General features: G+C 32.8%; 2 protein-coding genes and 1 long non-coding RNA gene across 3 annotated transcripts; all 3 read left to right on the top strand.

The window, feature by feature from the left end:
- The first annotated feature begins 27,931 nt into the window (after positions 1-27,931).
- On the top strand, positions 27,932-28,738 carry LOC105250606 (histone-lysine N-methyltransferase SETMAR-like). Its single transcript, XM_011256792.2, has one exon. The coding sequence runs from the start codon at positions 27,932-27,934 to the stop codon at positions 28,736-28,738; it is 807 nt and encodes a 268-aa protein (XP_011255094.2).
- An 11,977-nt stretch (positions 28,739-40,715) lies between these two features.
- Positions 40,716-41,678, top strand: LOC112638475. Its single transcript, XR_003123016.1, has 3 exons — positions 40,716-40,779; positions 40,845-41,084; positions 41,506-41,678. It is a non-coding gene; the product is annotated as an uncharacterized LOC112638475 (long non-coding RNA).
- Positions 41,679-47,003: 5,325 nt separating this feature from the next.
- Positions 47,004-49,411, top strand: LOC112638474. The gene is made up of 6 exons (XM_025410303.1): positions 47,004-47,084; positions 47,173-47,349; positions 47,696-47,940; positions 48,074-48,331; positions 48,821-49,012; positions 49,383-49,411. The coding sequence occupies exons 3-6, from the start codon at positions 47,721-47,723 to the stop codon at positions 49,409-49,411; spliced, it is 699 nt and encodes a 232-aa protein (XP_025266088.1). The 5' UTR covers positions 47,004-47,084; positions 47,173-47,349; positions 47,696-47,720.
- Positions 49,412-72,089: the final 22,678 nt, after the last annotated feature.

Below are 72,089 nucleotides of genomic sequence, written 5' to 3'. Positions count from 1 at the left end.
TATTCAAATGTATGTGACAAATAGTGAAAAAATAACTGCCAAGATTAAAACATGCATCATCCCTAGACAAAGATTAAACTGAATGCGCTAAAATCGAGCGCCGATGTACGGTTGCCCTTGATGCAATCACGTTAGATTTTTCAAATGTACGTGATAAAACGTGAAATTATCAAGGTCAAATTGCACACGGTACTACGGAGAATTTTTTGTAAGATGAAATCGTTCTAGAATGTTCGATGATAAAACAATGCATGAGACGATATATAAATCATAATAGAGAGGTGCACCCCACCAGTAGCTAAAGTGCATCAGGACAGTCATTAGAAACGCTAAATTTTGCAAGTGTTACAATATGGAGGAGCAAATTTTGCGAGAGCAATCCGCTTTGCTTGATTCGTTGGAAAATTACATTGTGTGGGAGCAACGATGCGACGAGTACATCGAGTAGCTGGAAGAGCAAAGTCGAATCAAACGACCGGGATTATCAATCGGATATCGACAATCACTGATTGCTCAGATCGCGCGCCTCGAAGGGTTGAAAAATTCGGTACGCGAACGTTTCGTACACGCGGGTGCCGGATGTAGTGCGCGTTAAAATGGACTTGTGTGGCGTGAAATTGATACGGCGTTCGAGAGTCGCGTATCGACTGGTGCGGTGATAAACTATAATCACATCGAACCGCGCCAATTTCTCGATGACGCCAAAGACATTGTGTTGGAACACATGCAGGACACTTTAAAAAAACACAACAGTGTAAAAGTGAACACTATATTCAACGTTGAATTTGTGGCCGGAGATAAACACGCGAATAAAAGTGTGAATACGAGAAACTATGAACTCTTTCGCACGTCCAATTTACGCGAGTGGTACGAACAGCGTGTTATCGAGTCCACCCTAGCGTCTCTGAAAGAGTTTCAGGAACGCGATAGCGGGTGGGCATTGTCGCGAATACTGAACTTGACCGTAAATATAAACAAGTATAATCCTTTGCGCGCGGGATGTCACATTAAATTGCCGCGGGAGATTATGATGAAGAGAGCGGTGATTAACGTGCAATCAAAGGACAATGCGTGTTTCGCGTGGGCAGTGGTCGCCGCTCTGTATCCCACCAAAAGTCACGCGGAACGGAAATCATCGTATCCGCATTACGCGACAGTGTTGAATCTCCGGGACATTGAGTTTCCAGTGACTGTGAATCAAATAAAACATTTTGAACTGCTTAATAACATTTCAATCAATGTGTACGGAATCGAAGACAAAAACATTGTCCCGATACGTCTTTCGCAGCAGAAGCGGGACAAATATGTGAATCTGCTGTACAATGAAGACGACAACAGTGTGGGACATTTCGCTTGGATCAAAAATTTATTCAGGTTCGTGAGCTCGCAATTGAGCAAACACAATGATATATCTGTGATCGGTAAGTTTATTTTATATTATTTGAATAATTATATCAAATAATTCATATAAAAAATCTTATGATAAAAAAAATTTTTTATTTCTTTTAAAGATGCCTTCATTATTTTGGTTCGGACGACAAGTTGCAGTCGCATACGGTCGACGGAAAGCTAAACGACTGCGCTGTCCAGTTACCGAGCGACAAGGACAAGTGGCTCGAGTTCAGCAACCCTAATCGGAAAGAGCGGCTTCCATTTGTGGTCTACGCCGACTTGGAATGCGTCCTGGCCAAGACGGAAGAAAAGAAATTATATCAACATCATCAAGTATTTAGTTTAGCTTATTATGTACATTGCTCGTTCGACGACTCATTATCGGCGTATCATTCGCGTCGTAGCGCCGACTGTTTAGCATGGTTCGTCGCAGACCTTAAAAATTTGGCGTTACGTGTAAAAAATATTTAAAAAAAAAATGTCCCCATGGTAAATTTAACGTCCGAAGAGTGGGAGAAATTCCATAGCGCCACTCGTTGTCATATATGCGAAAAGCTGTTTGCGCAAGACGATACACGCGTTCGCGATCATTGTCATCTGACCGGGCGGTACAGAGGTCCCGCGCATTCAAATTGAAATCTAAATTATAAAGATTCTTTTTGTATTCCGATAGTTTTTCACAATTTATCCGGTGACGATTCTCATTTTATTATCGAGGAAATAGCCACAGCATTCGAAGGGATAATCGAGTTATTACCGATAACCAAGGAAAAATATATTTCGATTACCAAAAGTGTTGATTTTAAAAAAGAATCAAAAAATCAAATAAAATTACGTTTCATCGATTCATTCAAATTTCTCGCATCGAGTCTCGATAAATTGGCATCATTTTTGAACAAAGATAAACTCAAAATTTTTAAATCGGAATTTCAAAATTTATCTGCCGAAAATTTCAATTTGTTAACGCGAAAAGGTGTATTTCCGTACGAATACATCAATTCCGTTGACAGGTTGCAAGATACGTGTTTACCACGAATCGTCTTACAGTTCCTTGACCGGTGAAACTGTATCCGAGAGCGATTACGCGCACGCCGAGAATGTCTGGACGCGATTCTCCATTCGGACGCTAGGCGAATATAGCGACTTGTACTTCAAAATTGATGTCTTGTTATTAGCCGACATTTTCAAAAACTTTCGAGATAAATGTATCGAAAGTTACGGACTCGACCCCGCGTATTACTATACTCTCCCCGGATACACGTGGGACGCCATGTTGAAGCATACAAAGATCACGTTCGAGTTGCTTACAGACATCGACATGGTTATGTTTATCGAACGTGCTATACGCGGTGGTCTGAGTCAATGTTCGGGTAGATATGCTCGCGCTAATAACAAATACATGGAGTCGTACGATCCATCGAAACCATCATCGTACTTGATGTACTTTGATGTAAATAATTTGTATGGATGAGCAATGTGTCAACCGCTGCCCTATGCTGATTTTCGATGGGTCGACGACGTGTCCAATTTTGACGTATCATCCATCGCGCTAGATTCGCCTACGGACTATATCCTCGAAATGGACCTCGAGTACCCGCAACATCTTCACGATACGCACACTGACCTACCGTTTTGCCCGACACGCGACAAACCACCTGGCAAGCGGGAATTCAAGCTGCTTGCAACGTTATACGATAAGAAGCGTTACGTGATACACTACCGCAACCTGCAGCAGTGTACGCGTCACCGTCTTCGTGTAACAAAAATACATCGAATTTTACAGTTTTCTCAATCTCCCTGGCTTCAAATTACATAGAATTAAATACACATTTCAGAACATTGGCTAAAAATGATTTCGAAAAAAATTTATATAAATTAATGAACAACGCGGTGTTTAGTAAAACGATGGAAAATGTGCGCAGAACATGTTTGTACGAATTTCATCACGAGTATATGGCGCCAATGTATCACGACAAATGCCGGGTAATGTACACCGATACGGACAGTCTCATATATCACATCGAGTGCGCGGATGTGTATGAGAATATAAAGTGTGATATCGCTAGATTCGACACGAGCGATTATGCGATGGATAATGCGTACGGTATACCGCTTCTTAGTAAAAAGGTACCGGGTCTAATGAAGGATGAAAACAACGGTGCCATAATGACTGAATTCGTCGGACTCAGAGCAAAGATGTACGCGTTACGAGTGAATGGGAAAAAGGATACGAAAAAAGTTAAAGGCGTCAAGAGCAACGTTGTCGCGAGAACGATAACGTTCGACGATTACACGCGGTGCTTGAACGAAGAGATTGAAATGACACGTCAGCAGTCGTGTATACGATCTAAACTGCATCAAGTATACACGATCCGCGAGACGAAAATTGCTCTGAGTCCGTACGACGACAAGCGGTATATCGTACCCGATACCACCGATACGCTACCGTGGGGACATTATCGGATATCGTTGTAAATAAATGTGTTCAGGATACGCCCTGAATTTAGAGGTAAAATATCACCTCCCGTCTTACTGGCGCCATCCGTGAGCGCTAAATCGAGCTCGCAAATATCTAATTCCGTACGGTTTTTTCGAAATCAGCTAGGATCCACATGATCGCGTAAGAATACATGGACCTGGCCAATTAAAAACTCGAAGTATCACGCGATTTGACGTGACAAACCGTGATTGAAATCGGATCATCCGATGCGCAATCGACTCCTTATTATCGGGAGAGAGGCTTTCTCCCGCGGAGTCACTGCTGAGTCATTGCGGAATAATTGCGAAGTTATAGCTGAGTCATTGTCGAGTCCTTATCAGAGTCATTACGGAAGATAGAGAATCTTCCTCATAGAGAATCTTTGAAAGTGCAAGTAATCGAGAGCGAATCGGAAGTGAAAAGTTCAAGAATTTTCTAAGTATATCGAAAGTGAGACGTTAAAATCGCGAGTGCAAATACTGACTAGTCATCGTTGCTAAAGTAAAATTTATTATTCGAAAAATTTACGTTCGAAATCGTATAATAAGTTTCAAAATCCGTTAATCTGAGCTCGTAATCGGCATGGGTCAAATCTATAGCGGGGAAATAGCTTACAGCGAGAACGCTGCTTCTGCCAGTTAACGTAAGTGTCAGTGACATGTCGAATGAATACTGAGTTGTGACGATGAATTGTCAGGCTTTAAATTGATCGTTTGAAGAAATTTTAAACACAACTGTCCACAGATACTCTGATTATAACTTTGATAAGATGTATAATTGTATTCAATTTTCACTGGTCCGAAATATCGCACAAGTTCCTTGGGTGGTCGAAGATTTCCAAAACTGTCGAAATATATGACACGATCACCCCTCTTTGCGTATGCTATCCAACCGGGATCATCAACGTCATCCAAATTGATGATATCTGCTCTCGTTTCGTCGGACACCGCTTATCGGTAAATTATCGCGCATGAAAACACCTCTAAAGAAAGGTATGCGCATACGTTTCGCAAATTGTTCCAATTGCACGTTAGTTGTTGCACCCGTAGGCATTTTTAATATTCTTTCGACGTTTTTTTTTTCTCTTAGACTTTGTTGAGAATCCCTGTCCACGCTTGTACGGAGCGAGATAAAGTCCGCGACCTTCCATAGCGCGATTGTGACGCTGCATCTCTTCCAGCCGACCTTGCGTCGCCATCGTTTACCGCCTTTGCGATTCTTGCTGCACCACCGGCCAAAGAACCGACAACTCCCAACAACGGTAAAAGTGGTAAAATACCACCGCGTTTCGCTACTGGAAGTATTCGTTTTTTCCTCCTCTTTATCGTCGATGGCCTTTCATCCCCATGCCAAGTTTTGTCTTTGCCTTTATTGCCACCCAAACAGTCGTAGCGGCTGCTCTTTCACCGAGAGAGTCGAATCCCTCGCGGTAATGCGTTCTCGCGCTCTTGCAGCTAGTATGCGATCCGCGATATGACGTTGGTCGAGGTCATTGCTTCGCGCGTAAGCAATGTCGTGTTCGCGACACGCTGCGTCCAATGGATTGATACCTCGATCGCCTCTAGCCAATCGTTTCTCTAATCGAGTTCCCGGCCCGCAAAACTGATAACTGGGAATATGTAATTCGATGGGAAGCGCGTTTATCGCACGATTTAAGAGGCCGCTGCCTCTTACGATTCTCGCTGACATACGTCGCAATCTTTTATCAGCGGTGGTAGACCGTCGATGTGTGTTCGTTGCCATGGCTGGTTGTAATGTCGCATGCACGAACGATATTGTCGATCCTCCGGATCAGCCTTTATATATTCTGGAAGCTTGTCCCACAATCGTTCCACGTAATCACCGAAATTTTGCAGTAAAAGAATCTTTGATATACTGCAATTGTTCGGCGGTAAGCCGGAGAATGTCTCTCTTATCCGACAGAAGGAGAAACATTTTTGATACTGAGCGGCTTCGAGTCGAGACACTTCTATAAATAGGTCTCCCCCTCGTGATCATTCGCAAAATTGATTCGAAAGAGAAAACATGCGGTTCGTGCGACAAGCGCGGGTAATTAAAGTATCAGATTTCGACGATAGACTAATATCGGAGAAAAAAGTACGCAAGCATGGAAACATGCTGCCGACTACTGTACACGGTATCGTTTGCGGTCCTTCAAACTGTGGTAAGACAAACGTGTTGATTAGTTTGATAGAAAATCCGCACGGTATACGTTTCAAGAACGTGTATGTATACTCGAAATCGCTTCAACCTGAAATACAAATACTTGGAAAATTTACTGATACCTATAGATGAAATTTGTTATTTTACATTCTCTAATAACAGCGGCGTCACTCCACCGGGCAAGGCGCTTCCGAATTCCATCTTTATCTTTGATGACGTGGCGTGCGACAAGCAAGATACGATAAGAGAGTACTTTGCAATGGGTCGACACTCGAGCGTTGACTGTTTCTATCTTTGTCAGACGTACGCCAAGATACCTAAGCATCTTATACGCGACAACGCGAAGCTGCTGATCCTGTTTAAACAAAACGGCACAAACTTGAAACACGTGTACAACGATCACGTGAATACCGATATGTCTTACGACGATTTTCGTGCATTGTGTCAGAAATGTTGGCAAATATGGCTTCGTAGTCATTGATAAAGATAGTACGTTGATCAATGGACGATATAGAAGAGGATTTAATGATTTCGCGATACCGTAAAGCGACCAGTCGTCATCAACACATCGATCGAGCATCATGAACGGCGATCGTGAAAAGATTGCGACAGAGATTGCAAAAACGAGCGAATCGATTCGCAAAAAATATCGCACTTTGGAAACTGGTAAAATGGAGAAAGATATCATATTGGAAAGGCAATTTAAGCCGATTACCGAGCCTTTAAAACAGCTTGTCGAAAATACTGTGGAATCTGATGTGCCGAAAATCGAACCGTTGAGTTTGACGTTTGGAGAGAAGCACGAGGAAAGAATAAAAGAGTCAAAGCAAAGAATAAAGTGAGCACGGATAAATATGCCGATAAACGATTCACCGATATATTCGACACCGAATCGATCAAAGCGAAAGAAGCAATTTTCTAATATGGCTACTGTTTCTACTCCGATAATAGTACAATCGCGTCAAACAATACCATACACGTCCGTCGAAGAAATTTACGAGACCATGTCCGATTCATTTGTAACATCGGTCCCGAATTAGAAACGTCCGAAGGTCAGAAAAAGTTCCGAGAGCATTTTGGTCCACTGGCGCAAAAATATATAGGAGATAATGAGTGTTGATAAAAATAAGAGTATGGATTACGCCTACGGTGTTAGATTTACCAACGAAGGAATGATGCTCGGTGATAAATAATTCGATGTGGACAAGGAAGATAATATAATTATCGATGGAATAAAATATAAGGGAACCGAAGGTACCTACGATTTGATTTTTAAAAAATTTCCCAATCATAAAAAATATACTCGAGACGATTTGTATAAATATCAAAGTATTAAATATAACAAATGCGCATAAGCACGACAACAAAGTTAATAATCCTATTAAAACTAATAAAGGGTACAAGTATATAATTGCGCCATTATTCCCCGATAGAAAGATGGGAAGAGGTATAGACGCGCCGCGCACCATGACGCTAAGTGACAACATGATCGATTACGTGCATTGGAACGATCCCAACGAATTGGTGGATCGTTTGCGATTGCTGGACGCCTCGCGTCGAGCCGGCAACAATGCTCATGACAATGAAATATTGTCAATTATCGAAGAACTTCGCGAGGCTGACGTTGTTATGAATTAAATGCGTCGGCGATACGTGTCATTCGATCAATGTTCTCGGTACCGAAATGTCGATTAATAAATTTGGATTATCGCTGAGAACGTCGAACAATTTGTACTATGAATGGAATGGATTATTGAGAAATTACGTTCGCGATAACGCTCTCTGCCAGACTACCGGCTTTGACGCAAGGTCGCGCAAGATTCAACGTGTAGCGCAACCGGAAGCTGATACCGACGCCGTCAACAAACGATACATGGACAAACTTTTGAGAGATCGACAGGGAGAAATTGAGCAAAAAATTATCGCGCTCGAAACAAACGTGCAGGCGCTGCGATTAATGATGGATGAGATAAAGAATGTGCTGAGATATGCAACATCTGACTCGGCACAGTAAGCGAGATATACGGATATACTAATACCGCATATTAATTATGCCTCGACCAAACGTGCGAGAGAACAAAAACACCTCCGAAAAGCGACAGCTAGTCGAGGAATTACATGCTCCGGCGAGAAGAAATTTTCCACGAAGACGCATCATTGTACGCGGATACGACGATCTGTGGCAGGCGGACGTGGTGGACATGCTCCATATTCTCGACTCAACAAGGGTCATAAATACATACTCACGGTTATCGATGTGTTCAGCAAGTATGCGTGGGCTGTACCGCTCAAGAGTAAGAGCGAGAACGAAATGTCCGAAACGATCGCAAAGATTATTAGAGACAATAAAAGGTGTCCGAAAAATTTTCAAACCGACAGAGGAAAAGAATTTTACAACTCGATTGTGCAGAAACTCATGAAGAAACATAACATTAATCATTACTCGACATATTCCGTTATGAAAGCCTCGGTTGTGAAACGATTCAATCGTACTTTAAAAAACAATATGTGGAAAATGTTTACGTTGAATGGAAATTACAAATGGATCGATGAGCTATCTCGACTCGTTGCAGAGTACAATACGTGAAAACATCGCACCATCGGTATGAGACCTGTCGGCGTCACTCCGACGATCGCCGAAAAACTTTTAAATACGATGTACAGCAATGTAAAAATTGCGGCTCCGGCAAAATTTAAAGTAGGCGATTCGGTACGCGTGAGCATATACAAGACCATCTTTGAAAAAGGTTTCACACCAAATTGGACGACCGAAGTTTTTAAGATTATCGAGGTGCAGAAAACTAATCCCGCGATATTCATACTCAAAGATTCGTGGGGAAATTCCGTCGCTGGAAGATTCTGCGAGTTACAACGCGTCGCCAATCCCGACGTATATCTCGTAGAAAAAATTTTGCGGGAAAAGGATGATGACATATGCGTGAAATGGTTGGGAAATGGATAAATCATACAACTCTTGAGTACATAAAAATAATGTATTGTAAACATTTATTGAAACATAAAATATGCGTATAAAATATATAAAATTTAATATTAAAATATTAAAATAATGTTTGATTTAAAATATATAAAATTTTAAATCAAACATTATTTTATATATAAAATATATAAAATTTAATATTAAAATATTAAAATATTAATATAAAAATATATAATATAAAATGTATAAAATATATAATGTATAAAATATATAATATAAAATATATAAATATATAAAATTTAATATTAAAATATTAAAATATAAATATAAAAATATATAATATAAAATGTATAAAATATATATAAAAATATGTACATGGTTATGTACAAAATATACAATAAACAAAATATACATTTTGTTCGGGATCGCAACTTTGAGAGTTGAGAGAGACAGCGCTCTATCGGGCTGTCTGTGAGAGCGAACGAGACCGCACTATTCACGGCTGCACGCACGAGATTGAGAGAGACAGCGCTCTATCGGGCTGTCTATGCAAGCGAGCGAGACCGCACTTTCCACGGCTGCACGCGCGAGATAGAAAGAGACAGCGCTCTATCGGGCTGTCTGTAAGAGTGAGCGAGACCGCACTTTCCACGGTTCGACGCGAAACTGAGAGAGACAGCGCTCTATCGGGCTATCTGTGAGAGCGAGCGAGACGGCGTTATTGCGGCCGTCCGCGAAATTGAGCGAGACCACACTATTCACGGTTCGCGTGAGAGCGAACGAGACGGTGTATTGCGGCCGTCCGCGAAATTGAACGAGATCGCACTATTCACGGTTCGCGTGAGAGCGAGCGAGACCGCACTATTCACGGTTCGCGTGAGAGCGAGCGAGACGGCATTATGTCACGAACACACGAATGAGCGGAGGCTCAATGAGAAAGAGGCTCCACTTCTCACTCAGAGTGGAGGCGCTCCGATGAATCCCGGCACTCGCGCTCAGAATGTTCACGTGTGATACGGAATCGATTCGTTCAACTGAGTTCGAAGTGATTATTCGCGATATTTTATACAATGACTAGTCAGTATTTGCACTCGCAATTTTAACGTCTCACTTTCGATATACTTAGAAAATTCTTGAACTTTTCACTTCCGATTCGCTCTCGATTACTTGCACTTTCAAAGATTCTCTATGAGGAAGATTCTCTATCTTCCATAATGACTCTGATAAGAACTCGACAATGACTCAACTATAACTTCGCAATTATTCCGCAATGACTCAGCAGTGACTCCGCGGGAGAAAGCCTCTCTTCCGATAATAAGGAGTCGATTGCGCATCGGATGATCCGATTTCAATCACGGTTTGTCACGTCAAATCGCGTGAAGCTTCGAGTTTTTAATTGGCCAGGACCATGTATTCTTACGCGATCACGTGGATCCTGGCTGATTTCGAAAAAACCGTATGGAATTAGATATTTGCGAGTTCGATTTAGCACTCACGGATGGCGCCAGTAAGACGGGAGGTGATATTTTATTTCTAAATTCAGGGCGTATCCTGAACACATATATTTACAACGATATCCGATAATGTCCTTACGGTAGCGTTTCGGTGGTATCGGGTACGATATACCGCTTGTCGTCGTACGGACTCAGAGCAATTTTCGTCTCGCGGATCGTGTATACTTGATGCAGTTTAGATCGTATACACGACTGCTGACGCGTCATTTCAATCTCTTTGTTCAAGCACCGCGTGTAATCGTCGAACGTTATCGTTCTGGCGACAACGTTGCTCTTGACGCCTTTAACTTTTTTCGTATCCTTTTTCCCATTCACTCGTAACGCGTGCATCTTTGCTCTGAGTCCGACGAATTCAGTCATTATGGCATCGTTGTTTTCATCCTTCATTAGACCCGGTACCTTTTTATTAAGAAGCGGTATACCGTACGCATTATCCATCGCATAATCGCTCGTGTCGAATCTAGCGATATCACACTTTATATTCTCATACACATCCGCGCACTCGATGTGATATATGAGACTGTCCGTATCGGTGTACATTACCCGGCATTTGTCGTGATACATTGGCGCCATATACTCGTGGTGAAATTCGTACAAACATGTCTTGGATATGTCGAGGATGCACATACCCACGTAAATCGGTTTGTAGAATTTCACCTCGAGTTTACGCAATTCCACAGCGATTAAGTTTTCCGAAAAAACGCTTCTGCTGTGGAAATTTGGTTTCGCGATCATCGCCTCTGCGCCGTACCGACCGTCCCACTTTGTTAATAATTTTACATCGATTGCGCACATTTTCCATCGTTTTACCAAACACCGCATTGTTTATTAATTTATATAAATTTTTTTCGAAATCATTTTTAGCCAATGTTCTGAAATGTGTATTTAATTCTATGTAATTTTGAAGCCAGAGAGATTGAGAAAACTGTAAAATTCGATGTATCAAGAGACACGGTAGTGTCTTGTGCTAAGTCCCGCGTAAGCAACAAGACGCGCCGTGTATCTTTACGCGAGTCGGATAGTTGGAGATGTTCGAGATTACCATATTGAAATAATCGCTGAACGGATCGAGTTCTTATTAGGCTTAATGGATAGCTTGAGGTTGATTTATATAAGAAAAGTGTCTTTATTTTTGCTCTACGTGCATCGTGAACAGCAATATTATGATCCAAAGTCGAAATATGAAAAATTTTCATTAAGAAACGTCTCCTTGGTCATCGTCGCCCAAGTCCCCAATGCGCAAGCGTAAAAAGTTGTACGTTTGCCGCATTCGACGTAAGATTGCGCTAGCGGCGCTCCGTGATGTTAAGACTATTATATACAGGGTGTCCCATTTTAATCGATGGATCCAAATTTCTCCTAAACTACGTCAGCTACAAAAAAATGTTTCAGACAAAAGTTGTATGGCTTGAAGGGGAACATAAGGTAGTGTCATTGGTTTGACATTGAAAAGTCACCTAAAGGTTACGTGAAGATCACATCCAACTTTTTAAATGGGACTTCCTATATGCTTTTGCATATTTTTTTAGTTCATCTCGAGAGCTTTCCGAAATGCTATAATTAAGTTAATTTTCATTAAGTAGTTTTCGAGTTATGAGACTTGAAATCATTTCTTAATTTTACATAAGTCGTAAAATATCTAGTAAAATATTCATTTTTCGATTATCTTATCTTAATACTTTTATACTTAATACTTTTATCTTAATACTTTTACGTACAAAATAATAAGCAGAATCAAATGGTGTAAAGAAAACATACAGTTGTTTAAGAAAAAATATGGAATTGTTAATTGTAAATTACATATTTTTTTCCTCGGAACAGTTATATGTTTTCTTTACATCCCAATTAATTCCTCTTATTATTTTGTATACAAAAGTATTAAGATAAGTTAAACAAAAAATGAATATTTTACTAGATATTTTACGATTTATGTAAAATTAAGAAATTATTTCAAGCCTCATAACTCGAAAACTACTTAATGAAAACTAACTTAATTATAGTGTTTTGGAAAGCTCTCGAGATGAACTATAAGAATATGTAAAAACATATAGGGTGTCCCATTTAAAAAGTTGGATGTGATCTTCACGTAACCTTTAGGTGACTCTTGAATGTCAAACCAATGACACCACCTTATGTCCCCCTTCAAGCCATATAACTTTTGTCTGAAACATTTTTTGTAGCTGGCGTAGTTTAGGAGAAATTTGGATCCATCGATTAAAATGGGACACCTTGTATGCAGGGTGTCCTAGACCACCCGTACACCCCTTTTCTTTCAAAAACTAAGCATTTTAGAGAAAAACGTTTTCAACAAAAATTGTATAGTTTTGAAGGGAACATAAGATGGTGTCATTGGTTTGACCTTGGATGGCATCGTTAAGGTCAGGTCAAGGACACCTTTAATTTCTTAAATGGAATCACCTATTTTTTATTGCATATTCTTATAGCTTATGTCGAGAGCTTTTCAAAACACTATAATAAAGTATTTTTTTATTGAATACTTTTCGATTTATAAGGTTTAAAATAATATCTTAATTTTACATAAACTATAAAATATCTAGTAAAATATTTATTTCTCGATTATCTTACCTTAATACTTTTATGTACAAAATAATGAGAGGAATCAATTGGTCTAAAAAAAACACATAATTGTTCCGAAGAAAAAATATGTAATTTGCAATTAACAATTACATATTTTTTCTTAAAAACAACTGTGTGTTTTTTTTTACACTAATTGATTCCTCTCATTATTTTGTACATAAAAGTATTAAGGTAAGATAATCGAGAAATAAATATTTTACTAGATATTTTATAGTTTATGTAAAATTAAGATATTATTTTAATCCTTATAAATCGAAAAGTATTCAATGAAAAAATACTTTATTATAGTATTTTGGAAAGCTCTCGACATAAGCTATAAGAATATGCAATAAAAAATACGTGATTCTATTTAAGAAATTAAAGATGTCCTTGATCTGACCTTAACGATGCCATTCGAGGTCAAACTAATGACACCATCTTATGTTCCCCTCAAAATCATACAATTTTTGTCAAAAACGTTTTTCTCTAAAATGCTTAGTTTTTAAATGAAAAGAGGTGTACGGTTTCTAATGACATATTGATTTGTAGTTATCCGTTATTTTTGCAATAAGAGTAGCAAAGAAGTTTGAAGGATCTGAATATCTATATAGTAAGCAAAGAGGACAGTCTAATTTTAATGAAATATGACGGAGGTGATGGCGGGTTCTTTGCTCATTTATTTAGAAATGTTTAACATATAGTACAAAAAAGAGTGATATCCCTAAAAAATTACCCTTTTAAAAAAAAGGTAAAAAAAGGTGCTAAGTCCGCGTAAAAAACAGTATATGTATTTGCAAAATAGTGTATTATTAACTGTAAAAAACTACTGTATTGTATATCCTACAAAAATAATGATATCAAAAAAGTTGCGCTAAGTGAAAATAAAAGCTTATAAAAATACTTTAACCAAAAAAAGTTATACAAAATAGCTGATTTAATTTTCTACATTATATCCTAGAAAAATAATGATATGCAAAAATTACGCTAATTGAAAATAAAAACTTAAAATAATTTAACTAAAAAAAATTGTACAAAATAATTGTTTTAATTTCATACAAATAATATTAAAAAGTTGCGCCAACTGAATAAAAATTTTTACTATAAAATAGACATATTTCTTTTTTATTTTCAATATTAAAAGAAAAATGATATTAAATGAATTGTAATATATCTATTATAAAAAATCGAATTGAAAATATGAACAATCATATACATTGCAATAATCATATGCATATATCCTGAAAAGTTTAATTAAAAAAAAAAAGAAAATGATAATACAAAATACAAAATTAAAAATTATTAAAAAAATTAAAAATTAGAAATTAATAAATAAAAAATAAAAATTTATATAAAAATTAAAAATTAATACATATAAAAAAATTTTAGTTAAAAAACTTAGCGCTGCTAATTTCATTAGCACATTATTCAGCGTAGCAGCGCTAAGTTTTTTAACTAAAATTTTTTTATATGTATTAATTTTTAATTTTTATATAAATTTTTATTTTTTATTTATTAATTTCTAATTTTTAATTTTTTTAATAATTTTTAATTTTGCATTTTGTATTATCATTTTCTTTTTTTTTTTTAATTAAACTTTTCAGGATATATGCATATGATTATTGCAATGTATATGATTGTTCATATTTTCAATTCGATTTTTTATAATAGATATATTATAATTCATTTAATATCATTTTTCTTTTAATATTGAAAATAAAAAAGAAATATGTCTATTTTATAGTAAAAATTTTTATTCAGTTGGCGCAACTTTTTAATATTATTTGTATGAAATTAAAACAATTATTTTGTACAATTTTTTTTAGTTAAATTATTTTAAGTTTTTATTTTTTTTGTTACACGAAAATCGTGACGCGTACACTGCTGCAAGTTGCGGTAGTGTATCACGTAACGCTTTTTATCGTATAACGTTGCAAGCAGCTTGAATTCCCGCTTGCCAGGTGGTTTGTCGCGTGTCGGGCAAAACGGTAGTTCAGTGTGTGCATCGTGAAGATGTTGCGGGTACTTGAGGTCCACTTCGAGGTTATAGTCCGTAGGCGCATCTAGCGCGATGGATGATACGTCAAAATTGGACACGTCGTCGACCCATCGAAAATCAGCATAGGGCAGCGGTTGACATATTGCCCATCCATACAAATTATTTACATCAAGGTACATCAAGTACGATGATGGTTTCGATGGATCGTACAACTCCATGTACTTGTTATTAGCGCGAGCGTATCTACCCGAACATTGACTCAGACCGCCGCGTATACCACGTTCGATGAACATAACTATGTCGATGTCTGTAAGCAGCTCGAACGTGATCTTTGTATGCTTCAACATGGCGTCCCACGTGTATCCGGGGAGAGTATAGTAATACGCGGGGTCAAGTAACTTTCAATACATGTATCTCGAAAGTTTTTGAAAATGTCGGCTAATAATAAGACATCGATTTTGAGGTACAAGTCGCTATATTCGCCTAGCATCCGAATGGAGAATCGCGTCCAGACGTTCTCGGCGTGCGTGTAATCGCTCTCGGATACAGTTTCGACGGTCAAGGAACTGTAAAACGATTCGCGCGATGGTAAACACGTATCTTGCAACCTGTCAACGGAATCGATGTATTCGTACGGAAATACACCTTTTCGCGTTAACAAATTGAAATATTCTGTTCATAAATTTTGAAATTCCGATTTTAAAATTTTGAGTTTGTCTTTGTCTAAAAATGATGCCAATTTATCGAGACTCGATGCGAGAAATTTAAAGGAATCGATGAAATATGTAATTTTATATGAGTTTTTGATTCTTCTTCCATACAAACATCTTTTGTAAACGAAATATATTTTTCCTTGGTTATCGGTAATAACTCGATTTTCCCTTCAAACGCTGTGGCTATTTCCTCGATAATAAAGTGTGAGTCATAACCGGATAAATTATGAAAAACTATCGGAATACAAAAAGATTCTTTATAATTTAGATTACAATTTGAGTGTGCTGGACTTCTGTACCGCCCGGTCAGATGGCAATGATCGCGAACGCGTGTATCGTCTTGCACGAATGGTTTTTCGCATATATGACATTGAGTGGCGTTATGGAATTTCTCTCACTCTTCGGACGTTAAATTTACCATGGGGACATTTGTTTTTAAAATATTTTTTACACGTAACACCAAATTTTTAAGGTTTGCGGCGAACCATGTTATACAATCAACGCTACGACGCGAATGATACGCTGATAACGATTCGTCGTATGAGCAATGTACATAATAAGCTAAACTAAATACCCGATGGTGTTGATATAATTTTTCTTCTTCCGTCTTGGCCAGAACGCATTCCAGGTCGGCGTAGACCACAAATGGAAGCCGCTTCTTCTGATTAGAGTTATTGAACGATAGCCACTTGTCCTTGTCACTCGGCAATCGGACAGCGCAGTCGTTCATCTTTCCGCAGTCGACCGTATGCGACTGCAACTTGTCGTCTGAATAAAAATAGTGCAAGCATCTGTAAAAGAAAAATTTTAATTAAGATTTAAAATCCATATTATAATTATATAAATTATTCAAATAATATAAAATACACTTACCGGTCGCAGATATATTTCTTGTCATAATTTTTGGTTAGTTGTGAGTTCACTAGTCGGGATAAATTCTTGATCCAAGCAAAATGTCCCACGCTGTTGTCGTCTTCAATGTACAGCAGATTCACATGCTTATCTCGTTTCTGGTCTGAAAGACGTATCGGAACAATGCTGTTTTTGTCTTGGATACTGTACACATTAATCGAAATGTCATTTGCAAGTTCAAATTTCTTAATCTGATTCACAGTCACTGGAAACTCAATGTCCCGGAGATTCAGCACTGTCGCGTAATGCGGGTACGATGATTCCCGTTCCACCTTTTTTTCTGCGGGATACAGAGCGGCGACCACTGCCCACGCGAAACACGCATTGTCCTTTGATTGCACGTTAACCACCGCTCTCTTCATCATAATCTCCCGCGGCAATTTAATGTGACATCCCGCGCGCATTGGATTGTACTTGTTTATATTTACAGTCAAGTTCAGTATTCGCGACAATGCCCGCTATCGCGTTCCTGAAACTCTTCCAGAGACGCTAGGATGGACTCGATAACGCGCCATTCGTACCACTCGTAAATCGGATGTGCGAAATAGTTCATAGTTTCTCGTATTCACACTTTTATTCGCGCGTTTATCTCCGACGACAAATTCACCGTTGAATATAGTGTTCACTTTCACATTACAGTGTTTTTTTAGAGCGTCCTGCACATGTTCCAACACAATGTCTTTGGCGTCATCGAGAAATTGGCGCGGTTCGATGTGATTATAGTTTATCACCGCACCAGTCGATATGTGACTCTCGAACACTGTATCAATTTCGCACCACACATGTCCATTTTGACGCGCACTTCATCCGGCACCCACGAAACGTTCCTGTACCGAATTTTTCAAACCTTCGAGGCGCGCGATCTGAGCAATCAGCGATTGTCGATATCCGATCGATAATCGCGATCGGATTGATTCGACTTTGCTCTTCCAACGACTCCATATACATATCACATCGTTGCTCCCACACAATGTAGTCTTCCAACGAATCAAGCAAGGCGGATTGCTCTCGCAAAATTTGCTCATCCATATTGCTATTGAAACACACTTGCAAAATTTCCAATGACTGTTCTGATGCACTTTAGCTACTGGTGGGGTGTGCCTCTCTATCATGATTTATACACCGTCTCATGCATTGTTTTATCATCGAACATTCTAGAATGATTTCATCTTACAAAAAATTCCCCGTAGTACAGTGTGCAATTTGACCTTGAAAATTTCACGTTTTGTCACGTACATTTGAAAAATCTAATGTGATTGCATCAGGGGCAGTCATATATCGGTGCTCGATTTTAGCATTCAGCTAAATCTTTGTCTAGGAATGATACATGTCTTAACCTTGTCAGTTATTTTTTTTACTATTTGTCACGTACATTTGAAAATTTTACCGTGATTGCATCAGGAGCAGCCGTACATTGGCGCTCGATTTTAGTGCATTAAACTAAATCTTTGTTCTGAGGATGATACACATTTTAACCTTGGCGATTATTTTTTCGCGTTTTGTCACGTACAATTGAAAAATCTAACGTGATTGCATCAGGGACAGCTGTACATCGGCGCTCGATTTTAGCAAATTCAGCTATCTTTGTTCTGAGGATGATGATGTCATCGCAGCTGTACATCGGCGACAAAATTTTAGAGGAAATTAAAATGTTGCGTCAGCAATAATTCCCTCTACATCGCAATTTGAATTGATATTAATTTTAATACGATTGCAGCATTGCATCAATCACGAGTGTGAAAGGTTCACCGCTGAAGAAATATGAATTCCGATTCGAAACGGCGAAACTCCGCCGTGTAAGAAGCAGAAATGCAACACGTAAGATTTGATTATTTAAAAATTTTTCAATTTGTTTAAAATTTTCTTAAATATTGGTCTAATTATTTATATTTTATAGTATTCAGCCTTGTCGTGCAGTTCACATACTTGGAAGAAGGTACGCTCTAACCCCAACGCCATACAAGTATTTGGACATTGGAATAATCGTTGGAGCTGTATCGTATGTGGAACTCGGCGACTTTCTAGGCAATCAAATAGTGTTGCTTTTTTCAACATGGAATTTGTTGATGCGGAAGCAAGCAGACGTTGAACAATTTCTACAATTTCGACTGCTCCCCCATTAAGGATTGGAGATTTAACGATCGAAATGTGTCGATCAAAAATTGTAAAACTCACATTATGTGGCAATTTTTTGTACATGAAACCAGAAACGTTATTACATTTTTTTAATTTTGAAAATTGTATCGATCATATGCACAATTGGTTATGCGAGAATACGTATCTCGTAAATGAAAAATTTAAACAATTTGAAATTGTATTACATCGTAGGAATATTACTACTGTATGCGATGCTGTGAAAACGATACACGAGAGTAATGTTTTTAACAGCGAATCATTGATCGATTGCGAATTATTAATCATTGATCGATTGCGAATTATTAACATGTGCTGTAAATGATATTCTTTACGATGCGTACAATAAATAATTATTTTTATTCCATCTATGATTTTATTTCTTTCCTTCCATACGAATAAGAATAATCGACAATTTTTCTCAACACGCTCCGCTAAAGATGTAGAGAAATGCTGAGGTAGATGAGACGCGATGCTCTAGTTGGAATGAGACGCAAGATATTAAAAGAAATATAATGAAGAGGAGTCTGCGGCATTAGAATATTATTTCGTTGTTCTTTGAGTTTCGTTAGTCTTGTGTGTGTTTCGTTGATCTCCTACTATGGCTGAAGAAGACGTAATCATCATCGACGATGAAGAAAAAGATTATTATCGTCGACGAGGACAATGAAGAGGTTGTTATCGAAGATGGCAATCAAATGGATATTGATGATCTAGATCAATCCGACGAGGATGGCTCTGAGGAAGAATTCGAGGAGGAGGAGGAGGAGGAGGAGGAAATACCACCCTTAGTAGATTTGGATTATGCCAGTGATAATGATGAAGAATTAAGACTGAAAAAATATAAACATTTAAACGTGATGGAAATAAATAATCTGGATGTTACTATAAAAATGTGTCGCATTAAATATTATTATTACGATGTGGAAGAAGGAACTATGTATTGTTCCGATTGTTTTTTAAGATTGGCATCATCGTTTCACAACGTATACTCCGTTCGAAAACATAAAACGGATTATTGTGCCCTATTAATAGGCACTTATTGCAAAGAGTGCAAGAAAAATTTACATCAAATACCATGCAATATGTGCCCCATTTGCACAAATTAAATAAATGGATAACATTGTAAGTACTATTTATATATTAAATAAATTATTATAAAATAATTATTAAAATCTAATGAAATGTATATGTTTTCTGTTTCAGAAGCGGCCTCCCCCTGACCCGGCGCACCGCCCCCCCACTTCCGCACCCCCAATATTATTATTTTTTAATTTTATATTTTATTTTAATTATATATCTGTTACGTTCGGTGGACTCCACGATTCTTTTCTTTCTTCGAAATGATACCGTGAAAGAAAAATCAAGGATCAGTTTGGATTTGAAGCACAAAGCAATCCTTGTTCGAATAATGATAGCGCATAGAAAAACGGAACCTAATCCGCGTATATAATTTAAACCTAACATTGAGAATAGCCAGTCGAGATAGCGCTAAAGAAACTTTAAATAAACTTTTGAATTATGAGACTCGGAAGTATAAGAAATTCGAACCACCCGTATCTATGGCTATAACTTACTTCATTTTAGAGATTTTAAACAAAGAGCCTGTGGTCCTCGAGAAATTGACTAAAGGTAAACATAAAACAAACACTGTGAAATTAATACTGCACATGCGCTCGTTCGACAGGCCATCCTCAATCATTAAATCATTAAGCGATAAGATAATCAGCTCCTCGCTCCCACTCTCTACTGGATGGAGCTAAATCTCGAGCAAAAGGGCTTAATCAATTAGAATCTTAAGACTCCTCTCTTACTGAAAATCTAACTTGGCCCTAAGAAGGGAGTAATAGAAATCATTTGATTCGATTTTCAAAGATTCCCACCATCCAGTAAGGAGGAGGAGATACTACTTTAAAAAATGCAAGCCCAAGACGCGAGAGCTCACTTGCTCTCTAGTTCATTAGTTCATTAGTTCTCTAGTTCACTAGTTCACTTGCTATCTAGTTCACTAAGCGTTCACTAATAAGTACTAACTAGCACTATAAGCAGTACAGTTGACAACTCCAGCCAAGATTCAGCCATTCAATTTTAAAATTATATAGCCTCGGGGATCCTTTTTTTGCATTATGCAATTAAGTTATTAATTTGTTTTATATCATAGTGAAAATGATTTTGTTAACATTTAATTGTGCATCATGTGAAATTTCTGATGACCATCTCCATTACTCAGCTCTTCATGTTATAAATCTCCGACTTCAGCCATTGCAACTTTATCAACGCACTTATTTTTATGATAGCGAGTTGTGAGTAAATTTGAATAATTTTTATTTTCTCCCTTTCCCATATCTTACTATCCCATAATTTAAAATTTATGTCTGACTAATAATTTTAAAATTTATGTCTGACTAATAATTTTAAACAATTAATAATCATTAAATTTTTACTAATTAGTATCAATCAATCAATCCTTGTCTTACCTCTCCTCCAGTCTTATTCCTAGTTCTTTCTAATTCGCCTAGAATCTCCGCAAGGCGGTTCGCGAATAATTTACCTGTTCGTCGAGAATCTCCGCAAAGCGGTTCACGAAAAAATTCCCTGTTCGTCGAGAATCTCCGCAAAGCGGTTCACGAACAATTTCCTGTTCGTCCAGAATCTCCGCAAGGCGGTTCACGAACAATTCCCTGTTCGTCGAGAATCTCCGCAAGGCGGTTCACGAACAATTCCCCGTACGTCGAGGATCTCCGCAAAGCGGTTCGCGAACGATTCCTTAATTTTCATTTCCTTTTAGTTACCTTTTCTGATTTATTTACCAAGAATTCGTATTGTTTTCTATCTTTATATTTCATTTAAGCCCCTTCTTTATATATATTTAACTCTTCATTTATATTTTTTTCTTTACTCCCTTTCATTTTCTTTTAATTTCCAATTCCTTGCATTATTATTATTTTTCCTTTTTTTTTCTTTCTTCCTCTTTATATTATTTTCCTTTGTATTATCACTACTTTGGGAGAAATCATTGAAATAGATAAATAATTTTCGAACTTAGACTTAGCGAATCTTTTATTTTAATTTTATTATTGTATTTTAATTTGGACCTGTGTTTCGCCGAATTTAGAAAATTTTAATTCTAATTATAACACATACTCGAGAATATATACACACGCACACATACTCACTGCATAACTACAACTGCTAAGGTGTATTTTTCTTTCCTTATTTTTTTTTATATAATATATGTATTTTTTTTATTTGATGTAGAATTTAATTATTTAACCCGTTCTCTTCCCTAAATCCTGAGATCGCATTAGGTCCTATCCCGCGTAACAAGGATTAAATTCCTTTACCGAAAAGGGACCACCGAACAGGCGTAAAAACGCAGAGTTAAAGAGACCTTCGGTCGCTGACCTGTGTCAGGCCCTTTACATTCGTTCGACCCGATCCATACACACGCCAGAATAAAGTGTGTCACGGAGTAAGTAAGTTACGTTCTTCCATACAGCTCATCCTTCCAGGGTTTGGACGTAACATATCTTATATTTTAAATTTTATTTTTTATTTTTTTATTATTGCTATTATTATTATATTCACACACACACACACACAAATGTATAAAACACACATTTAATAAATTGTATTTATATTTTAATTAAAAAAAAATCTACTTATTTGCATGCCTCTCCTTGCGTTCGCATCGCTGCGCTAATTGTAAGTCTCGCGGTATTGTTCTCTCTCTCTCGCACGCGCTAGTTGTAAGTCTCGCGGTATTGTTCTCTCTCTCGCACGCGCTAATTGTAAGTCTCGCAATATTATCGTTGTCTTTCTCGCACGCGTTGTGTTTGCGCTATCGTTCTCTCTCTCTTTTGATATACTCGTTGCTCACTTACCTTTGCGTCGTCCTTCTCCCACCTATGCGTCGTCCTTGTCCCACGTTGATGACATCCTTGTAGCACTGTCCTCTTCACACACACTTTGCGCTATCCTTTTTCCACACGCCTTTTCCCTAGCGCTATCCTTCTCACGCCACCGTCTTCTTTCCGCGGATCCTCCTTCACCGCGCGTGACGTCACTCCCCCCGCAACGCAGTTCTCCTCGCGCTTCACCCGCTCTGAGAGGACCTGGGTTAGAACTGACATAGTCTTACTACTTATATATTGCTTTAAATTCAACCAATCAGCGTGACTGTCATATCACCAATGATGACGCATGCGCATAAGTTTTGTACATACTTTTCGGTGCTATGTATTTTGCCGGAGTTAGCGGTCTAGTTATAATATAGAAGTCTGTGAATGCGACTAGTTAATAGAATCTCAGGCAGTTCAATATTTCCTAGCTTCTTCAATTCGTCATTTAGCTCTCTAAAATTTCGCTGAAGACGATCGACGTGAGTGGCAATTGTTTCCTCAATTATCTTCTTGCTGGAGAAAAACAATTCCATTAGTCTATCAATTCGCTGTCCAGAACTTTGTTCATAGATAGATATCAACTTATCCTATATTTCTTCGGCAGTATCACACATTGAAGTCATGTCAACATGCTCATCATTTAAACTATTAACTATAATAAGCTGCGCCAGATCATTCTTCTTTTGATGCGCTTTTAATCTTATTAGGTACTGTTCTCTTACTGTCGCATCCGCTGGTTCTACAGATATTGTCGCTTGACCCGTCACAATATCAAGAACCTCGTTATGTCGAGGTAATAAAGTTACCTCTCTTTTCCATCTTGTCCAGTTCCAGTTGTCTGTTCCAGTTTGCAGCTCCTTCAAGCTCTGATCTTTTGCCTTGAAATCCAACGGACATTCTTTATCGATATTCTAACCAACAAAAATTAATGCGTATTTCACTTCTTTATTACGAGCTGAGTTGGGCCCATGTTAGAATTGGTTTTTAAAATAAAGGATACACTACCCAAGTAGCATGCTCACAAATTAGGATAATACAAAAGAATATATTATATCTTTATATTATATAACGTGTGTCTTATGCGAACGAATGAACGAGTGTGTGTGTATATATATATATATATATATATATATATATATATATATATATACAGGGTGACCCATTTTAACTTAGGCAGCCAAATAACTCGAAAAATAAGCACACTACGAAAAAATGATTAGAATCAAAATTTCGTCATTTCGAGGGGGACGTACAATGACGTTAAAATCAGCCCCTCCGACCCTCCCCCTGGGCGGTGAGGGGGGGCAAGTTTGAAATCTTAAATGGAACCCCCTATTTTTCATTGCATATTCTTGTAGCTTATCTCGAGAGCTTTCCAAAATACTATAATTAAGTACCTTTTTATTAAGTAACTTTTATTAAGTACCTTTTTGAGTTATAAGGCTTAAAATAATTTCTTAATTTTACATAAACCATAAAATATCTAGTAAACCATTCATTTTTCGATTATCTTACCTTCATACTTTTATGTACAAAATAATGAGAGGAATCAATTGGTGTAAAGAAAACATACAGTTGTTTTTAAGAAAAAATATGGAATTGTTAATTGCAAATTACATATTTTTTCTTAGAAATAACTATGTATTTTCTTTACACCAATTGATTCCTCTCATTATTTTGTACATAAAAGTATGAAGGTAAGATAATCGAAAAATGAATGGTTTACTAGATATTTTATGGTTTATGTAAAATTAAGAAATTATTTCAAGCCTTATAACTCAAAAAGTACTTAATAAAAAGGTACTTAATTATAGTGTTTTGGAAAGCTCTCGAGATAAGCTACAAGAAAATGTAATGAAAAATAGTGGGTTCAATTTAAGAAATTGAAGGTGACTTTTATGTGACCTTTAAATGACTTTCCAAGGTCAAACCAATGCTACCATCTTATGTCCCCCTTCACACCCTACAATTTTTGTTTGAAACATTTCTTTCTGAAGAGTGCTGTTTTCGAGATATTCGAGTGCATCGATTAAAATGGCCCACCGTGTATATATATATATATATATATATATATAGGGTCTACCAAAAGTGTGGAAACCCCTAAATATCTCGGAAAATATACGTTTTACAGAAAAGTGTTTCCAACAAAAGTTGTAGGGTTTAAGAAGATCTATATACTGATTCTATCAGTTTGACCTTGGATGGCGTCGTCAAGGTCAGGTCAAGGTCACATTGACTTTTTTAAATGACACCCCCTACATTTGATTGCATATTCTTATAGCTTAATTCAAGAGCTTTCCAAAACACTATAATAATGTTCATTTTTATTAAGTACTTTGCGAGTTATGAGGGTTGAAATAATTTCTTAATTTTACATAAACCATAAAATATCTAGTAAACCATTCATTTTTCGATTATCTTACCTTCATACTTTTATGTACAAATTAATGAGAGGAATCAATTGGTGTAAAGAAAACACATAGTTGTTTCTAAGAAAAAATATGTAATTTGCAATTAACAATTCCATATTTTTTCTTAAAAACAACTGTATGTTTTCTTTACACCAATTGATTCCTTTCATTATTTTGTACATAAAAGTATGAAGGTAAGATAATCGAAAAATGAATGGTTTACTAGATATTTTATGGTTTATGTAAAATTAAGAAATTATTTCAACCCTCATAACTCGCAAAGTACTTAATAAAAATGAACATTATTATAGTGTTTTGGAAAGCTCTTGAATTAAGCTATAAGAATATGCAATCAAATGTAGGGGGTGTCATTTAAAAAAGTCAATGTGACCTTGACCTGACCTTGACGACGCCATCCAAGGTCAAACTGATAGAATCAGTATATAGATCTTCTTAAACCCTACAACTTTTGTTGGAAACACTTTTCTGTAAAACGTATATTTTCCGAGATATTTAGGGGTTTCCACACTTTTGGTAGACCCTGTATATATATATATATATATATATATAATATATATATATATATATATTATATAATAACACACAAACCTTTTTTTTCTTAATTCTTGTTCCTTCTCTTCCTTCTTCTTTCTCTCTCTTCTCTCTTCCTCTTTCCTTCTCTCAACTTCATTCCTTCTTCTATCTTCCTCATCTTTCTTCATCCTTTTGTCATCTTTCATCCTCTCGGTTTCTTTTCTCATCATTTTTCTTTTCGGCTGGATCTATTTATACAGGGTGAGTCATTTTAATCAATACACTCGAGTATCTCGAAAACAGCACTCTTCAGAAAGAAATGTTTCAAACAAAAATTGTAGGGTGTGAAGGGGGACATAAGATGGTAGCATTGGTTTGACTTTGGAAAGTCACATAAAAGTCACCTTCAATTTCTTAAATTGAACCCACTATTTTTCATTACATATTCTTGTAGCTTATCTCGAGAGCTTTCCAAAACACTACAGACAAATGTTTTTTCATTAAGTACTTTTTGAGTTATAAAGCTTCAAAGTTTGCAGTACTTCGATATAAAATGCAAAATATCTCGTAAAATATTTAGTTTTCGGTAGTCTTACCCTAATACTTTTATGCACAAGATAATGAGACAAAACTATTGGTGCAAAGAAAACGTATGATTGTTTATAACAAAAAGTGCATTGCAAATTACACATTTTTTATTGCTTGCACCACAGTAAAGCATGGACTGGTTTACATTAACAATACTCGCCGCTTCTCGCCGCCTTTTTCGCTAGTTTTTTGTTTTCGTCGCGCGCGATATCTTATTACATCTTAGTGTGCTAAGTACTTTAACAATCGAGCGATCTAATAGACAGCTCAAGTTTTCATTACTTTCATAAAGTGATATTATGAAAACGCGTGAAATTAGTGAAAAAATGTGCGACGAAGATAATGAATGAATTTATGGGAGAAGGCGCAATACAAAAAAGTACCGATTATCATGCAAGCGGCTAAGCAGACGAAAATCGTCAATAAATAAAAGGTAACATTATTTTATTAGTAGAAAAGAAAATAGAAAAATTACCGTGCACACTGTTCGTTATATAGCCAAAGTAATGAAAGCCAGTGTACATCAATCATGGTAATTAATCTTGGTATCACGGATTTTATCACGGATGAACTTTTTTTATAATGTAGTACTGTCAGTACCGTAACTAGGGCGGGTACTATCAGTACCTTATTAGAAACGTACCCGAGTGAAGCAATAGAGGGCAAAGCTCATTATCAGACATTGTGTAAAAAATTTTTTTATTGAATATAGCACTCTTTATCTGCCGTTGACTCTGCACTATTTAGTATGAAGACGGCATTGCACGTGCACTTAAGTCCGAAAGTATCACGCTGCAAACTAGGGTTCGATTTCAATCTGTTCAATTTTTTTTCAAATTTTTTAAATGTTTGTTTTTATGTCTTATGTTGCATGTAACTGAGTCACAAATTATGGTTATTTATGAAAAACAAAATTAATGATTATTTATTAAAAATAAATAAATTGAAGTAACAAATATGCGGTTTTTAAAAGAGTAAAACAATTTTTCTTATTTATAATGTTTTATTTATTTAATTTAAACAAAATTACAATTTATTAATTTTATTTATTTTAAACAAAATTACATATATATTTTATTGCTTCAAAACAAAATTATTTCATATTATTTTATTTTTTTTTATTTGTTTATATTATTTTTTGTTGATTTTTTGGTATTATTAATTTTTTTCCTGTGTTTTTTTCTTAAAAGAATTATGTTAGTCAAAATAATTTTATATAATTCAACATTAATTCGTTTTTAAATCAATAAACACAATTTGGGGCTCAATTATATTGGGTTGGGGAAAAAGTTTCTTCGTATTTTCCGGCAGATGGAATTAGAATCGCATAACCTTGATAATATTAATCGGATCTGTCAATATTTTGTGTGCGTTTGAAAGGTGACATATCATAAAGAAAAAGTAGCAAAAAAGTAGTGATATTTATCTATTCAGTTAAAAGTTATTGCATCTTGAAAATGAGTGAAGAGAAAGAAGAAATTCGATACATTTTAAAATTTTATTTTAAAAAAGGGAAGAATGCAACTCAGGCAGCTAAAAAAATTTGTGATGTTTATGGACATGATGCTGTATCAATACGTGTTGCACAAATCTGGTTCAAGCGTTTTCAATCTGGAAATTTTAACGTCAAAGATACACCTCGCTCTGGTCGACCGATCACTGAAGAAGTCGATGAAATTATGGAAATAATTGAACAAGACCGGCATATTAGCAGTCACGAAATCGGTAAGCAACTGAACATCGACCACAAAACAGTTTTAAACCATTTGCAGAAAGCTGGATACAAAAAAAAGCTCGATGTTTGGGTGCCACATGATTTAACAGTCAAAAATTTAATGGATCGATTTTCTATCTGCGAATCATTGTTAAAACGAAACGACATCGAACCATTTTTGAAACGGCTCATAATAGGCGATGAAAAATGGATCACGTATGACAATAATGTACGAAAAAGATCGTGGACAAAGCGAAATGAAGTTCCGCAAACTGTGGCAAAGCCAAAATTGACGCCAAGAAAAGTGATGCTGAGTGTGTGGTGGAATTACAAAGGAATCGTTCACTACGAGCTGCTGCCGTCCGGTCAAACAATTGATTCTAACCTTTACTGTCAACAACTGGAAAGATTACGCCAGGCAATTGAGAAAACGCGACCAGAATTGATCAATAGGAAAGGCGTCGTCTTTCATCACGACAACGCGAGACCTCATGTATCTATAGCGACTCGTCAAAAATTAAGAGAACTTGGCTGGGAAGTTTTGATGCACCCACCTTATAGTCCTGACCTTGCACCATCAGACTACCATTTATTTCGATCTCTACAGAACTCTCTTAATGGTACGAAGTTGGCTTCAAGAGAGGCCTGTGAAAATCACTTGTCACAGTTTTTCGCCCAGAAATCACACAAGTTCTACAGTGACGGGATTATGGTTTTACCTCAAAGATGGCAAAAGGTGGTCGAACAAAACGGCACATATTTAATTTCATAAGCTTCATTTTAAATATGAATAAAATTTGTTTCATTTTTGCAATAAAATACGAAGAAACTTTTTCCCCAACCCAATATGTTAAAAAAATTTGAAAAAAAATCGGAAATAGGAATCGAACCCTAGTTCGTAGCGTGATATTTTCGTATTCAAGTGCTCGCGCTACACTGCCTTAATGGTGAATGGTGCAGAGTTACTGATACATAAGGAATGCTGTATTTATTAAATAAATGTTCTCAAAAACGGTTGAGCATTTCATCTTTTTGCTATACTACAGTACTCCTCTAATAAAGTATTATACTATAAAAAAAACTAATTAAATTTATATATATACAGGGTCTACCAAAAGTGTGGAAACCCCTAAATATCTCGGAAAATATACGTTTTACAGAAAAGTGTTTCCAACAAAAGTTGTAGGGTTTAAGAAGATCTATATACTGATTCTATCAGTTTGACCTTGGATGGCGTCGTCAAGGTCAGGTCAAGGTCACATTGACTTTTTTAAATGACACCCCCTACATTTGATTGCATATTCTTATAGCTTAATTCAAGAGCTTTCCAAAACACTATAATAATGTTCATTTTTATTAAGTACTTTGCGAGTTATGAGGGTTGAAATAATTTCTTAATTTTACATAAACCATAAAATATCTAGTAAACCATTCATTTTTCGATTATCTTACCTTCATACTTTTATGTACAAATTAATGAGAGGAATCAATTGGTGTAAAGAAAACACATAGTTGTTTCTAAGAAAAAATATGTAATTTGCAATTAACAATTCCATATTTTTTCTTAAAAACAACTGTATGTTTTCTTTACACCAATTGATTCCTTTCATTATTTTGTACATAAAAGTATGAAGGTAAGATAATCGAAAAATGAATGGTTTACTAGATATTTTATGGTTTATGTAAAATTAAGAAATTATTTCAACCCTCATAACTCAAAAAGTACTTAATAAAAATGAACATTATTATAGTGTTTTGGAAAGCTCTTGAATTAAGCTATAAGAATATGCAATCAAATGTAGGGGGTGTCATTTAAAAAAGTCAATGTGACCTTGACCTGACCTTGACGACGCCATCCAAGGTCAAACTGATAGAATCAGTATATAGATCTTCTTAAACCCTACAACTTTTGTTGGAAACACTTTTCTGTAAAACGTATATTTTCCGAGATATTTAGGGGTTTCCACACTTTTGGTAGACCCTGTATATATATATATATATATATATATATATATATATATATACATATACAGGGTGGGGAAAAAGTATGGAAGCAAACAATTATTTCCGAAACTATTCATTTTTCGACAAAATGTCTTAGACATAATTTTTATGGTATGAAAAGATGTATTATGTGGCATAGACGGCATGACCTTGAAATGACCCTCACGAGCTGCATACAAATAACGTAAAAAATTTCAAAAGGAACTCGTCAGTTTTTGTTACAGATTCTTGTAGCTGATGTCGAAACGTTTACAAAACACTGTATATGAGCCCCATTCCCTTAAAAACACTCCCAGTTACGAAACAATTGTGATAATTCGTATCGACGAAATTGAAAATAGACAGCGTACGTGTGATTACATGAATGTGTGTAACGCGACTGAACGTCATTATGAGAGATCAGTACAACAGTAGCGATTACTACAACAAATGGAGAATAACTCGCTTCGATCATTTCTGCCGATACGAAAGACACGCGAAGTTCGTAGAATCAGTTAAGGCGTACATCGAACCGTACTCAAGGAAAGAGATTGCGTGATTCATCCAACCAGTTAAGGTAAGATAAGTGCGATTCATCCAACCAGTTAAGGTAAGATAAGTGCGATTCATCCAACCAGTTAAGGCAAGATAAATGCGATTCATCCAACCAGTTAAGACAAGATAAGTGCGATTCATCCAACCAGTTAAGGCAAGATAAGTGCGATTCATCCAACCAGTTAAGGCAAGATAAGTGCGATTCATCCAACCAGTTAAGACAAGATAAGTGCGATTCATCCAACTAGTTAAGGCAAGATTCGTAACGAAGATTGTTTCGTAACTGGGAGTGTTTTTAAGGGAATGGGGCTCATATGCAGTGTTTTGTAAACGTTTCGACATCAGCTACAAGAATCTGTAACAAAAACTGACGAGTTCCATTTGAAATTTTTTACGTTATTTGTATGCAGCTCATAAGGGTCATTTCAAGGTCATGCCGTCTATGCCACATAATACATCTTTTCATACCATAAAAATTATGTCTAAGACATTTTGTCGAAAAATGAATAGTTTCGGAAATAATTGTTTGCTTCCATACTTTTTCCCCACCCTGTATATATATATATATATATATATATATATATATATACAGGGGAAAGGGGTGTACGGGTGGTGTAGGGTACAAAGAAAAGGGGCGTACGGGTGGTGTAGGACACCCTGTATATATATATATATATACATATATACAGGGTGTCCTACACCACCCGTACACCCCTTTTCTTTCAAAATCTAAGCATTTTAGAGAAAAACGTTTTCGACAAAAATTGGATGGTTTTGAGGGAAACATAAGATGGTGTCATTGGTTTGACCTTGGATGACATCGTTAAGGTCAGGTCAAGGACACCTTTAATTTCTTAAACGGAACCACCTATTATTTTTATTACATATTCTTATAGCTTATGTCGAGAGCTTTTCAAAACACTATAATAAAGTATTTAATACTTTTACGTACAAAATAATGACAGGAATCAATTGGTGTAAAGAAAACACATAGTTGTTTTAAAAAAAATATGTAATTGTTAATTGCAAATTACATATTTTTTTCTTAAAAACAACTATGTTTTTTCTTTACACCAATTGATTCCTCCCATTATTTTGTACATAAAGGTAAGATTTTCGAAAAATGAATATTTTGCAAGATATTTAACGGTATATGTAAAATTAAGAAATGATTTCAAGCCTCATAATTCGGAAAGTACTTAATAAAAACTAACTAAATTATAGTGTTTTGGAAAGATCTCGACATGAGCTACCAGAATATTTAATAAAAAATAGGGAGCTCCATTTAAGAAATTGACGGTGATCTGCACGTGACTTTCAAATGACTCTCCCAAATCATTGCCACTATCTGATAGCCCCCTTTAAACCATACAACTTTTGTGTGAAACATTTCTTTCTAAAGTGCATAGTTTATTGCAATTTAATTACTATAAAAAACAATATGCAAACGTTTTATTAATCTGGAATATTCGCGCATTATTCTCATCAACTCATTTAATTAATTTATAGGAGAAAAGAAAAATTGAAAAAAATAGATATATTGAATAAAGAAATTAATGTATTAAATAAAGAAATAATGCAAGTAGAGCAAAATAAGCATACTTTTCAGAATGATGTAATTATGCATGATAATTTAGTTGCAATGGATATCGAAATAAATATAGATGAGGAAAAATTGACACAAGAGCACAATGACACATTAGATAGTAATGAACTAACTTTTCACCAAGATAGAATTATGCATGGCAAATTAGCTGCAATGGGTCTCGAAATAGATACAGACAAGGAAATAACGACACATACATTAAGTGATAATGAATTGGGAAAAATATTAGAGGACAGTGAGACTGAAGAAAGTGACACTTTAATAACAGATAACAATATAGATGCATACCGCCTAGAAAGTAATACTATGCCAGGAAAATGTATCGTAGATTTTGTCTATCTTTTTGAACAATTACATGAAAAATTTGATAACCATAGTCACGGAATAGAATGTAGTTTTTGTGACTTAATATTTATTGGTGCCAGAGCGTATGGACTAAAAAATAAATTCTTTTTCAAATGCCGAATGTGCCATTTTGAAAGCTTCGTCTGGAGTGAGCCGCCCCCTGACAAAAGTCTACATGTAAATATAGGGGCAGTGGCTGGCACAATACTAACTGGTACAGGATATACACAGTTACAAGAAAGTTGCGCTGCTATGAATATTAAGTGCATGACAAAGAAAACTTACGAAAAGGCCCATGAAACTGTTGCTGAAGCATTTGCAAAAATTGCGGAAGCATGAATGCTGCTGCGAATGAAGAACGTGATTTGGCATTACAACGCAATGAAATAATAAATGGAATACCACATATAGCAGTAAAAGGTGACGGAAGCTGGATGAAAAGATCATACAGAACAGGACGGTATGATTCTTTATCAGATGTAGGCACAATAATTGGTGCACGAACAGGCAAAGTACTGCACATGTCTGTAAAAAATAAATATTGTGCAGTTTGTGTTACAGCAGAGAAGTTTAAAAAAGAACCTACAAATCATAAATGTTATAAAAATTGGGGTAGAGATTGTAGTTCAACAAGTATGGAAGCAGAAGCGATTGTAGAAGGATTTAAGAGAAGTATAGAAAAGCGCGGACTAATTTATTCCACATTTATAGCAGACGGAGATAGCAGTGTATATAAAAAAATAATACAAGCAAATCCATATCCAAATGTTTTTATAGAAAAAATAGAATGTCGAAATCATTTATTGCGCAACTTGGCATCAAAAATAAAGGAAATAGCAAAAACAAAAGGACGTTTTGGCAAATTAAGAAATGTTATTGATAATCGGATACTTCGAATTAGAACAGCTGTAACGAAAGCTGTAGAATATCGTTTGGAGGAGGAAAGTACAATGCAAGAAAAAATTAAAGCTCTCAAAATAGACGTGGATAATATAATAAATCACGTTTTTGGCGAACATAATGGATGTAAAGAATAGGATATTTCTGCGATGGATCGCAAAAAGAAAAAGAAGAAAATTATATTCCAGAATTAAAAAGATGTGGACTATATGAAAAGCTTCAAAATGGATTAAAATATATAAGTTGGAATGCCAAAAGTTTATTACAAAATAAAGACAGTAATAGAGTAGAAACTTTTAACTCTGTAATAGCAAAATGTACTGGTGGAAAAAGAATTAATTATGGTCTAAGAGGATCGTATGAAACGCGTTGTAATGCTGCAGCAGTCACATTTAACACTGGCAAGCCTATAAGTCGATTAAGTAATGTTCTGGGAACAAAACCAGGGGAAATAGCAGTGCATTTAGAAGAAAAGAAAAAAACAAGTACACATTATATGAGAAAACGATCAACACCGCAACGTTACATAAAACGTGCAATAAGTGACAAAGATTATGGGCCGCAGGCTGATAAACCTGATGCTACATCAGCCGAAATTGAATTAAGAAAAGCGCAACACATGCATATGCTACGAGATTGGCAATTAAAGCGAGTAGCAATAGAAGAAGAAACTAAAGAACAAGCAGCAAGCGGCATTTGGCGATATTATCGCACAAAAATAATAACCGCTTCTCACTTTGGACATATATGTAAAATGAGAAAAAGTACTTCTTGCGTATCAAGAGTTAAATCAATAATATATCCACAACAATTAAATGTGGAATCAGTGGAACACGGAACAAAATACGAAGATATTGCACGCAAAAGTATCGAAAGTGCACTGAATATTAACATTAAACGTTGCGGATTATTTATAGATAAAGAAATACCATTTTTAGGCGCTTCGCCAGATGGATTAATAGTAGATAATGGAATTGTAGAAATAAAATGTCCTTTTGCAGCACGATTTTTAACACCAGAAGATGCGATTGCAGCAAATATGTCGAATCTGCAATCGTTATACAAGAATGCAACAGATAAAGAAATGAAACGCAGTCACGTTTACTATTATCAAATACAAGGACAATTACATATTACACAACGAGAATACTGCATCTTCGCATTATGGACGCCATTTGGATTAAAAATGGGAACAAATTAAACGTGATGATATTTTCTGGTCAGAAAATATGGTTAATAAACTGGCGCAATTTTATGAAGACTGTGTTTTACCAGAATTACTTGATCCAAGACTAGAAAGAAATATGGCAATTCGTGACCCAGATTATATAATTGAAGCAAAAAGACAAAAAATTATGGAAAAAGAAAAGATGAATAAATAGATTTACGTGGAAAAATTGAAAAAAAGACAGATACACAGATAAGCATTGCATTAGAAAAAGGAATAAATATATGACAATGCATTCTGCGCTGGGCGCAGTAATTACCATTAAAATAATGCATTTTGCGCTAGGCGCAGTGATTACTGTCAAAATAATGCATTCTGCGCTGGGCGCAGTGATTACTGTCAAAATAATGCATTCTGCGCTACGCGCAGTGATTACCGTCAAAATAATGCATTCTGCGCTGGGCGCAGTTAATCATAGACAAATGAAATATATGTGCAATTCTGCTTATGTACTTGCATTTTGCGTTGAGCATAGTGAAAATCTAAAATGAAAAAATATATAATAAATCGTGCTAATTACCCATATATACATATGGGTGCATTTATATCTTGCCGTTAGAGTTGTAATTATCAATTCTCTAATGGGTAGATATGATTGCAATCCGTATGTACAGTAGGTCTACTATCCAGTAGGATTCGGTTTCCGTCTCTCCAATGTTTTTCGTTTTTTTAAATTATATTTTTTATGTAATTTTACAAATATTTATTTCTCTAAAAACTAATTAATTTATTTGTAGATAAATAAACATTTGTGGTAAGATGTAAGATTGTCGAAAATACTACAATTTTCGTATTATATGTCATCTTACTATAAAAAATTATATTTTTTTATTGCACATTTTTTGAAAGTAATTGTTATGAGATATTTATGATTAAAATGACACCAAACACGACATATATCGGATTATTTTTAATTACATAAATAATTAATTTTTTGATTATTGATTAATTAAAAATCATCCGATTTATGTCGTGTTTGATGTCATTGTAATCAGAAAATTCTCATTAATTCATTAAAATTATTTTCAAACCGATAAAATGCGAAATAAAAGTTTCAATTTTTATTTTCTAAAATGTTTATATTATAGATAAGATAAGATCTTCGCGAGACTGGTGAGTTGTCGAAAGTGAGGGAGAGACCAAGTAAGGAGTAAGCGAGATGAACAACATGAAAGAGTTCCGAAGTCTCGCTCGCGAGCCTTCCTTTATCTCCAGTCTTTCGTATTATATTTCATCTTTCCGCAGAAAATACAATTTTTACATTTCGCATTTTATTGATCCGAAAATAATTGTAATGGAGTAATGAGATTTTTACGATTAAAATGACATCAAACACGACATAAATCGGATTATTTTTAATTACATAAATAATAAAAATATTCATGTAATTAAAAATTCTCCGATTCATATTGTATTTGGTATCATTTTAATCGCAAAAGTCATTAAAATTATTTTCCAACTTGCGATAAAATGCGCAATAAAAAAATTTATTTTTTATAACAAGATGACATATAATACGAAAATTGTAGTATTATATAACATATATAATTAGGTAATTATGCAGTATAGGGGAGCCACCTCCGATTTCAATGATTTTTATATATGTTATCAAGGTCATCACCCTGAGTAATGTTCTGAAGGTTTTAGTCGGCGGTCACTATTTTTTAAAAAGTTATTAACGAAAAATTATTAAATCATATTATTCCAATAGTCACGGGGGAGTGTGGGGTGTAAGGGCAACATACTGCTGCGCGGCGCATTTTGTTCATAAAAATAAAAGTATTATATTTCCATGAAAGCACTGTAAAAAATATAATACTACCGCAAGCCACGGATTATTATTCATTTGTTCCATTGGATAACTCATTTTCTTCAGAAAATGTTAAAATTATTCGACCGTCTGCTATATAGTTATATGATGAACTGAGTATTTGATCGCTAATATACTTGATGTATTTGATCAAAGAAACCATAACAAAACAATCTTCTATTCTAAATGTGCAAGGTGTCCGAAAGCGATAATTCGTTCGTTCACATATATGTACGATATTTTATAATTGATATATATATATATTAATATAGCAGAAACTGTGCTACAATTTATGCAAAATATGTAATATAGTAATTCTAGAAGGATTTTGTTGGTTAAAAAGTTATTAATGAAAAAGTTTAAAAAATGAAATGAATGATTATTTATTATTAAACAAGCAAAGTACAAATTTTAAATATATAATAATTGACACAAAGTACGGGTGAGAAAGTTTAGTTTTTAGCAGGGAGTACTATTAATAAAATTCTTTTCCTCTACATGTTATTCGTTTACGTTTATGTTTTTGTGTTTGTTTATAATAATGATATTTACAATGGATAAGAAATGATTGTTGATCCTTTAATTCCGTTATATTTTCACAACGTGGGCATTTGATTTTTTCACGAATTACATTTTTTGCACACAAATAGCTTAGTAACTGATCATGTTTCGTTGTTAAACTGAGAAATTCGTAGAATTTCATTTTCTATTTTATACTGCACATTAACTATGTATGTTAACTCTACAACAATCTGTCTTGTACTGGAGAGGTAGAACTAAATCGTATTATTTCGATACGTCATTTCAGTATAAAAAGCGTAAACAAACTTAGTTTACTTCGCGTTTCGTGAGTTGTAGGTCGTGAGGATAAATCTCGCTACGTGCGTGCAAATTCTCTATTTTAAAAACGTAAATACTCTGTATTAAATATAAAATCACATATAGATATATAGAGACATATCTACACATATTGTACATATGTATATATATATATATATATATATATATATATATATGTGTGTGTGTATGTATATATACATCCATACAAGAAGCGTCCAACAATTAAAATTTACAATTTTTTAAATTAAACTTTTTTCGTTAATAACTTTTTAAAAAACAGCGACCGCCGACTAAAACCTTCAGAACATTAATCAGGGCGATGACCTTGATGACATATGTAAAAATCATTGAAATCGAAGGTGGCTCCCCTATACTGCATAATTACCTTTTGTACATAAAATTATTAAGGTAAGATAATCGAAAAATAAATATTTCACAAGATATTTTACGATTTATGTAAAATTAAGAAATTATTTCAAGCCTTCCCAGGTAGCAAGATGACATCTATATGACGTCATTAGTTAGTCATTTTAGATAATTGACGTCATATTACCTATGTAAGACGTGATAATGACGTCATTTTTTTAACCAATTAATGACGTCCTGTGTTTATCCAATCTACGACGTACTTGCGACGTCATATTTTTTCCAATTATTAACGTGAAACAGATATTCCAATCGACGATGTACTAGTAACGTCATTACAGCAACCAATTAATGACGTCCTGTGTTTATCCAATCTACGACGTACTTGCGACGTCATATTTTTTCCAATTATTAACGTGAAACAGATACTCCAATCGACGACATACTAGTAACGTCATTACAGCAACGAATTAATGACGTCCTGTATTTATCCAACCTACGACGTATTTGCAACGTCATATCATTTACCAATTATTAACGTCAGATGGATACCCCAATCGATGACGTACTACTAACGTTATTTGTTCGAGATTCACAATCGCATTTTTTAAATTCGAACTTAACCGGCGTCGAGAAACTTCTCGAAAAATCTATTTTACAACAAACTCGACCGTTCGAGTCATCTCTCGCCTTTTTCGCGCCATAAAAAACGCTCAGCATATACAATTGACAACAACATTGTCAACCGCCGTCAAAATCCACGCAACGGTCGGGCATGCGCGCCCATACGTCACGATCAGCTGATGGCCAATCAGCTGATCGAAAAAGGTCGTGCGCATGGCAAACGCCACAACGCTATTTCCTGACCTCATCGGCGGCCAATTATGCGCGGCGCCATGAGGTCACCGCCAAATTTTAAAGTTAATTGGGCCACGTCGCAACGGCCCAAAAACCGCCCGGTATATAATGAGCCCAGCGAGAGGGCACGCCGAAGTCTTGCGCTTTTCGAAGTCATTACTTTACACTCACACCGCTTAGTTACACCGCTTTGCCAAACCGCTTATAACGACCGCTTACTCTTTTCGGACCACCGCTTTTCTCTCCGTCTATATCGCTGACATCTTCGCACGACGACCGCTAGTTTTCTTGAACACTGGTTTTTCTTGACGTTACACCGCTCGTGATATCTCGCACGAATATCGCACTATCCCGCTACACTGCTCGCGCCTTCGCTGTCACGCGTCGCCGCTGCACTCAACAATTGTTGCCTTTAAAGTTCTGACTGTAATAAAGTTCTGCTATTTTTAACTGGCTTTTTCACTGAACTATTATCACTTTTCCGCGGCTCACTGTCGGACTCGCTCGCGAACATCATTATAGCAACTAATTCATGACGTCCTGTATTTATCCAACCTACGACGTATTTGCAACGTCACATCATTTACCATTTATTAACATCAGATGGATACTCCAATCAACGACGTATTACTAACGTCATTAGGCGTGTTCCAAAATTCACTGCCAGCGCTGAAAATCTATAGTTCACGTTACGTATATTATATATTTTCAGCGCTGGCAGTGAATTTTGGAACATAGGCATTACCCAGGCAGCAACGTCACGTGATTTTCACGTCGATAAGTAGTGATTAGCGGTCCTCGACGTCATATACTCAATAACTGACGTTTAAGATACGTAAATATTCTAACGTAATAATAACGTAAATTTTAAGACGTTTATAATACGTTTAAAACAAGTCATTTTTATTTAAATAATTTTTTTTTATATAAATTAACTTTATTCTTTTATAATTCGTCAATGAAAAATATAAAAATCTACTAAATATTAAAATATATTAATTATTATAATTTTTATTAAATGTCATTAATAATTGCGCGTATAAATTTTTCCTACGTAGCAAATCTGTCATTTTGACGTCGAATGACGTTATTAAACGGTAAGATGACGTCAAGTAGACATTTAATGACGTCAGTTTGCTACTTCAATAGAAATTTCTATAAAATATTTGAAAGACATTACAAATAAAGATATCTGAAAAACATCTTATCATTTTAAGATGTTTTCTAGGCGTTAAAAAAATAGATATGTGACAATACGCACACAATAATTTAATGCATGAATATTAGGCAGCGCTCATGTACGCGCCTTTTCTTTATGTCAAGTACTTCGTGCATATTCCTCCCGCTTGATGCTACTCATTGGCGGCAACCGGCAACCGGCTATTGTTTTTCGAGAACGTTTTTATTCTGTGCTTTGCGTAATACAATTTACAGTTTGTTTGTTGGTAAGTATCTAATACAAGTTTATTATCTTTATATTGACATATTTTTCTCTCGTACTTGAGCACAAATGTTGAAATATTTAATAATTAGAAATATTTGTAATAGTGTGTTTGTATATAAAGTATGCTTTATTCACATAACCTCTCTGTTTGCTATATTTGGGTTATGTTCCAAAACATCCTTTTCAAGGAAAATTTTACTACTATTATCTATAATGCGATGCACATTTAGTATTTCATAATTAGAAATATTTGTAATAGTGTTATTTTATAAGATACTTAATTCACATAATTTCTGTTTATTATCTGGGTTACGTTCCAAAACATATCCTCTTCCAAGAAAATTTTACTTAAAAAATTAGTGCACGTTATGTGTATTATAGATTTTCAGTAGAATTTTCCTCGAAGAGGACGTTTTGGAATATGTAACTCTGCAAATGCAAAATAGCTACATTTATTTTAATTTTTAACGTATATACTTGTTCTCAAATTTATGTCTTCAATAATTTCAATAATTTCAATAATCCAAAATAAATTCAAAGTAATTAATATTTTTAAGAATATATCATTTATTATTATTAAAAAAATATTTTTTAAATATCAAATTTTTTATATTGATTGATTTATATTAAAATTTGTAGGTTTAATGACATTTTTACTGTCTAGAAAATGTCATTCATTGGAATTGAATTTACAGATGATAGTGGTGGCGGCCTTGCACTTGTAAGCAAACAGTGGTTAACACCACGTAAACAAGAGGTGTTTTGGCCGTCTTATAAATTTCAATCTCAATATAATAAGGCTATTAAAAAAGGCGTAGTCCCAGAGGAAGATGGTTCTTGGAAAATTTTTAAAATTAAACGCTGTTTTTTTGAAACTGGTAAAGTGTAAATTACAAAATTTTCTATAAATATTTATCTTTATGTATATATAATTGTATTGTAGATGATTATAGCAAAGCACAAAGGCAAATCAAACAAGCACAGATAACGTCTGATTGTCAAAGTGAAGTTGAGGAGGTTTTGCCATTAAAGAGAACAATCCATAAACCGAAAAAATTAATATACAGCAGCAGTGATGATGAGGACGAGGTTTTATCTGAGAAGCATAAACTTCCACCACCACCAAAGATTGTCAGATTAAATAACAAGGCAAATAATGATGAAGCATCATCTTCATCATCACGTAAGTGATCCCTATAAGACACAATATTCCTAAAATATTGTATAAATATTATTAACAGTTAATAATATTTATACAATATCCTAAGAATATTGTGTGCTTATAGGGATATATCAATTAGTTATGGTCATTATATATCAATATAATAATATTAACATTTTGGTTAACTATAGAAATAGAGAAAGATTTATAATTATATGTATATTTAAGAATTGCTTTTCTTGATTTCAACATTACGAAATATACAGATCTATTCCTTTGTTTATTTATAGTTTTAACACTAATTGAGAAAGATAAAAATCGAGCTCAAGTAAAGACAGAAACAGTAACATTTTACAAGTTACTCACAGTAGATAAATAAACAATAAATGAACTCTATATCATTTAAAAACAAATATTAACATTTTTTACATATATTTTTTAGAAACGTCAAAAAGTATCCAACAAAGTGCAGCATCTGATACACTGAATTCTTTTAATGGTGATCCTCAAACATCGTACAGTAGTCCATCTCATTCAACAAATATATTTAGATCATTTTCGAATAGTACTCCAACTATATCAACTGTAATTGAAAATAGTTTTCAAGATAGTATCCACAATGACGGTACAGGTAAAACTTAAATTTGTTAAAAACTTTGAAATTTAATAATTATATTATTATTATATTATTGTCTTATATATTTTTTTCTGTTACCAAAAAAATATTTTCCTTCCTTATTCATATTAAGGAACAAAATAACAAAATATTAGCATTATTTAATGATAAACAAATCGCTCCAAATATTTCAGCTCAATTAACTTTAGAAGATTTGCCAGTAAATTTACCTGTATCGACTCAAGCGGAGTTGGATAGTTTTGAAAATTATTTAAAAAGTAATCAAAATAATTTATCTTCCATGGTAAATATTTGTTATTATGTAAATCAATAACTTTTTCTGTTACTATGTGATTTCTGTTACTATGTGTTAATACAAGTTTTAATATTACAGTGTTCATATTTAGCCACATTGGGTGGAAGAGATTTTACATCCAAAACTAACAGGATTTTAAAATATCTTTTAAGAGATGAGGTAGCTTCTAATTACAGTTTTTACGGTAAACGAATGAACAAAAGTCCCTTTTCTTCTTTAACTTGCTGCAGTGCTGTAGTTAGTAAGTATTTCTTTTTATCAAATTTAAAAAAGTTTATTATACAATTGTTATTATACGTTCACTATCCATATAAATTTTATTATGGGCAATGTTAGCTAAAACATATCCAATAAGGTTGTTCTAATGTTATTAAAATTTTATGAATATGCAGTTGCATTAGTCGCTTATCATTTACATTTATATTACATTTCTGAGCTGTTAAATATATAGATAACTAAATAAAACAACTACATGTTTATTAATAACATTAATAACAATTAAAAACATTGACACAGTAATAGATCTTTAGCTAATATCAATTATGACAGTATATTATGAAATTTTCTTTGAATTTTGGTCTCAAAAAATACTCTCTGTATTGCTCATTTCATGTATTAAACTTTTGTTTTTATAGAATCGGTAAAATCAACATCATCTCAGACAGAAAAAGATATTGAAGATGTGATTAAGGTATGGCTTAAACACGCACCTCAGCGTATAAAAAATCGTAATAAAAATAAAGCTCCTGAACATAATAATAATAAAAAATAATAAATTGGTTTTTATAAAGATTAGGTTGTGATCCGTTTTGAGATAGAGTTTTTTGTTTCAAGTTTCTTAGAATTTATTTGTTTTATTCGGTACTTATATTTTAAGTTTTTGTCTACAGAAACATTTATTGTTTTATTTTAATTTTTATATTTGCGTTAAATTTAATACTATTCCTTGAAATATATTCATTAAAATATATTTAGCTTTGCTTTTTTAGATATCAGATAAGTAAAAGATAAGTATATTAATTTATTTTTATACAAAAATGTTTTCAAATAAAAAAATCAAACATAAAAAAACAAAATTAAAACATAATGTAGGCGTGCGACAGTTATATAGGAGAGTCTCAAAAGCTGTAAGTACTATTTTAGATGAAGTAGTGCAAATTGAAGCTAATAATATTAGTGTTAATAATGGTAATATTTCAAATATTAATAATGATGAATGTTCCAATTATAATATTAATAATGATGAACGTTCTAATTATATTAACAATGAATGTTCTAATTGTAATAATTTCTCTGAAGAAGAAAGCTTTACATATACACAAAATGTTACTTCATGTAACTTAGATGTTATTGAAAATATTATTTCCGATATAGATGTATATGATTCCGATAGTAATAGTATAGTTACAAATCCAGTTTTATTATCACGAGATAATCATTCACCTTTGCAAAATGATTTATCTACAAAGCTACAAGACTGGGCAACAAATTATAAAATTTCCCATTCTGCACTCACTAGTCTTTTACATATTCTTTCACCTCATTTCGCAGAATTGCCTCTTCATTCTAGAACATTGCTTCAAACACCTATACATATGCAAAGTAAACAATTGGAAAATGGAGAATATTGTCACATTGGCTTAGCAAATGAATTAAAGAATTTTTTGGCACAAAATACTATGTTCTCAGCTGAGGTGCTTAAAATTGGATTTAATGTTGATGGTTTACCTTTATTTCGTAGTTCAAACATTCAGTTTTGGCCAATTTTAGGAATAGTTAAAAATACCACACAAAATAAACCATTTCCTATTGGAATTTTCTGTGGCACGTCAAAACCAATACCGTTAGAGAAATTTTTAGATGATTTTATAAATGAATTAGTTTATCTATTAAAAGAAGGTATTGAATATTGTAATAAAAAATATCGTTTGGAAATTCACAGCTTTGTATGCGATGCTCCGGCCAAAGCATATTTGAAAATGATTAAGTCACATTGTGGCTATTCCTCATGTGATAAATGTACTGAATCAGGTAATTATGTTCAACGAAAAGTTATTATGAAAAATATTTCGGCTTCAAAACGGACAGACGATTCTTTTAAATTACAGTTGGATAAAGAACATCATATTGGTAAATCACCTTTGTTAAAACTTGAAATAGGTTTAGTTACATCTTTTCCAATTGACTATATGCATTGTGTATGTCTAGGTGTTGTGAGGAAACTTATACATTCTTGGATCGATGGACAACCATTACAAGTAAAACTTTGTAGTAGATCTACAAATATAATATCAGAACGATTAATATCACTAAAGCATTGTATTCCTGCAGAAATTAATAGAAAGCCTAGATCACTGTCAGAGTTGCAAAGATGGAAAGCAACTGAGTTTAGAACATTGTTATTATATACAGGTCCTTTAGTTCTCAAAAATGTGGTTGATAAAGCCATTTACCAGCATTTTTTATTATTGCATTCTGCAATTACAATATTAATTTCTAAAAAGCATATTTCTAAATTTACTTGTGATTTTGCTGGTGAGCTATTAAAAACCTTTGTTAATCATTGCGAGAAAATATACGGATTACAATTTTACGTATATAATATTCATATGCTATCTCATTTGAGTGATGATGCACAAATATTTGGCCCTTTAGATGAATTCTCTGCTTTTGCATTTGAAAATTATTTAGGACAGCTTAAACAAACTATTAAATCTCCTCACAAACCACTTAAACAAATATACCGTCGGTTAAAAGAACTTTCTATTTCCTCTGCTAATAAATATCTTACAACTAAAAGTTTAATAATGTATGAACTAGAACATACTTCTGGACCTTTACCAACAGCTGGTTGTCATTATAAACAATTTAAAAAATTGCGTTTAGAATCTTTTACTTTAACTATTAACTGTTATTCCTCTTCTGATTGTTATTGCCTCACAAATGACAATTTGGTACTGCAAATCCTTAATATTATAGTTGGAACAGAAAATGAAATTTTAATAATTGGTAAATATTTTCTTTCTTATAAGTCTTTTTATTCATATCCTATTGAATCGAAAGATTTATATATTTTTGAAGTAAAAAATTTATCAATACAGAATCATACGAGGTCCTACAAAGATATTATTGCGAAATGTATACTTTTACCAATGGATAAAGTTTTGTTATCTATGCCTTTAATACATTCATTATCAGCTTAATAATTATTATGTTTTTTACTTGAAAACATTCTTGTATAATTAATTTTTTAATAACTTTACATTATAATTCATAATTTTAATTGTTTATTTTATAATAAGATATAAATGTATATATGTTTGTTATAATATATATACAACATAATTTTTTTATAAAAAGATTAATGTATATGTTTGTTATAATATATACAACATTATAATTCATAATTTTAATTGTTTTTTTTATAATAAGATATAAATGTATATATGTTTATATATATATATATTATATATATATATATATATATATATATACAGGGTGGGGCATTTATCTTGAGACAAGATAATATCTCGATTGGAGTCGATTATTTTGAAAAAAGTTTTAGACAAAAGTTGTATGGTTTCAAGGGGGACATAAAATGGTGTCATTAGTTTGATCTTGAAGAGCCATCTGAAGGACACGCGAAGGTCAGCTCCAACTTTTTAAATGGGACACCCTATATGCTTTTGCATATTCTTGTAGCTCATCTCAAGAGCTTTCCAAAACACTATAATTAAGTTAGTTTTCATTAAGTACTTTCCAAGTTATGAGACTTGAAATCATTTTTTAATTTTACATAAACCGTAAAATATCTTGTAAAATATTCATTTTTCGATTATTTTACCTTAATACTTTTATGTACAAAATAATGAGAAAAATCAATTGGTGTAAAGAAAACTCATAGTTGTTTCGAAAAAAAAAATGTAATTTGCAATTAACAATTACATATTTTTTCTTAAAAATAACTATGTCTTTTCTTTACACCAATTGATTCCTCTCATTATTTTGTACATAAAAGTATTAAGGTAAAATAATCGAAAAATGAATATTTTACAAGATATTTTACGGTTTATGTAAAATTAAAAAATGATTTCAAGCCTCATAACTTGGAAAGTACTTAATGAAAACTAACTTAATTATAGTGTTTTGGAAAGCTCTTGAGATGAGCTACAAGAATATGCAAAAGCATATAGGGTGTCCCATTTAAAAAGTTGGAGCTGACCTTCGCGTGTCCTTCAGGTGGCTCTTCAAGATCAAACTAATAACACCATCTTATGTCCCCCTTGAAACCATACAACTTTTGTCTAAAACTTTTTTCAAAATAATCGACTCCAATCGAGATATTATCTTGTCTCAAGATAAATGCCCCACCCTGTATATTATATATATATAATATATGTTTTGTTACAACATATCCATCAGATGTATATGCCAAGTTACATATCAGCAATAAATACATGTGAAATAAATATGTACTATACATTTTTTATCTTGTCCAAAATATTAAAATGACGTCTTTCTTACGTCAGAATAGAGTAAAAAAGGTTATTATAACACGTCATTTTCACGTCTCATTATGACGTCTGTGGGCTGTGACTTATTCCCGTCATTTTTACGTTATTATTACGTATTTATAAAAGGATAACTGACGTTACGACTGACCAAAAATTAACGTGAAAATCACGTGACGTTGCTGCCTGGGTATAGCAACTAATTCATGACGTCCTGTAGTTATCCAACCTACGACGTATTTGCAACGTCATATCTTTTACCAATTATAATATAAATGTCAGAGGTCCATATTCAGAATGCGCTTGTAAAGATATTAGCGCTGTTGCATCATACTCTATCTATCAATCGGTTTGTCTGTCTGTTTCTTATTTGGCTCGTGGTGGAATTTTCGCGCGCTGGATTTCCGACGTCGCGCGGCAGTTTTTTCAGAGGCGCGTTCGTATTCGGTTGCGCCTAAGACGATCAGTGATCTCCCCTTCCCCACCGCCAGGGCGTCGTAATTTTTGAGAGGATTAATTTCCTCAATTATGTGTGAATCCTACAAAAAAGTGCAAATCTCCAACGAAGAAGCAAGCAAGTAAGTAACCTACGATTACGCAAACGCTCACGCGACTTTTAGCCGTGCTGATCGAGTTTGTGTGAATTGTATATTATAACCTTTTCAGAGAAAGGCCGAAGCTGTTCCTAGAGTCCGGGGCCAAAAACGGTTAATAAAAAATAGAAGATTCGTGACCACCAATCAGATTACTTCCCTCCATTTGTGTTATTTCGTGCTGTATTATTTTGTGAGAGAGAAGTAGAGGTAGCCGGTACGAGATTTGCATTTCTACAGAGAAGTAAATGTATATGATTTTATGATTAAATGATATATACTTTAATATTACAACACTTTAAACGTTTCACTATCTTTTCGCGTAAGATTAGAAGTACATGCATATTTAATTGTAATACTGGATATATATATATATATATATATATATATATATATATATATAGTGTATAAAAGTTAGGTATAAATAACTTTTATACAAATAACCAGCATATCCTGCATTGAACATATTTACATATATTTATTATACAATATTTCAATTACAATATATGCAATATATACAATTACAATATATACAATTTATTTAATTATTCACAATTGTATCATTTATTATAATATCTTATTTAATTGAAAATTAGAGTCAAGTTGTATTTATAAGATGCAATGACCACCAATTTATTGAGAGTTCAATTTGTCGAAGAAAACGGGGCGATCAATATTGCTATAATAAGCAGTAATTGGCTAATACCTAAGAAAAGAGAAAGCTTTTGGCCTCCATACAAGAAGCAATACCAATATGAACAATCATTAAAGAAAAATGAAACACCAAACATTGAAACATGGACTCTGCACAAAATTCAAAAAGTTTTATTTACTGAGAAAGGTAAAGATATAAAAATATTAAAAACAAATTTATTAAACTTGTAAAATACTAACTTATAAATTTATTACATTGCACACATAATACGGTCTTATATTGATTATTGTTAAAAAATTTTTGTCTATATTTTATGCAGATAATGATTACCACAAGGCTAAGAAACAATTAGAATTTTGCGAAGAGAATTCAGACATACCGTCTGATTTTGATACAGCACTAAAGAAATTAAACACAATTGATAAGCCACGTAATAGGAAGCGACCTAATCACTATTGTGGAAAATGCGAAGATAGTGATGAACAAAGCGATAGTGAAAAAGAATTATTAAATCATGGTATTAACAAAAAGAAATGCAACAATAAACGTTTATTACGGCCTCCAGTAATTTCATCAGGTAATTATAAAAATTCTTTTACTTTTAAATTAACTTTTAAAATTTATAATAAAACTACAAAGATTCACATATAACGTACAATAATATAAAGGAAAAAATAAGATGATATTTACATTTATTTAGTAAGATTATTTAACATTGCTTAAAGTTATTATACAAATATATATATATATATATATATATATATATATATATATTTGTATAACAACTTTAAGCAATGTTAAATAATCTTAGTAAATAAATATAAAGTAGTATTAATGTATATATATATACACATTAATACTGTTCAATAATTGTAATTCTAGACATAGACTTCAACCATTATTTAAGTTCACAACTATTGTTTTTTTTATAAAAGGAGTGAGAAAGGCAATCTAGGTTGAAGCCAATGTCTAAATTACAAAACTTGAATAGTACATTTAAATAATAATTTTATTTATACTTATTTTTTGAATTTAAAAAATTGAAATTTGTATTTATATTTTACAGATGATGAATTACAAGTAAACGGTGAACCTGTAATCACAGTTCCTAATATTCCGCTTGTGGAAAGATTTGCTAGTAGATCAAATACTCCAATTGCTAGTACATCAAATACTCCAAATGCTTTAGTTGCAAAAAATGATATTGCACATTCGTCTCCTAAAAATATTAAATTAGTTAAATCGTTAGACGAATTATGTAAGTACAAAATATAAATAATAGAACAATAATAATAGTTTGTAGTTTCCAAAAATATAAAATTAAAATAATAAAAATTAATTAGCGTTTCAGAAACAATTATTAGAATTTATGGTTGAAATAAAGGAGTATAATATACAAATACTAGCTTTATTAAAAGAGAATAAATTACAAAAAGCGCCAGGTATTTTACCGTCTGATATACCAATACAATTTCCTATCGATACTCTACAACAGCTAGAAATTTTAGAGAATTATTTAAAGGAAGAGGACAAATTGAATGCTTTGGTAAATAGAAATTATTTGCTTATTAATTATTTTATCTAATTTTTTTATTTTAAAAATATTTCATTTAAAATCTACTTTTCAGGTTTTGTATTTGGCAAGTTTGGGTGGTAAAAACATAACTACTTTAACTAACAAAATAATGAAATTTTTATATACAGATAATTTAGCCACAAGGTTTTCTTTTTATGGGAAACGAGACAATAAACAACGATTTTCTGAATGTTTATTAAAAACAGCAGTTATTAGTAAGTACTTACTTTTATTTTTATTGACTTTAATACTAGAATTAACTGTCTGCACCAGGCTTTAGGCTGTGCAATTTTTGACCAATTCTTTCTTTTCCAGTTAATTTCGATTTGTGCTAGAGCTTTAGGTATTTTGTAATTCAATATGATCATTATTTATGAAAAGTTACAAAAATCTAAAACTCCAAGTGGAAATCCAAATTAATTGATAAAAAAAGAACTGTCAGATGGATTAGAAAGGATACAGCTGTAGTTCTAGTGATAATGTAATAAAAGATTACTAATAATTAAGATTATTAATTTTCAAAAATTTTTTGCAATATTATTGAAGATGCTGTAAAAAGCTGTTATTTTGATGCAACTGATCGCAACGTTGAAGATGTGTTGAAGATATGGTTAAAACATGCACCACAACGCGTCAAAAATTTAAATAAAAGTAAGAAATAATCTACTAATTCATAATAAAAGAGTGCTGTGAACATAAAATCCGAAGAAATAATATTAGTATATTTTTTAAGCATCAAAAGATTTAGGACTTAAAGTATTTAAGACTTATAAGGTAAATATACCAATTAGTGGACGAAATGATACTTTTAAATATTAAGTTTTTGATGATATATGTATATGATTCATAATAAATTCCTTATTGATTTTTTATATCATTTAGGAATTGTATTTTATAATTTATTCATATTAAAAATGAAACCTGTCTGTAAAAAAAATTTTGTTCTATAATTAGTACATTTACCTTATATCGGATTACAAAGCAATTTTTGATTCTTATTATTTCTATATTTTTACTTAGTTATTAACATGTTTCATAAAAAACCAAAATTAATTTATAAGAAGAATCCCTATGTGGGAAAACGCCAAATACGTAGAAGAGTAATGGCAATAGTAAATGACATGCTTGTTACGCTTAGTGAGAATAATCAAAACACCGAAAAAATCGATAATGTTTCTATTGATAATAATAATGGAGAAGTATATAAGAAAGATAATACTATTGATACCGTTGTGCATTGTAACTACAGTATGTCTAATGAAATTGATTTTAATTTTAAATATTTATTTAATAGTTCTAATATACTTGATAATAATAGTAATACATTTCATAGTACTTATAATACTCAATTAATTGAAAATATTCTTTTTGACAACGAATTACCTGTATCCATTGAAAATTATAAAATTTTATCTATTGATAATGACAATAATCTTTCCGATGAAAGTGACAATAATCGTTTCGATGTAGTTTCTAAATTACGAGAATGGGCTATAAAAGGAAATATACCACATGTTCGTGTTACAGAGCTATTACATTTGTTACGGCCTTTTCATCCAGAGTTACCACTTAGCAGCAAAACTCTATTACGTACTCCTTCCATAATGACATCAACAAAGCTAAATAATGGAGAATATTATCATTTTGGACTTTTAATAAATTTAGAAAGAATTTTAACTGAATATGACGATTCATCTTGTTATAAAGAAATTCAGTTACAAATTAACATTGATGGTTTACCACTTTTTCATAGTAGCAATATACAATTATGGCCGATTCTATGTTTATTAAAACATGTAATTAATAGCCCATTTCCAATAGGAATATTTTGTGGTACTTCAAAACCTGATCCTTTAGACATATATTTAAAAGATTTTATAAACGAACTCGAATTTTTAATACAAAGCGGCATAGAAATTAATGGAAAAAAATATAAAGTTGTATTACATAATTTTATTTGTGACGCTCCTGCACGAGCATATTTAAAGTGTGTAAAGTCACATACAGGATATTCAGCATGTGATAAATGTACTGAATATGGCGAATATGTAAACGGGCGTGTAATTTATCCGAATATAACAGCTACTAAGAGAACAAATATCTCATTTCGTTTGCAAACGGACGAAAATTATCACTTAGGTACTTCTCCATTAACAAAATTGTCAATAGATTTTATAAAATGTTTTCCCATTGACTATTTACATAACGTGTGTTTAGGAATTATGCGCAAATTGTTAACTACATGGATTAGTGGTCAACCATTGTCAATTAAATTAAGTAGCCATTTTTTTAAACAAATATCTAAACATTTACAACAATTAAGAATTTATATTCCTTTCGAAATTCATAGAAAACCACGAGGATTAGAAGATTTATCTCGATGGAAAGGAACTGAATTTAGAACTTTCTTATTGTATGTAGGACCAATTGTATTAAAAGATAATATTGATATAGCTGTTTATGAACATTTTTTACTCTTTCATGTTGGAATTTCTATACTAGTTTCTGATAAACATATTTCCGAGTTTTCTTTAAAATATGTTAAAAAGATTTTAACAACATTTATTCAACATTCAGAAAATATTTATGGTAGACAATTTTTAATTTATAATGTTCATTTATTGAGTCATTTAACTGACGACGTCGACATTTTCGGTCCTTTGGATGAATTTTCTACATTCCCTTTTGAAAATTATCTGGGTAAACTAAAAACATATGTAAAGAGTCCTACTAATCCCTTACAACAAATCTTTAGACGTTTAACAGAAAATTATGCTTTGCCATTAAATAAAATGAAATCTAACTTGCTAATAAAACTAAAGTATAGTCACAATTTAGGTCCGCTACATTTATCTATTTTACATACACACTGTAAACAATATAAGAAAGTAACTTTTCATGATATAATTTTCTCCATTGATTCAAGTGCTGACTGTTATTGTATGATTAAAGAAAATATCTTAATACGAATTTTAAATATTATTCAACAAAATGACAACATATTTTTCATCGGTAATGCATTTAAAGGTTGTGAACCATTATATAAATATCCTTTAGATTCGAGAAAGTTAAAAATTTGTATTTATCATACAATTTCAAATAAAATTAAAATTTGGCCACTAAATTTAATAATAGCTAAATGTATAGTGTTTCCATATTGCAAGAAATCTCAAAACTGTTGGGTTTCATTCCCATTAATTCATTCAATTCTATAGATTTCTAGTTATTTATCTATTGCCATTTCTCTGCATTTTATTATACATTCTTACCCTGCCTATACCGTAACAAAGATGTGCTGTTTTCGGAAGTCATAGAAAATATTATACGTTTTTTGCACGGAGCTGCGATGTAGCCAAATAATTTTAATTTTAATTAATCAGCTGTTTGTTGGATTATCTGTTGTATTGTGATTCATATTTTGAAAATAAGTGAAATAGTATTTTTTTTATTAATTCTTTTTATTGTTGCTGTCACCAATTTGACTGTTAGTTACGTAACGTGTCAATCACGTTTCGAACACCTTTCAGACATCGCTGCGACATAATATGTGACGAATTAGCACGTCACAATGATGTGCTTGCTACGTATGGTGTTGGCAGAGTAGTATTTAATACATTAAAGGCGTGTTCCGAAATTCACTGCCAGTACTGAAAATCTATAATATACGTAACGTAAACTATAGATTTTCAGTACTGGCAGTGAATTTCGGAACGCGACCTAAATATTCAATATTATATGTAAAGGATGTAAAAGACAAAATTTTATTTTGCTTTATAATTATTATTGTACCTATTCAAACATTTTTATTTCATGTTACAGTTTTTATAAATATACAGAGTGTTCAGTTACAGATCGGAGAAAATTTGTAAGCAGTGATTCTAGATGAGTAAGAGATTTAGATTCTTTTTATGTGTATATTTAAACATTTATAATTAAAAACAAAGCCTTAATCACAATTTTGTTATTCTCGATTTTCGTCTTATCATCTATAATAGAATCAGTCCTTAAATTATCTTCCACCTGTAGCCAAACATCCTACATATTTTTATATTTTGTAAGTATATATGTGCAAAAAATAATTTGTTTGTTTTATGTAAAGAATACTTACAATATTTAATGTGTAATAATTTTTTATAGTAATGTTATATTTACAGTAATATAATGTATAAGAAGGTATAATGTATAATGTATAAAATAATGTATAAAAGGCAACAATATATAATAATATATTATATCACTGTAATAATATATTATACAGTTGATATAATATATAATAATATATTATATCACTGTAATAATATATTATACAGTTGATATAATATATAATAATATATTATATCAACTGTAATAGCAATAAAGGAGTATAAATAACTTGTATCGAGTATCTTAATGTATTGATTATATTAATTGTGATCAAATCAATAATAATCCAATATCATTATTTAATATTAACAAGTTGTACAAATGACATCTATACGAAAATATAATACGAAAATATAATAAATTAATCACATGAAAATAACGTTAATAACATAACATAAAAATTAATAATATGAAAATAATAACGCATTTTTTATCAATATAAAACGTAATATATACACAGTATGTTTGAAAAGTCCCCGAACTGATTTTTTCTTGAAGACAAGTGGAGTACATGTATAAGCCAATGGCTGAAATAGTAAGCCTTTTCTCTAACACATTCAAATTCATCAATATCAGATTAATAATTAATAAGTCCTTATTTCGTTTGCGTTTTGTTTTGTGAGTTTTTATGTGCGGTTACAGAAAGACAAGCGTTTTATCAAGAAAGAATTTTTAATTATAACAATGTAAGGCAGGTGGCTGTGTATGTGTTTTTATTTGTGAATCGTATATGAAAATGTTTTGCCACCAGTTACAATTATTTTATTTTTTAAAATTCTTTCTTGATACGTTCATTGTTCAATAACAAAATTTTAACTGCATATAAAAACTTGCAAAACAAAACAGCGTCAGAATTCGCTAATTATTAATGAAATTTGAATATATTAGACACAAAACTTCATACAAACTATGGGTCTGCTTTCTGTCCTTGCACTGTTAAACTATGTAGATAGAGTCAGACAAATATATACTTTCTTTATTCACTCTAACTTATTGCACTATTCAGCAGTGCAGGAACAGAAAACAAGCCCTATATTTTGGCCATTGGTATACATAGCTTTATTTCTCTTTCCAGGAAAAATATCAGTTCGGAAACTTTTTGGAGACATATTGTGTATCAGTGATAAATCCACGTCATTTTTACGACATGTGGACGTCAAATAGATAATAAGTGACATCAAATAAACGATACTTTATACGTCATTAATGACGTTATTAATATGGCAGTAATAACGTTAATAATACGAAAATTGTGCCGTTAATAACACGAAAATAATGACGTATTCTTTACGTCACTATGTGACGTATTCTTTATGTCACTATATGACGTAATGTACCTGTGACAAATCCACGTCATTTTTGCGACATTAGGACGTCATTTTAAACGTCAGATTCGTCAGAAGAATGACTAATTTATGACGTCAAATAGACGACACCTTGCTACCTGGGTTATAACTCGAAAAGTACTCAATGAAGAAATATTTTATTATAGTGTTTTGGAAAGCTCTCGAGGTCAGCTATAAGAATATGCAATCAAAAATAGAGGTTTCCATTTAAAAACTTTTAATTGATTTTTCCGTGTCCTTAACAACACTATCCAAGGTCACACTAACCATGCTATGTAATGCGCCCCTTAAAGTCCTACAACTTTTGTTCGGAACATTTTTCAAGTAAATGCGTATTTTTCGAAATACCAGCCTGATACGGTCGCTCTGATACATCCTGTATATACGAATAGTATTTTATTATATTCTTATATAGAAGGCTTTATTTATTATTTAAAGTTTTATTATTATTTAATGCAGTATCCTTTATGAATATTTTATTTTACTCTTAAAATTTTGTTATATTACTCTTATTAGATTATTAAGATTAGTAACATTTTATTAACGTTTTATTTGATATTTTGAGTTTATAGAGGTATAACATTTTTTATTTAAAATTCTTTTATTTTTAGGTTGCATATTAAATCGAGTGATGTGACCATGTGTGACGTTAAGCATACCGAATGAAGGAGAGATAAAGAAGTGAGCGAAGGCTAGCCTTCATCGAATATTAAAATTCACGCGACAAAGAGTTAAGTATTCATTTAATTTTTGTGTTCATTTATTATTAACTTTATATATATATATTTCTATACTTGTATAATAATTTATTTAATAATTTTAATTTAATGTATTATATTTTCGTAATTATTTTAATATGTATATATGAAATTTATTATTCGTTTAATGATCTCAGTTTTAATTTGATGATTTTATTTTTATTTATTTATTAAAAATATTAACATATATGTATTTATGATTTATTAAATGGTATATATTTGTATAGGAGAAGATATATATATATATATATATATATATATATATACATATATATAAATTTATCCACTGATTTAATATAATGTATTTTTAATGTATATGCACATATTATATTTCAATAGCAGATTATTTATTTATTATTTCTCAATTGATGATTTTTGTAAAATAATTATTAGATTGTCTATTAATTTTTTATAACAGGTTTTTACATTTATGATCATATATTATACTTTTACTAAATTTTCAGATATCTGGGTGAATGTGGTTCGAGGTTAAAGAGTGGCTTAAATTGGAAAGTCAGTATAGAATTTTGATATGTGATTTAGGTAAGTGTTATTTTATAAAATAATTCTAATTTATTACATTAAAGAATTTATTTTTAATATTATTTTACGGTGATTTTATTACATGAATTAAAAATTTATTATATTGGAAATAATTTCCATTACATTATAGTATAAATTATTAGGATATGCGTATTAATGACTTTTGTTAATAAGTATATTTTGTTTTAATATTATTTTACATGAGACTAATTTGCCATGAAAAGAAGAATTAATTTATTAGTATTTATTTATTCACATAAGAAAATTATTATTATTTTAAGAGATAGATTTTATGGAGAATAATTTCGTCAACTATGAATATTATTAATTATTAATATTCTTTATCATAAATAATAATTTCAACTTATAAATTTTTTCAGGTCAACACCCAGGCTAACGTTTTTCTTGGATAATGTACGAAGGATGTACGAAGGATCAGTTACTCAGATTTTTTTTTTTAAGGTGAGTATTTTATAATTTGAGGATTTAAAATCTTTTAATTTACAATTTAAAAAAAAAATGATTTTAACACATCTTATAATTTTTCAGGTAGAGAATGGAGTTATACAATTCATCATATACCAGCATTATATTTTTTCAAGATTTTACGGAAGGATATTGTGAATTGAGTATATACGTATTGATTCTGAGATTAGATATTTATTTAGTAATATATATATTTTTTTATGTTAAAATTGATTGAACTTAATACGGAAATTATTTATATAATTAATTGGCTGAGGTATACATTTATACATGTTAAATTCATAAGTGATTCGTGTTTCGTGATTTTATTTTATAGAATTGGCTTATTAAAATGCGTATTAATATTCATTGTATATATTTTATGAATTTGATTTTAATTTATAGTTTGAAATATTTAATTATTATTTATACACAATTGATTAGATATTAAAATTATTAATTGTTTGTATTTATTATGAGCACTTGTATAGTTTATTGCTCGGCATTAATTTAATGAAATTTGTTGTTCGTGTTTAATGAGGTGATTTGTTAATATTAAAGTAAGTATTTGCACTGATTATATGATATCAAATTGAAAATCTTGAAATGTTATTTAACTTCTTATTGAATTTGATAGTGTAATTATTTTAAAATATTTGAATTTTAATTAAATTATTTTTATTTACGAGTCTCATCTTTATTAGAGAAATTTATACGGATCCTAATGGATGCGATTTATTCATGAATGCTAGTTTATAATTTTGAATATTAAATTATCATTGTTTAGACAATTTAGATTTGTTAATATTAATTTTAAGGAAATATTACATTTATCATAGATTATATATGTATATTAATTAATTTATTAATTTTTTCCAGGTTATGGATTTAAGACTTACCAGTATTTGTGTGCGAGATATGCAAAGAGTCTGCAGAGTCAATGGTTACAATATTTTGACGGAAAATCTTTTCCTTTTAATAGTAAAAGCAACTGATTTCTATACGTATGTGTAAATGTACATTATTACTCAATGTTATATTTTTATATGGATAATTAAATTATTTAAAATAAAATGTTATTATATAATATATTTATTATTCATAGATTCATAATTTCAATTGGGTTAATGATATACTTATACAGGGTGTCCCTGAGCATGTACTCACTTACTTGTAAGAAGATAGAGCGCAGTAAATTAAATAAAGAAATCCTATTCTATGTAACGATTTTTGTAATAACAATCGAAATATTAATTATTGAAATCGGACGAATGAGAGAAGCGCTCGAGCGCTCGAGCTATAGCACGGCTCACCGTGTCAGACATTGCCTGCCGGCACGCGGCGGGAGGAGGGACAGCGCGCCGCTACCCGTGGTATACCGCTATCGCCATTTTCACGTTTCACTGCATCGTGTCTAGACTCGCATCTCGCGTCTCATTTCTGGTATTGTTTGCGATTATAATTCATTTATGTATGATAAGAGATATGTATAATACAATAAAAAGACGAAGCTGAATTAGATTTAGATGCTATAAATAAGATAGGAAAAAGAAAGAAATGTAAGGAATCTATCGTGAATTTATGATAAGTTTTTGATTAATGTATTATTTACAATTAATAGATAACAGCTTTTTCTATCGATTTTGCTTCTTTTGTCAGGACTACAACAAATATTCGTATAAAAATATTCGAACATCATATCATATCAAAATAAACCATCCATTAATATAAAAATGATACAAGAAGCATTTTCTGTAATATACTTTTCGATGTATGACATAACAAATATAATTTGCAATCGTGTGAAAAAAGAATCGTGCTTCGTTCGTATCATTTTTCAAATAAAATTATTTTGTAGCAAGGAAACATACTATTGTTTTCACACCACCTTGAGGTAGATAGCTTGGCGCGTTTTTTTTTTTAGTGGTTTCCCCAATAGGCCTAATCCACTTTCATCATTTAATGCAACAAATGCTCAAAGTGCTTCCCTCGTACTTGTAAGCAGAGTTCAGCTCTTCGAACTATTTGTTGCGTCGCTCAGTGCCATATCTAGCGTGATATTATTAAAGGCCGCTATAATCACTTCGCGTGCCTCATTTTCATTTCTATCACGCGTGTGTTCTACTAATTCTTTTATGTAGCCCCAAACAAAATAATCTAATACGTTTAAATCTGGGGACCCCCCCCGTGGCGGCCAAATGGCCACGTCGACCTATCCATCTATCCGAAAAGCGTGCGTTTAAAATTTCCCGTACTTGTCGGCGATAATGTGCAGGAGCTCTATCGTGCTGAAACATCATTATTTCTCGATTGCGGAGTGGAACGTCTTCTAACAGATTTAGCAATTCGTTTTCAATAAATTCCGCGTACGTTTGTCCATCGAGACGTGGCGGAAAAAAATATGGACCGATTTAAAAATCGGCAATAATTATTATGAGAGTAGTGCGGGAGATGAAAGATTTCTTAATATACAAGATTATTTATCACTCTGTTTGCCATTACTCCTGCCCATACATTTATCGATCAACGATATTGAAAAGCACACTGTTGAATAGCATGGAGATTCTCATTTTGCCAGAGCACAAAATTTCGAGAATTAAATATGCCATTCGGTATGAATGTAGCCTCATCCGTCCACAAAATACGATCGGGAAATGAAATATTTTGCTGACATTGAGTGAGGAACCCTGCATGTATTTTATGATGGTTATTGTATGAAAGCTGAGACTCGAAGAAGAACTAAAATAATGAAAATACCTTCACAGAAATAAATACGCTGTTGTTCATCTCGCGCAAGAAGTTGCTGCACGCGTTGATAATGAAATGGATGTAATCCATTTTCTTTTAAAATCCGATGCACTGTGGATCGTAGTACACCGAGTGTATTAGCTACATAGCGTACACTATTTCCCGGATTTTCTTCAAACGCATGCAGAACTTCTTCGTCGACATTAATATGACGACGTACTGCTGCGTTAATACGGTGTTACGGAAGAAGGTATCCACTTTCTCTTCCTCGTTGCATACATCTCAGTATGGTGAACCTGGATGGATCCCGCCGATTGGGAAATCGTTCCGCATATAAACGCGCCGCACCATAAGCATTTTCCCCGGCTACCTCGTAACAAACAATCATATCCATATACTCTTGAGCCGTATAATTCATTTTGCACCTTACTAATACGTAAAGAAAACGTACAAGACAATAAGTGCAACAAACGAGAAAACAATTGAAAATCAGAAATTCTGCCCGTGGTGTCCTCATAATAAAGTATCTCAATCATCTTAATAAAGTATCTTAATCATCGCTCGATCCCGGTCGATAAATGTATGGGCAGGAGTAAATGGCAAAGGAGTAATGGCAAACAGAGTGGTAAATAATCTTGTATATTAAGAAATCTTTTTTCTCCCGCACTACTCTCATAATATTTATTGCCGATTTTTAAATCGGTCCATATTTTTTTCCACCACGTCTCGATGGACAAACGTAAACGCGGAATTTATTGAAAACGAATTGCCAAATCTGTTAGAAGACGTTCCACTCCGCGATAGAGAAACAATGTTCCAGCACGATGGATCTCCTGCACATTATCGCCGACAAGTACGGGAAATTTTAAACGCGCGCTTTCCGGATAGATGGATAGGTCGAGATGGCCAAAGCATTTGACCGGCACGGTCCCCAGATTTAAACATGCTAGATTATTTTGTTTGAGTCTACATAAAAGCATTAGTAAAGCACACGCGTGATAGAAATGAAAATGAGGCACGGGAAGCGATTATAGCGGCCTTTAATAATATCACGCTAGATATAGCACACCGAGCGACGCAACAAATAGTTCGAAGAGCTGAACTCTGTTTACAAGTACGAGGGAAGCACTTTGAGCATTTGTTGCATTAAATGATGAGAGTGGATTAGACTTATTGGGGAAACCACTAAAAAAAAACGCGCCAAGCTATCTACCTCAAGGTGGTGTGAAAACGATAGTATGTTTCCTTGCTACGAAATAATTTTATTTGAAAAATGATATGAACGAAGCACGATTCTTTTTTCACACGATTGCAAATTATATTTGTTATGTCGAAAAGTATATTACGGAAAATGCTTCTTGTATAATTTTTATATTAATGGATGGTTTATTTTGATATGATATGATGTTCGAATATTATTATACAAATATTTGTTGTAGTCCTGACAAAAGAAACAAAAGAAATCGATAGAAAAAGCTGTTATCTATTAATTGTAAATAATACATTAATCAAAAACTTATCATAAATTCACGATAGATTCCTTACATTTCTTTCCTTTTCCTATCTTATTTATAGCATTTAAATCTAATTCAGCTTCGTCTTTTTGTTGTATTATACATATCTCTTATCATACATAAATTAATTATAATCGCAAACAATGCCAGAAATGAGACGCGAGATGCGAGTCTTGACGCAATGCAGTGAAACGTGAAAATGGCGATAGCGGTATACCACGGGTAGCGGCGCGCTGTCCCTCCTCCCGCCGCGTGCCGGCAGGCAATGTCTGACACGGTGAGCCGTGCTATAGCTCGAGCGCTCGAGCACTTCTCTCATTCGTCCGATTTGAATAATTAATGTTTCGATTGTTATTACAAAAATCGTTACATAGAATAGGATTTCTTTATTTAATTTACTGCGCTCTACCTTCTTACAAGTAAGTGAGCACATGTTCAGGGACACCCTGTATAATAAAATATTTAATTGTAAGTAAATATTGGTTTGAATATAATTATTCTTTTTAATCAAATTTAATTTAATTAATGCCCATGTAGAGTCATTTAAGTAGAGATTGTTATCATTAACATATATTAATTAATTCATTCTTTTCAGATTCTAAATTTGGAATTTTCACATATATATCTGGAAAAGAGAGACTATAAACCAGCGTTCTTATATAATACAGCGGTTCAACAGAAAGCATAAGGATATATGTATATGTGTAAGCATAAATGTTTTCCTTTTTTATATATTTTATTCGGTTCAACAAAATGATCTACTGACTGAAATTATGTTTTACTAAATGGTTACTTACTTGTGTTAAAAGAACAATGTATATATAATTTATTTATTCTAATTCCTTGTGCTATTATGAATTTTTCGATGACAATTTATATAAGAATATATATATATATATATATATATATATATACATATATATATATGTATATATATGTTAATTTTAATAATAACTGTCAGGTTCATTTTGTTGTTCCTTTATTTTATGTATATATGTATGCTACTTCTACTATATGACTGGCTATGGGGTTAGTATTGCCAGTATAACAAATTTTATTATAGTTATTGAAAATAATAGTAAGAGAAATATTTGTGAATATATATATGTATGCATGTTGATTTCATGTGCATAATTAGTATGATTTGAATAATATGTTTTATGATTATAAGGAAATAAAATAGATTTCCTTTTTTTATTTTTTTTTGTTGCGGGACGTAACAATATTATGCACGTATATATATATATATATATATATATATATATATATATATATATATTGTTCTTTCTTTTAAATAATCAAAGATTATTTCAATAACACAATAAGTCATATATAGACACATATAGATATTCATACACATATATATATCCACGAATACTTCTTTTATTATTACTTCCAATAATTAAAATTCGTTACACTGGCAGTACTAACTCGATAGCCAGTTATATGTAGAAAATAGTGAACATCCGTATAATCAAAGAACAACAAAATGAATATAACTGTCATTGGAATTGCTTCTATTTGGAATTATATTTAATAAACTCTTTATTAACATCAATCTATATAATAAGGCAAAAGATTGAGTTAAATGAATCTCGAGAATAATTATTTTCATTATTCAACTTCAAATCAAACAATGAATAAACTATATAACTAAACGACATCTTATTTTAAATAATTTTTATATTGCATTGTCATAAACTATATAACTAAACGACATCTTATTTTAAATAATTTTTATATTGCATTGTCATTTTGTTGATCCAAATAAAACACAGACATATTAGTAATATAGTCACGCTTATGAATAAATCTTTACGCAATATTTCCAGTAAGAATTTCCTCTTCGAAATGCTTCGTTATATAGTAGCTTAATAGCTTTCTCAAATACTGTACGTAGATGCCCCGCGAAATACTGGTAAGTCCCAACTCTATAACTTGAAAAAATCAATAAATCAATAAAAGAAGAGAAATAAAGATAATTACATATAAAATTCATGACAAATGATAATAATTTAATGTTCAAAAATATAAATCGACATTTATAAATAAATTGCGTCCATTAAGATCTATATATACACGGTGGGCCATTTTAATCGATACACTCGAATATCTCGAAAACAGCACTCTTCAGAAAGAAATGTTTCAAACAAAAATTGTAGGATGTGAAGGGGGACATAAGATGGTAGCATTGATTTGACCTTGGAAAGTCATTTGAAGGTCACATAAAAGTCACCTTCAATTTCTTAAATTGAACCCACTATTTTTCATTACATATTCTTGTAGCTTATCTCGAGAGCTTTCCAAAACACTACAGACAAATGTTTTTTCATTAAGTACTTTTTGAGTTATAAGGCTTCAAAGTTTGCAGTACTTCGATATAAAATGCAAAATATCTCGTAAAATATTTAGTTTTCGGTAGTCTTACCCTAATACTTTTATGCACAGGATAATGAGACAAAACTATTGGTGCAAAGAAAACGCATGATTGTTTATAACAAAAAGTGCATTGCAAATTACACATTTTTTATTATAAACAATCATACGTTTTCTTTGCACCAATAGTTTTGTCTCATTATCCTGTGCATAAAAGTATTAGGGTAAGACTACCGAAAACTAAATATTTTACGAGATATTTTGCATTTTATATCGAAGTACTGCAAACTTTGAAGCCTTATAACTCAAAAAGTATTTAATGAAAAAACATTTGTCTGTAGTGTTTTGGAAAGCTCTCGAGATAAGCTACAAGAATATGTAATGAAAAATAGTGGGTTCAATTTAAGAAATTGAAGGTGACTTTTATGTGACCTTCAAATGACTTTCCAAGGTCAAACCAATGCTACCATCTTATGTCCCCCTTCACACCCTACAATTTTTGTTTGAAACATTTCTTTCTGAAGAGTGCTGTTTTCGAGATATTCGAGTGCATCGATTAAAATGGCCCACCGTGTATATACAGGGTGTTTCATTTTAATCTAGCCAAGCGAATATTTCCAACGCTGTTGAGTTTAGAGAAAAATGTTTCAGACAAAAGTTGTATGGTTTCGAGGGGGACATAAGATGGTACCATTGGTTTGACCTCGAAGAGTTATTTGAACATGAAGGTCACCTTCAATTTCTTAAATGGAACCTACATTTTCTCTTTACATATTCTTGTAGCTTATCTCGAGAGCTTTCCAAAACACTATAATTAAGTACCTTTTCGTTAAGTACTTTTTGAGTTATAAGGCTTGAAATCATTTCTTAATTTTACATAAATCATAAAATATCTAGTAAAATATTCATTTTTCGATTATCTTACCTTAATACTTTTATGTACAAAATAATGAGAGGAATCAATTGGTGTAAAGAAAACATACAGTTGTTTTTAAGAAAAAATATGTAATTGTTAATTGCAAATTACATATTTTTTCTTAGAAACAACTATGTGTTTTCTTTACACCAATTGATTCCTCTCATTATTTTGTACATAAAAGTATACAAGATATTTTATGGTTTATGTAAAATTAAGAAATTATTTCAAGCCTTATAACTCAAGAAGTATTTAACGAAAAGGTACTTAATTATAATGTTTTGAAAAGCTCTCGAGATAAGCTACAAGAATATGTAAAGAGAAAATGTAGGTTCCGTTTAAGAAATTGAAGGTGATCTTCATGTGACCTTCAAATAATTCTTCAAGGTCAAACCAATGGTACCATCTTATGTCCCCCTCGAAACCATACAACTTTTGTTTGAAACATTTTTCTCTAAACTTAACAGCGTTGGAAATATTCGCCTGGCTAGATTAAAATGAGATACCCTGTATATCTGATCATGAATATAAACTTATAAAAGAAATAAGTAAAATTAAAGTAAAATTAAACGAAAAGTGCAAAAAAGTACATAAAGTGCATTTGAAGGAGATGCCGGCTAAAAAGTGCACAAAATGCATTTAAAAGGTGCAGATAAAAACCATATATTCGGATATAGGAAGCGTTTATATACATATCTAGCATCAAAGTGTAAAAGTATATGTTAATTTCATGGACGTAAGAAATACAGGACAGAGTGTATTGCTGCGGAGATGAAGCTCAAAGGGTGAGGGGAAAGAAATGTCTACTGCAACTAAATATGAGGCATGTAAGATGGCGACGGATATTAATTTCACGGAATGTGATATTTTTGAATTCCTTAATATTCAGAAATGATTCGAAATAACACAGCGATTTCAGATGATTTCATGGAATCTTTCATTTCATGGAATCTTTCTATTTTATTCGATTTACGTCCGTGCGACGTGAAAATAGACGCTACATCTGAGGCATCTAAGATGGCCGCGACAATAAACCCCTTACCCTTCAGGCTTCACTCCCCTCGTCTAAAAGAGTATTTTATGCTCTGTCCTGTATTTCTTACGTCCATGGTTAATTTTAAGACAAAGGTGCACTGGGTGCAGAACCCGTAACTAATAAATTTCTACATCTCATTAGTAATCTTAAATTCAAAATATTAAATAAATTCTATATTCAATTCATAAATTCTATATTCCCTTACATTGGAATTTAATAGTGAAATAATATGAAACCGAAATATTAAAGAGAAACGAAATGAAATATTTAATAATAATGTTTACCTGAATTTAACGCTATAATTTTGTATACACCTCTTGATCACGTATATCCTGCTCCTCATAGAGATTAATTAATCTTGTTGCCTGAAAATTTCAACAAAAATAATGTAATAAATGACTCTAGTACTAAATTAAATTTAATCATGGCATAATAATAATATGTTAAGACTAAAATCGTTCAGAAATGATTAATAAATGAATTCAATAAATAAAAACCTTTTCTTAAAGGTAATGAAATTAATGAATTTATAATAAAATCTAATACATAACTCTTTACTGCATAAAATATCATGAGTCAAGGCCAGCCTCTCCCGCCTCTTACCTCCCCTTCATCCGGTATGTGCATTGACATTTGCGCTTCTCGTGAATATGCAAGCTAGAGACGACAAAGAAATTATTAATTAAATTTCGAATTATAAAATACTGAAATATAAACCCTTATAATAAAATAATTCGCAAATAATAAATATAGGTAAACTAACAAAATAAAAATAATTACATAAATTAAACAACATAAACTAATAATTATAATTTAATAAATAATGAATACACGAACTAGCTAAACGACACAAAGATCTATAATATATAAATTCTAAATAAGCGATTCCATAAGACCCCTTACGGATAATTTAAATAAATATCTTGTCAAATAAATTTACAACACCAATTATTAAAATGAACCAGTATAAATAAAACTAAAGAACATAATGAATGCAATTAAATAACGTTATAAAATATATATACTCCAATGAATTGATACAAATAAATTAATAACGAATTAAAATTTTAATACTACTATAAATCATTTATGCATTTCCATACGCTAAATTATAAGTCACTCTAAAGACACAAGGCCAAGCGAATGCATAGGATTATCTCTCTCATTGTTTCCGCACCGAACGCCTTATTTCTCCTAAAGTATTCGAGCCTAAGACAAAGGAAACTTTGAAATAATAAGTCTTATAAAGACAGAGAGCAGAATAAAATTACAACGACGTTTTAAAATATAAATGTTCAACCTTTTAATAATTATTAAGTAATAACCTTTTATTATTCCAAATGTAAAATTTCTATGTAACATATATGCATATGAAAATTTATTATAATAAATTTAATTGAAGAGACACATAAAATACAGTAATGAATAAATAACGTATATATACATATATACATATGTGCCTAAAATCATAAGATGAATAAAATTATTGACAACGACAAGCTTATAACTCAAATAATATATAATTATATTATTATTAATAAATACATATGTATATGTGAATGAAATAATTTTACTTAGCATATAATTTTATGCGTGCAATTTATTAAGCTTTATTATGCGTCCAAAGCTAAGTCCAGCGCGTCGTGTAATCTCCCCTTATCTCTTCTGAAGAATGCAAGCGTCAAGACCAAGGAGACTCGAAATAATAATGTGAATAAAACACGTCGCCACTTCAATTCAAAATTTAAGTACATATTATAATATTAACTTTTTTATATATAAATATATATATATATATATATATTTATATATTATTTATATATTAAACTACAAATACTCAAATGAATCTTCATCAACATTTATTAAAATTTCGACTTTCTTTAAAAATTAAATCACTAATAAATATTATTAACATTCAATAGAATAAAAATACTGTTCAGAATTTTGATAATAAATTTATAAACGTATATAATAATACATATATATATAGAAGGAAAATTTTAATAATTTACTGTATGCGTTATAAAAATTTTAAGATGTCATATTAAGAAATAATTTACTGCGTGCGTTAAAGGAATAAGACATCGTAATAAGAAAGGAATTTACTTGCGATAAGCGACCCTGAATTCATCCGGTGCAGCTGCACTCGATGAGATCATCTAGGTATGCCGGTCACCGCATTCCAATGTCCACTGCAAAATTAAAATAATATTATAATTTTGCATCGCATTATTTATATTATTGTAAAATTTTATTATTGTCAAGCGTTCATAATTATTAACCATTAAGATATTTACACGTACAAAAATTCTTTTTTCTTTTTCTCCACGAACACTCAACACCTAACATTTAATATTGTAATTATAATAGTTATTATGCCAGAATTATTAATATAACTACATTAAATATTAATGTAGTTACATTAATAATTCTGGCATATATTGTTTATTAAGAGACAAAAGAATGGTTTAAATTTGCAGACAGACACAAAAAATTTACCGTCTTTATATCTTGACCTTATAAACAAGTTACCGAAAATTTGAAAGTCATGCTTAGGTATATATACGAGCCATCTCGCTGGCATTTTTACACAGTAACCGATCTTTATGTCGAACCTTATTGTCTTCCGACCTTTAATATTACTGCTGAGCGATTTCTTCGTGAGTATTTTTTGATAATTTCTTATATCATAATAATGATTCAATCTAATGGTGCCAAATTTTAGGCTGCATTTGGTACTGCTGTCGAGTTTTCAGCATCTATTGTACTTGCATAATAAGGTTCCTGTATCTCACGTCATGGAGATTTATTATTTTTTCGACAAGCGATTACTGTCTTTGCGGCATTGCGTTCTTGATTCCTGTTTTTTATAATATTCATTATCATTTATTTTTATATTAGTTCTATTATGTCCTCACCGTACCATTATTTATATCTTATTTGTCATTGCGCTGAAGAAGGCTCGAAGCAAGAGCCAGAAACGTTCGCTATTATATTTATTTATATTATTTTTATTTGTAATTACTCAAATTGTACTGAATTTGCTTTTTTTTATCGGTCTATACTATTTTATTAAACTATTTTATACGATTATGTAATTTTATGCTCTCTACCGCCTTTTATTTTCCTTTTTTTATGTTTAAACTTAAGAGAGCTTTTTTCAATATTGATTAAATATTAATTTCCATTATTAATCAACGAATTAAAGTTCTTTCGAGAACAATACATTACTTAAGAATTATTTATACTTTATCGCTGGCGGCCATGATGGGTGGGTCGAGTGAAAGGTGGATAGAGAAGTGGCGAAATCAAAAGAATTTTTGAGGTGATTAGAAGAGGAAGAAAGGGTCGAGGATAAAGGAAGAGGAGGGTGGAAGGAGGAGGAAGGAGACGAAATGGAGGCAACAATAGAGGACAGGTGGAAGGAATGATTTGGAGAGTTGAAAAAGTGGATTTAAAGTGCTGTGTCAGCAAGGAGGTGAGATGGGGGGAGAGAGGAGCGAGGAGAGACAAGTATCAAGAAGAGAGGATAAGGGTAGATAGCAGGAGAGGACATGAGAACGTGCAGGAGAGACAGGTCTGTGATGAGAGATAGGTGTAGATGGCGTGAGAGAACAGAGATGATGCAGAAATCGATGGAAGAATCGATAAGTGGATTAGAGATGGAGTCGAGAAGCACGTGTAGAGACAGCAAGGAAGACTGAAGGGACTGGAAGAGGGTAGGGGGAGGAGAGAGTGGAGGATTCGCTGCTCACGTTCTCACAGTGATGTTAAAGTGGACGGACGAGAAGGAAAGAAAAGGAAGAAAAAGAAACAGGTGGACAGGAATAGATAGGAAGGAAGAAGGAGAAAAAGGACAGGCATGGGCAGGGACAGCAAGGAAGACGGAGGAAGGAGGATTAAATACGCTCGTTCTCGCATTAATTTTACAGTGGACTGACGGGAAGAAAGGAGGAGGAAGGAAAAGAAGTAGACAGGAGGCAGGAATAGACAGGAAGGAGGAAGGAGAGGAAGGACAGGCGAGGGGAGGGACAGCAAGGAGGACAGAGGAGTGAGAGTGGATAAGAAAAAGAAAGTGGAAGGATGGTGATGGAGATAATGGATAGGAAGGAAGAAGGAGAGGAAGGACAGGCGCGGGTAATGAAAGCAAGGAAGACGGAGGAAGGAGGATTCGATACGCACGTTCTCGCATTAAGTTCACAGTGGTCTGAAGTGAAGGAAGGAGGAGGAAGGAAAAGAAGCAGACAGGAGGACAGGAATAGACAAGAAGGAGGAAGGAGAAGGACAGGAGAGGGGAATGACAGCAAGGAAGACAAAGGAGTGAGAGTGGATAGGAAAAAGAAAGTGGAAGGATGGAAATGGAGTTAATAGATAGGAAGAAAAAAGGAGAGGAAGGATAAGCGCGAGTAGTGACAATAAGAAAGACGGAAGAAGGAGGATTCGCTACGTACGTTCTCGCATTAATTTCACAATGGACTGACGTGAAGGAAGGAGGAAGAAGGAAATGGAGCAGACAGGAGGACAGGAATAGACGGAAAGAAAGAAGGAGAGGAAGAACAGGCGCGGGAAAGGATGGAAAGGAGAGGAGAGAGGAGGGTCGAGGAGAAAAGGGGGGAAGGTCGGTGAGAGGAGATGGGGAGGGTACGTGGGGAGAGTAGGGGAACGAGAAAGTGTAGAGGTCGTACAAAGGCCAGGTCGGGGGAAAGAAAAAGTTTGAGTTGTAAAGGGTTCGGGAACGCTCCCTAGAAAAGCGCCTTTGTAAATCCTAAGGGAACACAAATAAATTCTACTACTACTACTACTACTATATTTCGTCAAATGGAGCTTGAAATTCTCTATCAGAAAATATAAGTATATTTGCTGAGAAAAATTCTGGTCATTAAAAACTATTATAAATTTCTCGCCTTGTAAAAAATAAAAAGGAGTTAATAATTTCGAAGTATAAGCTCTGCTATCCCCACGCCATAACGCGCGCCTGCTACGTCACAGCGGTCGAGCCATGCTACGGCCAGAAACGCCCGCCTTCTCCTATCACTACTGATGCTTGGAACGGAGTGAGGACCGCACGGATCTCAGAGCTCAAGCCTCGAAAGCGCATTCGACCAAGAAACAGCATTTGACTAACAACTTGGAAGAGACTTACCAGACGTACGCGAAAAGGAACTTAGTCGCGAAACTATTTTTCACTTTTGGGACTTAGACTCAGAAGCTATCAACAGCTGTCGAGTATTGTAGTCAGTATACTTTAATAAAGTGACTTTCGAAATTGTAATCTGGGTCTTCTGCCATTTCTTCTGGTTCCCGACACCTCTTCAGATTTTCCGCCGAGGCAGATAGTCTTCGAGGAGGGATGACTTTCCAACATCTCAACTCTTCAACATCTGGTAAGTACATTTAACATTCATAATTTATTCTCTTACTAACACAAATTTCTAATTGTGCATGCTCGATGCGATACTTTAATCATTCTACAACCTGTCATATTTCCTTGGATAATATCCTACCCTGTACAGACAGTTAGTTTTTGAGATTTTTCTCTAATAATTTTCAACCGATCCTCTGGTTCATACCTTGAGTGAATTGTCGTTTCGAGATAATCCCTTGATGTACATTGGCAGCGAGTCACTCCTCGACCGTTTAAAGAAGAATTTTTCCGAGGAAGGATTTTTCTTTAATTCAGTGTTGGGAGACGGGACGTCTTGTACATCGATACTTAATTCTGAGACACGGGACGCACTCTTAGAGGACCTGTCGAAAAATAAGATATTAGCGCTGGCTTATATTTTAAGACAATTTTCGATAAATTCATTTCAATACATTATAAGCCAGTAGCTGACCACACGTCAATTAACTTGACGAAGTCTGCATTCCAGAATTATTTCCTGCTCATTCCAATTATTTCTTTACATAAATCATTGAGCGATGAAAAAGTACTAATATTAAATTTACTAATGAAATTTACATACTATATTTAACTTATTTCGTTTTATTTATTACATTTCATTTTATTCATATTTAATGCTTTATTTAATTATTTCCTTAAAGTGATGTCGATTTAAAGACGTTAATAAATATTTTATCTACTTCCTTGATTTATATAGACTTTTTCTATTTTATTTGTAATATTTCATTTTATTAATTCCATATGTTTAATTTAATTATTTTTCTGAACCATTTTATTTTAAATATTATACTCAAACATTTTATCTAAACCATTATACCTTATAAACGTTTTATTTGAACATTTCATTTAAATGTTTTATTCGATATATTATATGTTATTCAATTTATTTCATTTTATTCATTTTAAACATTTCATTTAATTATTTTCTTCAGCTTATTTCATTTTCAATACTTTATTTAATTAGGACTTCCGTTTCTGGTCGATTGGCAGATGATACGTGCAGTGAGAGAGAGTTGAGTTAGATAGTGATTAGGTGGGTTAGAGAGTGAGTGGAGAATAGAGAGAGTAGGGAGGAGGAAGTGGAGGTGAAGGGGTTGTCAGAGAGTGTGAAGTTAGGGAGGAAAGGAGGGAGGAAAGGAATATAAGAAGGAAAAAGGTGATAAAGTTGGATAGGGTTGAGGCATAGAATAGTGATTGTATAGAGGGATAAGCGTGATAGGGGTTTAGGAGCAAGCGGCATAGAATAGTGGTGATAGAGAGGGGAGAGCGTAGGGAAGTATCGAGTAGCAAGGAATAGGTAGTGAAGATAGAGAGGAAAATTTTAGAGGAGAGGATGGAGGAAGATAGGAAAGAGAAGGAGTTTAAAAGAAAGCCGGGGCGGCCAGGTAAAACAGAAGGGAGGGTAGAGAGGGAGAGAAGTGTGAGTGTGAGCAGTGTAAGGAGCATGGATGAATATGTTAAGAGGAAAAGAGAGGAAGGAGAGGAGGAGGTAGGGAAAGAGGAGGATATT

The sequence above is a fragment of the Camponotus floridanus genome, unplaced genomic scaffold, assembly GCF_003227725.1.
Source record: "Camponotus floridanus strain SB8 unplaced genomic scaffold, Cflo_v7.5 scaffold306, whole genome shotgun sequence".
Lineage (NCBI taxonomy): Eukaryota > Metazoa > Arthropoda > Insecta > Hymenoptera > Formicidae > Camponotus > Camponotus floridanus.
This window is presented reverse-complemented; position numbering and strand designations above follow the sequence as displayed.

What these genes read in the sequence shown, in the direction of transcription:
- LOC105250606 (XM_011256792.2), top strand. Translation starts at nt 27,932, where the DNA reads ATGGAAATAATTGAACAAGACCGGCATATTAGCAGTCACGAAATCGGT.
- LOC112638474 (XM_025410303.1), top strand. Translation starts at nt 47,721, where the DNA reads ATGACCACCAATTTATTGAGAGTTCAATTTGTCGAAGAAAACGGGGCG. An exon ending in AGTTTTATTTACTGAGAAAG is followed by an intron (nt 47,941 to 48,073) that starts GTAAAGATATAA and finishes TATTTTATGCAG; the next exon opens with ATAATGATTACCACAAGGCT. An exon ending in TAAATCGTTAGACGAATTAT is followed by an intron (nt 49,013 to 49,382) that starts GTAAGTACAAAA and finishes TCTACTTTTCAG; the next exon opens with GTTTTGTATTTGGCAAGTTT.